This window comes from Zea mays, chromosome 2 (assembly GCF_902167145.1).
Source record: "Zea mays cultivar B73 chromosome 2, Zm-B73-REFERENCE-NAM-5.0, whole genome shotgun sequence".
NCBI lineage: Eukaryota > Viridiplantae > Streptophyta > Magnoliopsida > Poales > Poaceae > Zea > Zea mays.
The window spans coordinates 204,521,299-204,592,583 of NC_050097.1; the positions used below are offsets into that span (position 1 = coordinate 204,521,299).

The 71,285-nt window shown below is 52.1% G+C and overlaps 1 protein-coding gene across 1 annotated transcript; it reads right to left on the reverse strand.

Annotated features, from left to right (window-relative positions):
- Nucleotides 1-29,346: 29,346 nt before the first annotated feature.
- LOC103647648 (protein indeterminate-domain 6, chloroplastic) lies at nt 29,347-48,766 on the reverse strand. Its single transcript, XM_008672151.4, has 4 exons — nt 48,443-48,766; nt 48,259-48,377; nt 47,747-48,143; nt 29,347-30,902 (listed from the first exon to the last, which is right to left on the reverse strand). The coding sequence occupies exons 2-4, from the start codon at nt 48,359-48,361 to the stop codon at nt 29,738-29,740; spliced, it is 1,665 nt and encodes a 554-aa protein (XP_008670373.1). The 5' UTR covers nt 48,362-48,377; nt 48,443-48,766; the 3' UTR covers nt 29,347-29,737.
- Between the last annotated feature and the right edge of the window lie 22,519 nt (nt 48,767-71,285).

Sequence of the window (71,285 nt, forward strand, 5' to 3'; positions counted from 1 at the left end):
AGATGTCTTTTATGTTTAACCCGCCGTCCACTCTGTATGCTCACTGAGTCTAGAAAAACATTTATAGCTTGGCCCCTGATCTTTCTGGAATTTGGGACGCAGTCCAGGAAATAAAGAAAATAGGGAAAATGAGTTTAGAAATTGATTTTTAGTTTAAAAATAATTGCAGAAACTTATTTAATTCATGAAAATTTCATATTAAATCCAAATGAGTTCATTTCAATTTCTATAATTCTATAATATTATTTTTTATCACATAATACATCTGTTTTGTCATGAAAACAAAAATAAAATTGATTTTCTAATTAATCCTATATCAAATACATAGAAACTTTGGAAATTCGTAACTTCCCCATTTTAATTCCAAATTGAACCGTTCCAGTTGTGTTAGTCTCGTATGAATATTTACTACGCAGTAACAACATTGATTATACCATGTTTCATACTTTTATAACTAGATATTTATTTATCCTATGTTAATTGGGTTAATCTATGTCTATTGGATTAATTTATTTAATATATTAATATAGTATTCTAACTTTATGGTTATACGATGTTTAACCATTAGTCTTGCAAACACACACACTTACCTTTTTGTTTAAGCAAAAGTGTATGGTGGTACGTGTCCGATGACTAACGATGTACGAGGGAATTTCTTCCGGTATGTGTGAAACGTTCTCTCCAATAATTTCACTATGCAAATCGTGACATATATCGAAGTCTGCATGATACTGATGGTTGCAATATAGTGGTGACACAGATAGATTATAAATAACAAAATTTATGTATGGTCAGAATCACAAATTGATTATGAAACATTTTCTCATAACAAGATAACACATATTTTGTATATAAGTTATCGTAGTATACTGGTATTATATATTCTCGTTGCAACGCACGGGCATTCAGCTATGATTGATATAGGCATATAGAAACAGTAATCTCTACTAACTATTAAGAACTTACTGTAGATTGCCCCCGCCTCCCTACGCCCGCCCACCCGCACGCCGCAAACCTGCAAACCCCGCCACGACCAAGGTGAACCATCCTCCCGCCCGCACACCGCAAGCCCGCAAATCCCGCCGCGACCATGGCGAACCGCCCTCCCACCCGCCCTACCGCCTGCACGCCGCAATCCCGCCCGCCCGACGCATGTCGCACGCCCACCTAGCGCGACCCGTGGAACCCTGCAGCCGCCCCCGAACCAGCCCAAAGCGAGACCGGAGGGGCACGAGTGCCACCACCTTGATCCCGCCCGCTCCTCTCCAGATCTCCTCGCCATTGTCGCCGCCATGCCCGGATTCGCGCCCTGCTCACCCAGATCCGACCGCGACTTTGATTTCCCAACAGACGCAGGAGCGGTGGGTCTGACCGGCCGCGACCCGTCTTCTCATGGGCGCTTGCTGGTGTGGTTTGCTGATCAAAATGGGGATGGTGGCGGGCTCGCACAACCGCAACGAGTTCGTCATGATTCGCCATGACGGTGATGCACCGGGCCCGGTACATCCAGCCAATCCAGTGCCGCCCTCGCTGCCTGCTTCAGATTCAGTTTCTAGCGGCTCATGTCGTGCGCGCGCGTCTGTCACTGGATCTAGGCCGAGGTGTTAGTCTTTAGTATAGCGCTTGGGGTTCACCCCTCAAATGTGGTTGCTTCTGCGTGTCTCTGCTCGTAGATTTTGCCTATCCATTTCAGCGATGCTTCCGTTGCGCCGTGTAAGTCACCAGATCAGACATGTCCTCCTGGCAATTTCTGAACTGTTCGTGCTCGGTCCAATTCTTTGAACAGTTGCCAAATCGGCAATAGGTAATTATATATTGTTCATGTTTCGCTGTCTTGGAGATCCAGTGAAATGGAGCCTCAGATTGTTTAGATCCCTATGTTTACCCATGCCTCAACAATTCCTTGTCATAATTACCATGGACCGACGGTGAATTAGATCCTTCTTTGCCCTGCTGCAGCGTGCCTTTGTGTCGGCGTTTCGAAACCCGGGGGTCCCTGGACCGATGAGTAAATTGTCGTCGCGTGCCCCAGCCCAGATGGGTTGGCGCGAGACGGAGCGCGAAGGGGGGAGGCAGCCGGAGGGAGACGGGCGTGAGAGGTGGAATCCCGCGGCCTTCGTGTTTGTCCCGCGCCCAGGTCGGGTGCGCTTGCAGTAGGGGGTTACAAGCGTCCACGCGGGAGGGAGCGAGCGGCCTCACGCGAGCGCCGTCCCGTCCTTCCCCGCGCGGCCAACCCTCTGTAAGAGGGCCCTGGTCCTTCCTTTTATAGGCGCAAGGAGAGGATCCAGGTGTACAATGGGGGGTGTAGCAGTGTGCTAACGTGTCTAGCGGTGGAGAGCTAGCGCCCTAAGTACATTCCATCGTGGCAGCCGGAGAGGTTTGGGCACCCGGTTCGTGTGGTGTCGTGGCCGTCGGAGGAGCGTTGGAGCCTGGCGGAAGGACAGCTGTCGGGGCTGTCGAGTCCTTGCTGACGTCCTCTTGCTTCCGTAAGGGGGCTGAGCCCGAGTCCGAGCCCTAGGGTCGGGCGGAGCAGAGTTCGTCGTCTTCCGGGGCTGAGCCCGAGTCCGAGCCCTGGGGTCGGGCGGAGCGGAGTTCGTCGTCTTCCGGGGCTGAGCCCGAGTCTGAGCCCTGGGGTCGGGTGGAGCGGAGTTCGTCGTCTTCCGGGGCTCAGCCCGAGTCCGAGCCCTGGGGTCGGGTGAAGCGGAGTTTCCCATGGCGCCTAGGGCTGGACTTGGCTGCTGTCAGCCTCACTCTGTCGAGTGGCTCAGCAGTCGGTGCGGCGCAGGCGACGCTGTCCTCTTGTCAGACCGGTCAGTGGAGCGGCGAAGTGACTGCGGTCACTTCGGCTCTGTTGACTGGAGGGCGTGCGTCAGGATAAAGGTGTCAGGCCACCTTTGCATTAAATGCCCCTGTGATTTGGTCGGTTGGCGTGGCGATTTGGCCAAGGTTGCTTATTGGGGAAGACTGGGCCTTGGGCGAGCCGAAAGTATGTCCGTTGCTGGAGGGGGGCCTCGGGCGAGACGTAGATCCTCCGGGGTCGGCTGCCCTTGCCCGAGGCTGGGCTCGGGCGAGGCGTGATCGAGTCCCTCGAATGGACCGATCCTTGACTTAGTCGCACCCATCAAGCCTTTGCAGCTTTGTGCTGATGGGGGTTACCAGCTAAGACTTAGGAGTCTTGAGGGTACCCCTAATTATGGTCCCCGACACTTTGTTTATGACTACTACACCATTGAATTAGTTCATCTTATGTAAATTCGCAATTACCTTCCTGGCAATTTGATCTTAGCCTCGACTTCAAGACTAATAGACACTTGATCGCAGGTTGATTTTTACAGTCTGTTGCTCACCAGTAAAGTGCATGAGTCACTGAGGTGTCCTCTAATGTTGAATTTCTGATTGCATGTGTGCTGACTTTGTCGTTATCTCGCTAATGCAGGCTAAGCCCACAAAGAGTGTGAATGGGCAGGTCTGTCAGATTTGTGGTGACTCTATAGGTGTTTCAGCCACTGGCGATGTCTTTGTTGCCTGCAATGAGTGTGCCTTCCCTATCTGCCGCCCATGCTATGAATATGAGCGCGAGGGGAACCAATGCTGCCCCCAGTTCAAGACTAGATACAAGAGACAAAAATGTTGGTTTCCTGGCAACTTCTTTGAGTGTGTGTAACTTGTATGAAGCTAGCATGACGGAGTTCACATCACATGCTTACTTTACGTGAATAAAAGGTTCCAGGCTTGCAGCATAGTGGATATGCCTTATGATAATGACATTCGACAACCTAGATTAAGCCATCTACTTCATTTTATTCTCTATAACAGTAATTAACGAATTCTTCTTACTTCCTCTGCACCTACAACTACGACGGTAAGCGAGCACGCCCCTCGTTCCAAGATGAATCTGACATGCAATCTTGTGCTCATGGTCGTCATGCGTTGTTTTTTGTTTCATTAGGGGACTACAAGGACAAGGATGGTGTCAAGGGCTTGTGCGTCGTGGGCGCCATTGACAATTGTACCTCCCAGCTCCCCACCTATGGGAGATCTTCTCCCCCATAATGTAATGTCGCTACTCTGCTACTCGTATGTGCATGCTCCAATTCTGCAAAGTTTTGGACAATTTGTCATTAACAGTCATGAACGTTGCTTTTCTGCAGTGCAGATAATATAACACAAGCGCTCATGTTCCTCTCGCACTTCATCAGAGACATACACTAGGTAGTACAAACCGCAAGCAAGGTTTGATGTGCTCTATTTGGTTTGTTTGATCAGATCAACAATGTGGCTGATCGCTCATGCTACTGGCTGCTAACACAACTACTACTTGTACTCCATAGCCACTTCACTCCGACAAAGGAGGGAACACCGTCGACTTCCAATGGTACGCAAGGAAGACTGTTTTACACTATGTACGTACGTCAAATACTGGACATCATCAGTCATGATCTTGAAATATATAGGAACCTGGATGCTAGGGCATGCTCTGTTTTGTTCACTAATTGCTCGGTTTGGAACGTCAGCATCATCTAGCCGACTAAAGACGACTTCTATGGAGACAGCGTAGCCGGTTACATCGACACACTGAAGAAAAACATAATGATATGGAACTAGGATAAGAGTTTTCTATAGATAGATAGAAAGAGAGAAGCTAAATGTTAATTATTCAGACCTTTATTCGCTCGGTAGCACAGAGAATGGTCGGAGAAGTGTCCAGCTGGGAAGCATGCGGCAAAAACCAGACTGTATGTCTAGATATGTATATATGCTTTTGTCGGCGTTTCGAGACCGGGGGGTCCCTGGGCCGACGAGTGAAATGTCGCTGCGTGCCCCAGCCCAGATGGGTCGGCGCGAGGCCGAGCGCGAAGGGGGGAGAAAGGTGGCCGGAGACGGGCGTGAGAGAGGTGGAAATCCCGCGGCCTTCGTGTTCGTCCCGCGTCCAGGTCGGGTGCGCTTGCAGTAGGGGATTACAAGCGTCCATGCGGGAGAGGGAGCGAGCGGCCTCACGCGAGCGCCTGTCTCGTCCTCGTCCCCGCGCGGCCAACCCCCCGTAAGAGGGCCCTGGTCCTTCCTTTTATAGGCGTAAGGAGAGGATCCAGGTGTACAATGGGGGGTGTAGCAAAGTGCTACGTGTCTAGCGGAGGAGAGCTAGCGCCCTAAGTACACGCCATCGTGGCGGCCGGAGAGGTCTTGGCACCCGATTCGTGTGGTGTCGTGGCCGTCGGAGGAGCGCTGGAGCCTGGCGGAAGGACAGCTGTCGGGGCTGTCGAGTCCTTGCTGACGTCCTCTTGCTTCCGTAAGGGGGCTGAGAGCCGCTGTCATCAGGGAGCGTGCGGGGCGCCATCATTGCCTATCTGGCGGAGCGAGCCAGATGGGACGCCGGTCTTGTTTCCCGTAGCCTGAGTCAGCTTGGGGTAGGGTAATGATGGCGCCTCCCGTCGAGGTGGCCGGTCCGCGTCCTAGGTTGGGCGATGTGGAGGCTCCTCCGAGGTTGAGGTCGAGTCTGTCTTCCGTGGCCGAGGTCAAGTCCAAGCCCCTGGGTCGGGCGAGGCGGAGACCGTCGGCTGAGGCCAGGGCTGAGTCCGAGCCCTGGGGTCGGGCGAAGCGGAGTTCGTCGTCTTCCGGAGCTTAGCCTGAGCCCGAGCCCTGGGTCGGGCGGAGCGGAGTTCGCCGTCTTCCGGGGCTTAGCCCGAGTCCGAGCCCTGGGTCGGGCGGAGCGGAGTTTGCCGTCTTCCGGTGCTTAGCCCGAGTCCGAGCCCTGGATCGGGCGGAGCGGAGTTCGCCGTCTTCCGGGGCTTAGGCCGAGTCCGAGCCCTGGGTCGGGCGGAGCGGAGTTCGCCGTCTTCCGGGGCTTAGCCCGAGTCCGAGCCCTGGATCGGGCGGAGCGGAGTTTGCCGTCTTCCGGGGCTTAGCCCGAGTCCGAGCCCTGGGTCGGGTGGAGCGGAGTTCGCCGTCTTCCGGGGCTTAGCCCGAGTCTGAGCCCTGGGTCGGGCGGAGCGGAGCTTCCTATGGTGGTTGAGGTCGGGCCTGACTGCCTGTCAGCCTCACTCTGTCGAGCAGCGCAGCAGTCGGAGCGGCGCAGGCGGCGCTGTCTTTCTGTCAGGCCGGTCAGTGGAGCGGCGAAGTGACGGCGGTCACTTCGGCTCTGTCGACTGAAGGGCGCGTGTCAGGATAAAGGTGTCAGGCCACCTTTGCATTAAATGCTCCTATGATTTGGTCGGTCGGCGCGGCGATTTGGTCAGGGTTGCTTCTTGGCGAAGACAGGGCCTCGGGCGAGCTGGAAATATGTTCGTCGCTGGAGGGGGGCCTCGGGCGAGACGGAGATCCTTCGGGGTCGGCTGCCCTTGTCCGAGGCTAGGCTCGGGCGTGGCGCAGTCGAGTCCCTCGAATGGACCGATCCCTGACTTAATCGCACCCATCAGGCCTTTGCAGCTTTTTGCTGATGGGGGTTACCAGCTGAGAATTAGGAGACTTGAGGGTACCCCTAAGTATGGTCCCCGACAGTAGCCCCCGAGCCTCGAAGGTAGTGTTAGCACTCGCTTGGAGGCTTTCGTCGCACTTTTTTGCAAGGGGACCAGCCTTTCTTGGTTGCGTTTTGTTCCGGTGGGTGCGCGCGAGCGCACCCGCCGGGTGTAGCCCCCGAGGCCTCGGAGGAGTGGTTTGACTCCTCCAAGGTCTTAATGCCTCACGCAATGCTTTGGCTGGTCTGGTCATTCCCTCATGCGAGCTGGCCGTAGCCCGGGTGCACGGTCGGGTCCCAAGTTCTCGGGCTGGTATGTTGACGCTGTCAACGGTTTGGCCGGAGCCGGGTTTGCGAGAGCAGCCCCCGAGCCTCTGCACAGGGCGAGAGGACGATCAGGGACAAACTTGACTTTTTTACATACGCCCCTGCGTCGCCTTTCCGCAAGGAGGGGGGAAAGCGCCATGTTGCCCTCAGAGGGCGCCGAACATGGTGTCTCCGGTGAGCTGCTGGCGGGTAATCCGAGTGGACGTCCGTGCCCCGTTCGCTAGGGGTCGGCTAGAGGCCCAGAGGCGCGCCCAAAAGTACCTGCGGGTGATCTGCCGGACCCGGTCCCCTGTCGACGGGGTCCGAGGGCTCGATGCCTCCCTCTGATGGGATTCCGTTACAAGATCGTTCCCACTGGTCTCGGAAATGTCCTAGGGTACCTCGGGAGCGCAGTCCGAGCCTTGGTTATGTATCAAACGTACCCATGGTCATCCCTCGCTCTATGTCTGAGGCAGCTGTGAACCCTTCGGGGGCCAGCCTTCGAACCCCTGATCAGTAGTGGGCACGGAGCCCGAGTAGCCTGAGGCGGCCGTTGATCCCTTCTGAGGGGCCGGCCTTCGAACCTCTGACCAGTAGTGGGTGTGGAGCCCACGCGCTCTGAGGCGGCTGTTGAACCCTTCGAGGGGCCAGCCTTCGAACCTCTGATCAGTAGGGAGGCTCGAAGCCTGGTTCCTTCACAGAGAAGGATCCTTTTCGGGGTATCCCCCTTTCCCGGTCCCTGTTGTAAGAGAGAAAAAGAGGAAAAAAGGAAAAGGATACGAAATCGAACGACGCGGCATACCTTTTTTGACGCGGTCATTATGGCGAAGGCGTAGCGTCGCTTGCTTCTCCTGCCAGAGGCGCCGCCTGTCCCGCCACGGAGTTAATGCGACGGGGCGAGTGGTTCGCGGGGCAGCCGTTGCGCGTGCACGGGCCGTTCGAGGAACAGAACACGGGCGCGTCGTCTTCACGCCGTGAGAGAGGGTTCTCTCGCTGTCCCTGGATGGGACGTAAGCTTGGCTGACGACGTGACTGCTGCTCCTGCCCGCCTGCCACCGCCATTACTGCCGGCCCATTTTTGGCCGCATTGACCGTCGCGCCAGGCTGGCGCTGCTAGGTCGTGCGCTGGGTCGCCTCGAGTCGCGGTATTGGTTCCGCAGTCGAGGAGGCGTGGCAGTGGCGCGAGTGGCGGTGCAGTTGCCCGCACGTAGCATCCGGTGCGCCGGTTGCATGACGCGTGGGCCTGGGCCTCCATGCTGGGCGCGCTGGGAGTCGGAGAGGTGCGCCCACTTGGCGCGGTTGCATGCCTCCTGCATGGCTGCCCGCCCTTTCACCCGCTGGTCTGGGCGAAAGTGGAGGGACGCTTGTAACCGCTGGACGGTTGCATGCACCGCGCGCGCGGCGGTTTGGCTTCCTCCGCCCTGGGCCGGCTTGCATGACGCGTGGGGCCCAGCCCCCGCGCCGTAGGGGGAGGACCTTGGAGCGTGCTGGAGAAGACTCAGCCCGTGACGGCTGGGGACGCAAGTAGGGAGAGTCGCCTTTAAAAGGAGGGTGACCCCCTTGAAAGGCGACCATGTCTTCGCGCTCCCTTATGCGTCGTGTCTTTCCACCTTCCGAGCCCCCCGGATGGGGGATGCTCGCAGCCCTTCCGCCTTGTCGTTGGGGGAACGCAACTCCGTGGGAGTTGGTACCTTTCAGCCATCGTTCAGCTTCAAGGATTTTTATCAGTCAGCCCAGTTGCACCCCTCTGCCGGCGGTCACCCGAGACGGTGACCACCAGCGCCTGGGTGAGGTGAAGCGAGCCGGGCTGCGATCTTGGTCCCACCCTCAGCTTCAAGGATGTTCATCATCCTCGCTGGGGTGGAGATCGGGCTGAGCCGGAGCTCTACCTCCCGCGCGGGTTCGTGGGTCGGCCTCTCCTTCGGCGTTCGAGGGAGAGGGCGCTCACTGGCCCTGTGGGCGGGTCGGACTTCGACAACGCGGGGCCGGTCGACGGCGGGCGTCGTCAGCCTCAGCGTGTCGGGCTCGTCGGCTTGGCTCCCGGTGCCCCCTCCTGCCGGAAGGCGGTCGCCGCGCCGTGTGCACGGGAGGACCGCCCAAGATATCGCGCGCTGCTAGGGCGGCGTTCGTGTTCTGGGGCGGTCCTGCCTTTACACCGGTACGGCGCCTCCATGCGGAGGTCGGTGCCCCACTCGTCCGAGAGGATCTGAGTGGGGATCTGCCGGAGGGCTGACGGCCCCTGTCGTCGGTCCCGAGGTGGAGGCGGCTCAAGAAGTCCCCGTCGCCGACGGGATCACCGCCACCACCCGGGCTTCGGGCCTCCAGCTCTTCGTACTTGTCCTCGCCCCTCGAGCGTCGGCGTGGGCGAGGGCAAGGTTGCAGCAGCGTCCGCTTGAGGCCATCGCTGCTGCAGTTTGGCCACCCAGAGCGGGGGTCGTCGTCGTTGCTGCCGGAACGGGCGACGGCGAGCCGCCCGTCAGTCTTCGGTTGCTCCGCAGGCCCCCCGATCGAGCAGGGTTGTCCGTACCTGCGGAGGTGGAACCAGAGTTCCGTTTGTAACGGCACCTTGAATGCCGGTTTGTTGTTCATTGTGGCTGTCGGGGCCTGAACATGTATGTAATTTCGGCACGTAGCCGTGTTTTTCCTTATTTTCGAGCACTAAGACTCGCCTGTTGGTTGTCCGAACCGCTTCACCAAGCGTGAGTCGCCCCGTGTAAAGGTGACGAGTGAGGTATCCGTATCCCGGAGGCGTAGGAGTGAGAGCACCTAGAGGGGGGGGGTGAATAGGTGATCCTGTAAAACTTCAAAACTTAAGCCACAAAAACTTGTTAAGTGTTAGCACAAGTATGCCCAAGTGGCTAGAGAGGAGTCAAAACACAATAACCACAAGAAATCAATCACAGAGATGACACGGTGGTTATCCCGTGGTTCGGCCAAGTACAAAACTTGCCTACTCCACGTTGTGGCGTCCCAATGGACGAGAGTTGCACTCAACTCCTCTCAAGTGATCCAATGATCAACTTGAATACCACGGTGTTCTTGCTTTTCTTTTCTCGATCCCGTTTGCGAGGAATCTCCACAACTTGGAGCCTCTCGCCCTTACAAAAGATGTTCACAGAGAATCACGGAGCAAGGGAGGGATTAGCAACTCACACACAATACAAAGATCACAGCGAATTCACACACACAAGACCCAGACTTGAGCTCAAGAGACTAGCACACTAGAACGGAGCTCAAATCACTAGAATATCGAACAAGTGTGCAAGATTGATGTGTGAGTGATCAAGAGTGCTCAAGGAATGCTTGTTGTTCTTCCTCCATGCGCCTAGGGGTCCCTTTTATAGCCCCAAGGCAGCTAGGAGCCGTTGAGAACAAATCTGGAAGGCCATCTTTGCCTTCTGTCGTCGGGCGCACCGGACAGTCCGGTGCACACCGGACACTGTCCGGTGCCCGATTTATTTCCATAAACAGCGCAGCCGACCGTTGCTGACCGTTGCAGATCTGGCGCACCGGACAGTCCGGTGCACACCGGACAGTCCGGTGCCTCCTTCCGACCGTTGGCCAGACCACGTGTCGCGCGCAGATTCCGCGGCCGACCGTTGGCTCGGCCGACCGTTGGCTCACCGGACAGTCCGGTGCACACCGGACAGTCCGGTGAATTTTAGTCGTACGCCGTCGGCGAATTCCCGAGAGCGGCTACTTCGGCCGAGGCAACCTGGCGCACCGGACACTGTCCGGTGCACCACCGGACAGTCCGGTGCCCCAGACCGAAACAGCCTGTTGGCTGTACACAGCCAACATTCTCCTTTTCTTCTTCTCTCTGTTTCTAACACTTAGACAAATATATTAGTACACAAAACCAATGTACTAAGGCTTAGAAACATACCTTTACTTGTGATTTGCACTTTGTTCATCCATGGGCATATATTCACATTTAAGCACATGTGTTGACGCTTAATCACCAAAATACTTAGAAATGGCCCAAGGGCACATTTCCCTTTCAATCTCCCCCTTTTTGGTGATTTATGCCAACACAACATAAAGCAACTAGAACAAGTGCAAAATCACTTCAAATAAAACACAAATCTATTTTGATTCATTTTTGGCATATATGGATCATCCTTTGCCACCACTTAGTTTGTTTTTGCAAATCAAACTCAAATCTCTATCTCTAAGACAAACACACACATTGAAGCATAAGGAGAGTCATTCCAAAAGAGATTGATCAAGGATTTCAAAAACTCCCCCTATTTCCCATAATCAATATTTCTCCCCACAAGAAGCCAACTTATAAGAGAGTTTTGACAAAACAAAAGCTCTACTCTACTATTTTCAAATCTCTCAAGTGGTAGCTGATCCATTTATTGCTTTGGCCTTTATTTTCTCCCCCTTTGGCATCAAGCACCAAAACGGGATCAATCTTGGCCCTTTAACCCCATTGCCTCACCAAAATCTTCAATAAGAGCAAATGGCAATAAGATTACATGAGATGGACTTGGAATAAGTTATCCTCTCATCGGAGTGCAGTGGAAGTCTGTCATGGCCCAAGTCCACCTTTTCCCTTTCAATCCTCCTTCGAGACTAAATCATCAACTCAAGCACATGGTTAGTCTCAAAAGGTCAAGTTGTAACACATCTCCCCCTAAACATGTGCATCACTTTGCAACGGACTTGTGAGGTCCAGGGAGTGTTTGTACAACTTGAGCACCATAATAAGCAACAAAATGCAAAAAGGAACATGATCAAAAGCATAAATACAAGTATGCTACAATTCAATCCAAGTTCCGCGAATCTAAGACATTTAGCTCACTACGCAACCTGCAAAAGGTCTTCTCATCTAGAGGCTTGGTAAAGATATCGGCTAGCTGGTTCTCGGTGCTAACATGAAACACTTCGATATCTCCCTTTTGCTGGTGGTCTCTCAAAAAGTGATGCCGGATGTCTATGTGCTTGGTGCGGCTGTGCTCAACAGGATTCTCCGCCATGCGGATAGCACTCTCATTATCACATAGGAGTGGGACTTTGCTCAGATTGTAGCCAAAGTCCCTGAGGGTTTGCCTCATCCAAAGTAGTTGCGCGCAACACTGTCCTGCGGCAACATACTCGGCCTCAGCGGTGGATAGGGCAACGGAGGCTTGGTTTGTTTCTTAGAGTTCCACGACACCAGGGACCTTCCTAAGAATTGGCACGTCCCTGATGTACTCTTCCTATCGACCTTACATCCAGCATAGTCGGAGTCTGAGTATCCAACCAAGTCAAAGGTAGACCCCTTTGGATACCAGAGCCCGAAGCAAGGCGTAGCAACTAAATATCTCAGAATTCGCTTCACCGCCACTAAGTGACACTCCTTAGGATCGGATTGAAATCTAGCACACATGCATACGCTAAGCATAATATCTGGTCTACTAGCACATAAGTAAAGTAAAGACCCTATCATTGACCGGTATGCTTTTTGATCAACGGACTTACCTCCTTTGTTGAGGTCGGTGTGTCCGTCGGTCCCCATCGGAGTCTTTGCGGGCTTGGCGTCCTTCATCCCAAACCTCTTTAGCAAGTCTTGCGTGTACTTCGTTTGGGAGATGAAGGTGCCATCCTTGAGTTGCTTCACTTGGAACCCAAGGAAGTAGTTCAACTCGCCCATCATCGACATCTCGAATTTCTGCGTCATCACCCTGCTAAACTCTTCACAAGACTTTTGGTTAGTAGAACCAAATATTATGTCATCGACATAAATTTGGCACACAAACAAATCACCATCACATGTCTTAGTGAACAGAGTTGGATCGGCTTTCCCAACCTTGAAAGCATTAGCAAGTAAAAAGTCTCTAAGGCATTCATACCATGCTCTAGGGGCTTGCTTAAGTCCATAGAGCGCCTTAGAGAGCTTACACACGTGGTCGGGGTACCATTCATCCTCGAAGCCAGGGGGTTGCTCTACGTACACCTCCTCCTTGATTGGCCCGTTGAGGAAAGCGCTCTTCACATCCATTTGGAACAACCTGAAGGAATGGTGAGCGGCATATGCTAGCAAGATACGAATTGATTCTAGCCTAGCCACAGGAGCAAATGTCTCCTCAAAGTCCAAACCTGCGACTTGGGCATAACCTTTTGCCACAAGTCGAGCCTTGTTCCTCGTCACCACCCCGTGCTCGTCCTGTTTGTTGCGGAACACCCACTTGGTTCCCACAACATTTTGCTTGGGACGAGGCACCAGTGTCCAAACTTCATTGCGTTTGAAGTTGTTGAGCTCCTCCTGCATGGCCAGCACCCAGTCCGGATCTAGCAAGGCCTCCTCTACCCTGAAAGGCTCAATAGAAGAGACAAAAGAGTAATGCTCACAAAAATTAACTAATCGAGAACGAGTAGTTACTCCCTTGCTAATGTCACCCAGAATTTGGTCGACGGGATGATCCCTTTGAATCATCGCTCGAACTTGGGTTGGAGGTGCCGGTTGCGCATCTTCCTCCATCACATGATCATCTTGTGCTCCCCCATGATCATCCGCCTCCTGTTGATGAACCTGTTCATTGTCTTGAGTTGGGGGTACCACCGTAGTTGAGGAAGATGGTTGATCTCGTTCATCTTGTTCCTGTGGCCGTACTTCCCCAATCGCCATGGTTCGTATAGCTGCCGTCGGAACATCTTCTTCATCTACATCATCACAATCAACAACTTGCTCTCTTGGAGAGCCATTAGTCTCATCAAATACAACGTCGCTAGAGACTTCAACCAAACCCGATGATTTGTTGAAGACTCTATACGCCTTTGTATTTGAGTCATAACCTAACAAAAACCCTTCTACAGCTTTGGGAGCAAACTTAGAATTTCTACCCTTCTTCACTAGAATGTAGCACTTGCTCCCAAATACACGAAAGTACGATACATTGGGTTTGTTACCGGTTAGAAGCTCATACGACGTCTTCTTGAGGAGGCGGTGAAGGTAGACCCTGTTGATGGCGTGGCAAGCCGTGTTCACGGCTTCCGACCAAAAACGCTCGGGGGTCTTGAACTCTCCAAGCATAGTCCTCGCCATGTCGATTAGCGTCCTGTTCTTCCTCTCTACCACACCATTTTGCTGTGGTGTGTAGGGAGCGGAGAACTCGTGCTTGATCCCCTCCTCCTCAAGGAACTCCTCCACTTGAAGGTTCTTGAACTCGGACCCGTTGTCGCTCCTTATCTTCTTCACCTTGAGCTCAAACTCATTTTGAGCTCTCCTGAGAAAGCGCTTGAGGGTCCCTTGGGTTTCAGATTTATCCTGCAAAAAGAACACCCAAGTGAAGTGGGAAAAGTCATCAACAATAACTAAACCATACTTACTCCCTCCTATGCTCAGATAGGCGACGGGTCCGAAGAGGTCCATATGCAGCAGCTCCAGGGGTCTTGAAGTGGTCATCACATTCTTGCTGTGATGCGCTCCTCCCACTTGTTTACCTGCTTGACAAGCTGCACAAGGTCTATCTTTTTCGAAATGCACATTAGTCAAACCTATCACGTGTTCTCCCTTTAGAAGCTTGTGAAGGTTCTTCATTCCCACATGTGCTAAGCGGCGATGCCACAGCCAGCCCATGCTAGTCTTAGCTATTAAGCATGCATCTAGACCGGCCTCTTCTTTTGCAAAATCAACTAAGTAAAGTTTGTCGTCTAATACACCCTTAAAAGCTAGTGAACCATCACTTCTTCTAAAGACAGACACATCTATATTTGTAAATAGACAGTTGTACCCCATGTTGCATAACTGACTAACAGATAGCAAATTATAACCTAGAGACTCTACTAAAAACACATTAGAGATAGAGTGCTCATTAGAAATTGCAATTTTACCTAACCCTTTTACCTTGCCTTGATTCCCATCACCGAATATGATTGAATCTTGGGAATCCTTATTCTTGACGTAGGAGGTGAACATCTTCTTCTCCCCCGTCATATGGTTTGTGCATCCGCTATCAATAATCCAGCTTGAACCTCCGGATGCATAAACCTGCAAGGCAAATTTAGGCTTGGGACTTAGGTACCCAACTCATGTTGGGTCCTACAAGGTTAGCACAAATATTCTTAGGGACCCAAATGCAAGTTTTATCTCCCTTGCATCTTGCCCCTAACTTCCTAGCAACAATTTTCTTATCCTTTCTACAAATAGCAAAGGAAGCATTTAGAGCACAATAAATTTCGGAAGGTTCATTCACTACTTTCCTAGGAGCATTATGAACTACATTTCTCGTAGGCATTTGGTGAACAACATTTCTTCTAAACACATTTCTACCATGCATAACATGAGAACTAGAAGCAGTCATAGCATAAGAGTCATAAGCATGTGAATCAAAAACATCATTACTTCTAAAAGCATTTCTAGAGTATCTCCTATCATAGTACATGAAAGCATGATTCTTCTTAACACTATTAGCCATAGGAGCCTTCCCTTTCTCCTTGGTGGAGATAGGAGTCTTATGGCTTGTTAAGTTCTTGGCTTCCCTCTTGAAGCCAAGCCCATCCTTAATTGAGGGGTGTCTACCAATAGTGTAGGCATCCCTTGCAAATTTTAGTTTTTCGAATTCACTCTTGCTAGTCTTAAGTTGGGCATTAAGACTAGCTAATTCATCATTCAGTTTTGAAATGGAAACTAAGTGTTCACTACAAGCATTAATATCAACATCCTTACACCTAGTGCAAATTTCAACATGTTCAACACAAGAGTTGGATTTTTGTGCTTCTACTAGTTTAGCATTTAAGTCATCATTAATGCTCTTTAATTTAGAAATTGAATCATGGCATGTAGACAATTCACAAGCAAGCATTTCATTTCTCTTAATTTCTAATGCAAGGGATTTTTGAGCCTCTACAAACTTATCATGTTCTTCGTACAAGAGATCCTCTTGCTTTTCTAGTAGCCTATTCTTATCATTTAAAGCATCAATCAATTCATTAATTTTGTCAATCTTAGATCTATCTAAGCCTTTAAATAAGCATGAATAGTCTATTTCATCATCACTAGACTCATCCTCACTAGAAGAAGCATAAGTAGAGTTTCGAGTACTTACTTTCTTCTCCTTAGCCATGAGGCACGTGTGATGCTTGTTGGGGAAGAGGGATGACTTGTTGAAGGCGGTGGCGGCGAGTCCTTCGTTGTCGGAGTCGGACGAGGAGCAATCCGAATCCCACTCCTTTCCAATATGAGCCTCGCCCTTTGCCTTCTTGTAATTCTTCTTCTTTTCCCATTTTCCACTCTTCTTTTCCTGGTCACTATCATTATCGGGACAATTAGCGATAAAGTGACCAATCTTACCACACTTGAAGCATGAGCGCTTCCCCTTTGTCTTGGTCTTGTTGGGATGCTCCTTGCGACCCCTTAACGCCGTCTTGAAGCGCTTAATGATGAGAGCCATTTCTTCATCATTAAGCCCGGCCGCCTCAATTTGCGCCACCTTGCTTGGTAGTGCCTCCTTGCTTCTCGATGCCTTGAGAGCAATGGGTTGAGGCTCGTGGATTGGACCGTTCAACCCGTCATCGACGTACCTCGCCTCCTTGATCATCATCCGCCCGCTTACAAATTTTCCAAGAATTTCTTCGGGCGACATTTTGGTGTACCTGGGATTCTCACGAATATTATTCACCAAATGAGGATCAAGAACGGTAAAGGACCTTAGCATTAGGCGGACGACGTCATGGTCCGTCCATCGCGTGCTTCCATAGCTCCTTATCTTGTTGACAAGGGTCTTGAGCCGGTTGTATGTTTGGGTTGGCTCCTCTCCCCTTATCATAGCGAATCTCCCAAGTTCGCCTTCCACCAACTCCATCTTGGTGAGCATGGTGACGTCGTTGCCCTCGTGAGAGATTTTGAGGGTGTCCCATATCTGCTTGGCATTGTCCAAGCCGCTCACCTTATTGTATTCTTCCCTGCACAAAGATGCTAAGAGAACAGTAGTAGCTTGTGCATTTCTATGGATTTGTTCATTTATAAGCATAGGGCTATCCGAGCTATCAAATTTCATTCCATTCTCTACAATCTCCCATATGCTTGGATGGAGAGAGAATAAGTGACTACGCATTTTGTGACTCCAAAATCCGTAGTCCTCCCCATCGAAGTGTGGAGGTTTGCCGAGAGGAATGGAAAGCAAATGCGAATTCGAACTATGTGGAATACGAGTATAATCAAATGAAAAGTTCGAATTGACCATCTTCCTGTAGTCGTTGTCATCGTCCTGTTGGGAAGAAGAGGATTCGTCGCTGTCGTAGTAGACGATCTCCTTGATGCGCCTTGTCTTCTTCTTCTTCCCATCTTTGCGCTTGTGGCCCGAGCCAGAGTCGTTGGATTTGTCATCTTTTGGCTCGTTGATGAAGGACTCCTTTTCCTTGTCGTTGATCACGATTCCCTTCCCCTTAGGATCCATCTCTTCGGGCGATTAGTCCCTTTCTTGAAGAGAACGGCTCCGATACCAATTGAGAGCACCTAGAGGGGGGGGGGGGTGAATAGGTGATCCTGTAAAACTTCAAAACTTAAGCCACAAAAACTTGTTAAGTGTTAGCACAAGTATGCCAAGTGGCTAGAGAGGAGTCAAAACACAATAACCACAAGAAATCAATCACAGAGATGACACGGTGGTTATCCCGTGGTTCGGCCAAGTACAAAACTTGCCTACTCCACGTTGTGGCGTCCCAATGGACGAGAGTTGCACTCAACTCCTCTCAAGTGATCCAATGATCAACTTGAATACCACGGTGTTCTTGCTTTTCTTTTCTCGATCCCGTTTGCGAGGAATCTCCACAACTTGGAGCCTCTCGCCCTTACAAAAGATGTTCACAGAGAATCACGGAGCAAGGGAGGGATTAGCAACTCACACACAATACAAAGATCACAGCGAATTCACACACACAAGACCCAGACTTGAGCTCAAGAGACTAGCACACTAGAACGGAGCTCAAATCACTAGAATATCGAACAAGTGTGCAAGATTGATGTGTGAGTGATCAAGAGTGCTCAAGGAATGCTTGTTGTTCTTCCTCCATGCGCCTAGGGGTCCCTTTTATAGCCCCAAGGCAGCTAGGAGCCGTTGAGAACAAATCTGGAAGGCCATCTTTGCCTTCTGTCGTCGGGCGCACCGGACAGTCCGGTGCACACCGGACACTGTCCGGTGCCCGATTTATTTCCATAAACAGCGCAGCCGACCGTTGCTGACCGTTGCAGATCTGGCGCACCGGACAGTCCGGTGCACACCGGACAGTCCGGTGCCTCCTTCCGACCGTTGGCCAGACCACGTGTCGCGCGCAGATTCCGTGGCCGACCGTTGGCTCGGCCGACCGTTGGCTCACCGGACAGTCCGGTGCACACCGGACAGTCCGGTGAATTTTAGCCGTACGCCGTCGGCGAATTCCCGAGAGCGGCTACTTCGGCCGAGGCAACCTGGCGCACCGGACACTGTCCGGTGCACCACCGGACAGTCCGGTGCCCCAGACCGAAACAGCATGTTGGCTGTACACAGCCAACATTCTCCTTTTCTTCTTCTCTCTGTTTCTAACACTTAGACAAATATATTAGTACACAAAACCAATGTACTAAGGCTTAGAAACATACCTTTACTTGTGATTTGCACTTTGTTCATCCATGGGCATATATTCACATTTAAGCACATGTGTTGACGCTTAATCACCAAAATACTTAGAAATGGCCCAAGGGCACATTTCCCTTTCAAGGAGTCCCTCGGCTCAGTCGGCCTTGTTGTCCGAGGCTTCTCTTGCTTAATTAAAGGAACCCCTCGGCCGCTCTTCGATGAGCCGAGGCCAGGGGTAGCGGTGTTAACATGAGCAGAGGCAGAGTTGGCTCGAGAAGAAGGAGACTTGATCGGCCGGGGCCTGGCCGGGTCGTCCGCTGGTGGGACCGACGCCGGAATCGAGTTGCCGAGGCCTTGGGCCGAGCCAATGTCTACGGGGGACAGCTGGCCGAGGCCTCGGGGTGACCGGCCGGGCCGCCTGCCCGAGCCGGATTCTCGGAGAAGACCCTGGCGGCGATGGCCCGGGTGTGGTGATGACGTCATCCTTCAGAGTGGAGATCCTCGGACCGGGTCGCCGTCCGAGGCTAGGTCGGACCTCGCCGAAGGTGCAGTCGACGCCGAGGGTGCTGCTGCTCCCTTCAGCCGTCAAGATCCGAGCCTGCAGGATCGAATTGTCTTGTAGTGTGTGTTTTCTGCGGCCGCCGAGGCCCAAACACACCCTCGCCGTGTTGTAAAGCTGCGCTTCTTTTCCTCTTGTTTCGAGTATCTGGACTTTTTGTCGGTAACAGAATTGTCTGTGCGAGCGAGAGTTGCTTTTCACGGAAGGTGATGAGTGAGGTATCCGTATCCCGGAGGCGTAGGAATCCCTCGGCTCGGTCAGCCTTGCCGCTTACGCGCGCTCTTGCCCGCCCATGGGGTTCTATCACCGACGCAGTCGAGAAGGCCCGAAGAACCGCTTCGGCAGAGGAGCTTTCGAACGTGAAGACTTGTTTGGTCTGCGGAATCACTTATCCGAGCGTGAGTTACTTATCGCAGAAGGTGATGAGTGAGGTATCCGTATCCCGGAGGCGTAGGAGTCCCTCGGCTCGGTCAGCCTTGGCTGCTTACGTGTACTCCGTCGTTTTCAGGATCCACTTTCGAAGTAGTCGAAAAGCACGAAAGACATTCTGGCAGAAAGGATCTTTTTTCGAGGAAAAAAATTCAACGCAGAGGGGGTTCCCCCCTTTTAGCCCCCGAGGGAGGGTCGGGCTTTGCCGAGGCAAGGCTGACCCTTCCTTGACGACTAAACTTTGCGTGGGAGTGAGGTATATGAACAACTCGAAAGCATATTAAGGGTAGAAGCGATGTAGCTGTTGGATGTTCCAAGCGTTGCTGTAGACCTCGCCTTGACTGTTGGCCAGCTTGTACGTTCCGGGCTTCAGAACTTTGGCAATGACGAACGGCCCCTCCCAGGGGGGCGTGAGCTTGTGCCGCCCTCGGGCGTCTTGTCGCAGCCAAAGCACCAGGTCGCCCACCTGGAGGTCTCGGGACCGGACCCCTCGGGCGTGGTAGCGTCGCAGGGACTGCTGGTACCGCGCCGAGTGTAGCAAGGCCTTGTCTCGAGCCTCTTCCAGCTGGTCCAGCGAGTCTTCTCGATTAACTTGGTTGCTTTGGTCAGCATAGGCCCTCGTCCTCGGGGAACCGTATTCTAAGTCTGTGGGCAAGATGGCCTCGGCCCCATAGACTAGAAAGAACGGCGTGAAGCCCGTGGCCCGGCTCGGCGTTGTCCTCAGGCTCCAGACTACCGAGGGGAGTTCCTTCATCCATCGCTTGCCGAACTTGTTGAGGTCGTTGTAGATCCGAGGCTTGAGTCCTTGTAGAATCATGCCGTTGGCTCGCTCTACTTGCCCATTCGACATGGGGTGAGCCACGGCGGCCCAGTCCACTCAGATGTGGTGATCCTCGCAGAAGTCCAGGAACTTTCTGCCGGTGAACTGGGTGCCGTTGTGGGTGATGATGGAGTTCGGGACCCCAAAACGATGGATGATGTTGGTGAAGAACGCCACCGCCTGCTCGGACCTGATGCTGTTTAGGGGTCGGACCTCGATCCACTTGGAGAAATTGTCGATGGCGACCAACAGGTGCGTGTAGCCCCCGGGTGCCTTCTGCAAGGGGCCGACGAGGTCCAGACCCAACACAGCAAAAGGCCAGGTGATGGGTATCGTCTGCAGAGCCTGAGCGGGCAGGTGGGTCTGCCTTGCGTAGAACTGACACCCCTCGCAGGTGCGGACAATTCTAGTAGCGTCGGCCACCGCCGTCGGCCAGTAGAAGCCTTGTCGGAAAGCATTCCCGACAAGGGCTCGAGGCGCTGCGTGATGGCCGCAAGCCCCCGAGTGTATCTCTCGCAGGAGCTCCTGACCTTCGGCGATGGAGATGCATCGCTGGAGGATGCCTGAGGGGCTGCGGTGGTAGAGCTCCTTCTCATCTCCCAGCAAGACGAACGACTTGGCGCGCCGCGCCAACCGCCGAGCTTCGGCTCGGTCGGGGGGTAGCTCTCCTCGGTGGAGATATTGCAGGTACGGGGTCTGCCAGTTTTGATCAGGCGTGACCCCGCTTCGCCCCCCCCCCCCCCCCCCCCCGACGTGCAGCGTCTCGCCCTCGGGGGCCGAGGGTACCTCGGGCTGAACCGAGGGTTCCTTAGACCGTGCCGAGGGTACCTCGGGCCGAGCCGAGGGTGCCTCAGACTGTGCCGAGGGTACCTCGGGATGGGTCGAGGGGGCCTCAGGCTCGGGCGTGTCATCGACCTTGACGGAGGGTTGATGCAGATCTCGGGAGAAGACGTCCGGGGGAACCGTTGTCCGCCCCGAGGCTATTTTAGCCAGCTCGTCCGCAGTCTCGTTGTAGCACCGGGCGATGTGGTTGAGCTCGAGCTCGTAGAACTTGTCTTCCAGGCGCCGAACCTCATCGCTGTAGGCCTCCATCTTCGGGTCACGGCAGTGGGAGTTCTTCATGACTTGGTCTATGACGAGCTGCGAGTCACCGCGAGCGTCGAGGCGTCGGACCCCTAGCTCGATGGCGATCCGCAACCCGTTGACCAGAGCCTCATACTCAGCCACATTGTTGGACGCCGGGAAATGGAGGCGTAGCACGTAGCGTAGGTGCTTCCCGAGGGGCGAGATGAAGAGTAGGCCTGCACCGGCTCCTGTCTTCATCAGCGACCCGTCGAAGAACATGGTCCAGAGCTCTGGTTGGATCGGAGCTGTTGGTAGATGGGTGTCGACCCATTCAGCCACGAAGTCCGCCAAGACCTGGGACTTGATGGCCTTCCGAGGGGCGAACGAGATTGCTTCGCCCATGATTTCCATGGCCCACTTTGCGATTCTACCCGAGGCCTATCGGCACTGGATGATCTCCCCTAGGGGGAAGGATGACACCACAGTTACCGGATGAGACTTGAAGTAGTGTCGCAACTTCCGCCGCGTCAGGATCACCGCGTACAGCAGCTTCTGAACTTGTGGGTAGCGGATCTTGGTTTCGGACAGTACCTCGCTGATGAAGTAGACTGGCCTCTGAACGGGCAATGCATGCCCCTCTTCTTGCCTCTCAACCACAATCGCGGCGCTAACCACCTGAGTGGTCGCGGCGACGTAGACCAAGAGGGCTTCTCCGGCAGCCGGGGGCACCAAGATAGGCGCATTCGTGAGAAGCGCCTTCAGGTTCCCGAGGGCTTCCTCGGCCTCGGGGGTCCAAGTGAAACACTCGGCCTTCCTTAGGAGGCGGTACAGAGGCAGACCTCTTTCGCCGAGGCGTGAGATGAAGCGGCTCAGAGCTGCAAGACATCCCATGACCCTCTGCACGCCTTTCAAGTCCTTGATGGGCCCCATGCTGACGATGGCTGTGATCTTCTCCGGGTTGGCTTCGATGCCCCGCTCGGAGACGATGAACCCTAAGAGCATGCCTCGGGGTACCCCGAAGACACACTTTTCGGGATTGAGCTTCACGCCTTTCGCCTTGAGACATCGGAATGTCACTTCAAGGTCGGAAAGGAGGTCGGAGGCTTTCCTCGTCTTGACTACGATGTCATCGACGTAGGCCTCGACCGTCCGACCAATGTGTTCGCCGAACACATGGTTCATGCACCGCTGGTACGTCACGCCCGCATTCCTCAAGCCGAACGGCATGGTGACGTAGCAGTACATGCCGAAGGGTGTGATGAAAGAAGTCGCGAGCTGGTCGGACTCTTTCATCCTGATTTGGTGATACCCTGAGTAGGCATCGAGGAAAGACAGGGTTTCGCACCCAGCAGTGGAATCCACAATTTGATCAATGCGAGGCAGAGGGTAGGGAACCTTCGGACATGCTTTGTTTAGACCAGTGTAGTCTACACACATCCGTCATTTCCCTCCTTTCTTTCTCACAAGCACAGGGTTGGCAAGCCATTCAGGATGGGATACCTCTTTGATGAACCCTGCCTCCATTAGCTTGTGGATCTCCTCGCCTATGACTCTGTGCTTTTCTTCGTCGAATCGGCGCAGAGGCTGCTTGACGGGTCGGGCTCCGGCTCGGATGTCCAGCGAGTGCTCGGCGACATCCCTCGGTATGACGGGCATGTCCGAGGGACTCCATGCGAAGACGTCGGCGTTCGCGCGGAGAAAGTCGACGAGCACTGCTTCCTATTTGGGATCGAGCTCGGAGCCGATCCGGACTTGCTTGGAGGTGTCGCTGCTGGGGTCGAGGGGGACGGACTTAACCGTCTCCACTGGCTCGAAGTTGCCGGCATGACGCTTCACGTATGGTACCTCCTTGGAGAGGCTCTCTAGGTCGGCGATGAGGGCCTCGGACTCGGCGAGGGCCTCGGCGTACTCCACGCACTCGACGTCGCATTCGAACGCGTGTCGGTACGTGGGGCCGACGGTGATGACCCCGTTGGGGCCCGACATCTTGAGCTTGAGGTAGGTGTAGTTGGGGACGGCCATGAACTTCGCGTAGCATGGCCTTCCCAGTACTGCATGGTAGGTTCCTCGGAACCCGACCACCTCGAACATCAGGGTCTCCCTTCGGAAGTTGGAGGGTGTTCCGAAGCAGACGGGAAGGTCGAGTTGTCCGAGGGGCTGGACGCGCTTCCCGGGAATGATCCCATGGAAAGGTGCAGCGCCTGCCCGGACCGAGGACAGATCGACACGCAGGAGCCCGAGGGTCTCGGCGTAGATGATGTTGAGGCTGCTGCCTCCGTCCATGAGGACCTTGGTGAGCCTGACGTCGCCGACGACGGGGTCGACGACGAGCGGGTATTTCCCCGGGCTCGACACGTGGTCAGGGTGGTCGGCTCGGTCGAAGGTGATGGGCTCGTCGGACCAGTCTAGGTAGACTGGCGCTGCCGCCTTCACCGAACAGACCTCCCGACGCTCCTGCTTGCGGTGCCGAGCCGAGGCGTTCGCCGCTTGCCCACCGTAGATCATGAAGTAGTCGCGGACCTCAGGGAACTCTCCTACCTGTTGATCTTCCTTCTTGTCACCGTCGTGGGCCCTGCCACCCTCCGCGGGTGGCCCGGCCCTGCGGAAGTGGCGCCGAAGCATGACGCACTCCTCAAGGGTGTGCTTGACGGGCCCCTGGTGATAGGGGCACGGCTCCTTGAGCATCTTGTCGAAGAGGTTGGCACCTCCGAGGGGTTTCCGAGGGTTCTTGTACTCGGCGGCGGCGACAAGGTGCGCGTCGACGGCGTCGCGTTTCGCTTGCGACTTCTTCTTGCCCTTCTTCTTGGCGCCGCGCTGAGTTGACGCCTCGGGGGCATCTTCCGGTGGGCGGCCCTGGGGCTGCTTGTCCTTCCGGAAGATGGCCTCGACCGCCTCCTGGCCAGAGGCGAACTTGGTGGCGATGTCCATCAGCTCGCTCGCCCTGGTGGGGGTCTTGCGACCTAGCTTGCTCACCAGGTCGCGGCAGGTGGTGCCGGTGAGGAACGCGCCGATGACATCCGAGTCGGTGATGTTGGGCAGCTCGGTGCGCTGCTTCGAGAATCAGCGGATGTAGTCCCGGAGAGACTCTCCCGGCTGCTGCCGGCAGCTTCGGAGGTCCCAGGAGTTTCCAGGGCGTACGTACGTGCCCTGGAAATTGCCGGCGAAGGCCTGAACCAGGTCGTCCCAGTTGGAGATCTGCCCCGGAGGCAGGTGCTCCAACCAGGCGCGAGCGGTGTCGGAGAGGAACAGGGGGAGGTTGCGGATGATGAGGTTGTCATCGTCCGTTCCACCCAGTTGGCAGGCCAGCCGGTAGTCCGCGAGCCACAGCTCCGGTCTCGTCTCCCCCGAGTACTTTGTGATAGTAGCCGGGGGTCGGAACCGGGTCGGGAACGGCGCCCGTCGTATGGCCCGGCTGAAGGCCTGCGGACCGGGCGGTTCGGGCGAGGGACTTCGATCCTCCCCGCTGTCGTAGCGTCCTCCCCGCCTGGGGTGGTAGCCTCGGCGCACCCTCTCGTCGAGGTGGGCCCGACGGTCGCGGTGATGGTGCTCGTTGCCGAGGCGACCCGGGGCCGCAGGCGCTGTGTTGCGCGTACGCCCGGTGTGGACCGAGACTTCCCGCACAAATCAGGAAGTCGCGGCACGATGTTCCGAGGGGTACCCCTGCCTTCGGGAGGCGGAGCTCTCGGCCCGTCGGACCGCGGCGCCTTCCAGGAGATTCTTGAGCTCTCCCTGGATTCTCTGCCCCTCGGTGGTTGATGGCTCTGGCATCGCACGAAGAAGCATTGCTGCTGCTGCCAGGTTCTGGCCGACCCCACTGGATGTGGGTGGCGGCCTGACCCTGACATCATCGGCGATGCGGTGCTGGAAGCCCTGGGGTAGATGACGTATTTCTCCGGCCGGAGGCTGGCCTGCCCATTCCTACCCGACGTCCCGGCGGATCGGCTCAAGTGCTCCTACCCCCTCGTCGAACCCGGCCTGCACCCCGCGGATTTGCTCGAGCTGTGGGTCGTGACCCCCCGCCGGAACGGGGACCACAGCTAGCTCCCGTGGGATGTCGACGCGAGGCACCGGCCTAGGGAGATCACCGTCCTCCGGCATGCCGAGATGGTAGCCTTCGGAGGGACCCCCTAGATCGACGTGGAAATAATCGCGGCTTGGGCCGCAGTCCTCGTCGCCGAGGCTGCGGCTACCGTCGGAACAGTCGGAAAGGCAGTAGTCGCATACGGTCATAAAGTCCCGCATGGCACTGGGGTTGCCAAGTCCAGAGAAATCCCAGCAGAAGTCGGGTGCGTCGTCTTCCTCGGACCCAGAGGGCCCGTAGGTCGAGACGTCCGTCAGCCGGTCCCAGGGTGACCGCACACGATACCCCAGAGGGTTTGGACTCGCCTCTACGAGGGCGTCCGCCAAAGCGAGGTCGCTTGGCGGTTCGAGGCTGAATCTGAAAGGCGTGAGATGGGAATCGGTCAGTACCTCTTGGTCGACGGGCGGCGATGAAGTCACGTCGGGGACTGACCGCACCGTCGTCTCAAGTACGAGGGTGACGTCCAGCAAGCCTTTCGTGAGCGCGCTGGCGTCGTCCGTTTGCCCGCGTTGCGGGGAGACGGCGCTCGTCCTCGTCTCAAACACGAGGTCGATGCCCGACGCGCCCCCCGTTAGGGCGCTGGCGTCGTCGACTCGCTCGACAGCCGACGAGGCGCTGCCTCCTGCTTGGCCTTGGTTGCCCCGCCTCCTCCTCCGTCGGCGGGGAGAGGACGGGGTGAGCTCGAATGTTGTTCTTCCACCACGCGGGGAAGACGTCGTTGATTCCGCCGCCGGCGGGCGGGCTGTCGGCCGCCATTGTCACTGTCGCACGGCGGTGGAAGGAGCATCATGTCGTAGCTGCCGTCGAGGGACTCGAACTCAAGACTCCCGAAACGGAGCACCGTCCCGGGTTGGAGAGGTTGCCGGAGACTGCCCATCTGGAGCTTGACGGGAAGCTGTTCGTCAACACGCAGCAGGCCCCTACCTGGCGCGCCAACTGTCGGCGTTTCGAGACCGGGGGGTCCCTAAGCCGACGAGTGAAATGTCGCCGCGTGCCCCAGCCCAGATGGGTCGGCGCGAGGTCGAGCGCGAAGGGGGGAAGTGAGGTGGCCGAAGACGGGCGTGAGAGAGGTGGAAATCCCGCGGCCTTCGTGTTCGTCCCGCACCCAGGTCGGGTGCGCTTGCAGTAGGGGATTACAAGCGTCCACGCGGGAGAGGGAGCGAGCGGCCTCACGCGAGCGCCTGTCTCGTCCTCGTCCCCGCGCGGCCAACCCCCCGTAAGAGGGCCCTGGTCCTTCCTTTTATAGGCGTAAGGAGAGGATCCAGGTGTACAATGGGGGTGTAGCAGAGTGCTACGTGTCTAGCAGAGGAGAGCTAGCGCCCTAAGTACACGCCATCGTGGCGGCCGGAGAGGTCTTGGCACCCGATTCGTGTGGTGTCGTGGCCGTCGGAGGAGCGCTGGAGCCTAGCGGAAGGACAGCTGTCGGGGCTGTCGAGTCCTTGCTGACGTCCTCTTGCTTCCGTAAGGGGGCTGAGAGCCGCTGTCGTCAGGGAGCGTGCGGGGCGCCATCATTGCCTATCTGGCGGAGCAAGCCAGATGGGACGCCGGTCTTGTTTCCCGTAGCCTGAGTCAGCTTGGGGTAGGGTAATGATGGCGCCTCCCGTCGAGGTGGTCGGTCCGCGTCCTAGGTTGGGCGATGTGGAGGCTCCTCCGAGGTCGAGGTCGAGTCTGTCTTCTGTGGCCGAGGTCGAGTCCGAGCCCCTGGGTCGGGCGAGGCAGAGACCGTCGGCTGAGGCCAGGGCTGAGTCCGAGCCCTGGGTCGGGCGAAGTGGACTTCGTCGTCTTCCGGGGCTTAGCCCGAGCCCGAGCCCTGGGTCGGGCGGAGCGGAGTTCGCCGTCTTCCGGGGCTTAGCCCGAGTCCGAGCCCTGGGTCGGGCAGAGCGGAGTTCGCCGTCTTCCGGGGCTTAGCCCGAGTCCGAGCCCTGGATCGGGCGAAGCGGAGTTCGCCGTCTTCCGGGGCTTAGCCTGAGTCCGAGCCCTGGGTCGGGCGGAGCGGAGTTCGCCGTCTTCCGGGGCTTAGCCCGAGTCCGAGCCCTGGATCGGGCGGAGCGGAGTTCGCCGTCTTCCGGGGCTTAGCCCGAGTCCGAGCCCTGGGTCGGGCGGAGCGGAGTTCGCCGTCTTCCGGGGCTTAGCCCGAGTCGGAGCCCTGGGTCGGGCGGAGCGGAGCTTCCTATGGTGCTTGAGGTCGGGTCTGACTGCCTTTCAGCCTCACTCTGTCGAGCAGCGCAGCAGTCGGAGCGGCGCAGGCGGCGCTGTCTTTCTGTCAGGCCGGTCAGTGGAGCGGCGAAGTGACGGCGGTCACTTCGGCTCTGTCGACTGAAGGGCGCGTGTCAGGATAAAGGTGTCAGGCCACCTTTGCATTAAATGCTCCTGCGATTTGGTCGGTTGGCGCGGCGATTTGGTCAGGGTTGCTTCTTGGCGAAGACAGGGCCTCAGGCGAGCCGGAAATATGTTCGTCGCTGGAGGGGGGCCTCGGGCGAGACGGAGATCCTCCGGGGTCGGCTGCCCTTGTCCGAGGCTAGGCTCGGGCGTGGCGCGATCGAGTCCCTCGAATGGACCGATCCCTGACTTAATCGCACCCATCAGGCCTTTGCAGCTTTATGCTGATGGGGGTTACCAGCTGAGAATTAGGAGACTTGAGGGTACCCCTAATTATGGTCCCCGACAGCTTTGCTTCACATTCAGATTTTTTGTGCTTGGGCATTTAATTGATCTTTGTATATTGTTGCATCGAGTATTTTTTCGTTGATTAATACAGTAATTTTCATAATTTTCTTTATGTTTCAAATCCTTCGTAAAGTAAGATTACTCTCTGAGTTTTTGACTGGTTATAAATAAATATCGCAAGATATGCGTCTGAGAACATCATTGCATCATGCCACTGGGCATACAAGGGTGTTGAGGAAGACTCAACACTAGAAGGTACTACTAATACTAGCACATTACTTTTTTAATTAAGGTAATGCCTACATTCCTATTCTGTAGTATGCACACCGGATTTGTATTGTTGTCGTACTATTGATGCATGATTTTAACTTGAGGGGGCAAGAATATCCTAATTAATTTGTGTTTATGTTCTTGGTGCAGATCCCTATTTCTTATAAATCTTATCTCTACTATTCCATTCACCTCTCTCTCCTCTCCCACATTTAAACGGTAAAAATCTAAAATTATGCAAAAATAAAGATTAATAATTTATGAGTCGTGGCAACGCACGAGCACCTGACTATGTTTGGTTAATGCATGTCTGATTTCTGTTGACGAGTGTTTCAAACAATAGCTGTAGGTTTGGGGCAGTCAACTTGTGTAGGCATTGGTGGTGACCCGTTCAATATCACATATACACATTTTGAGATTAAGGCCTCATATTTTAAGCAAAAGCCTTCATTTTTTAAGTCTATTATGAAATATCTTGTCATGGATTTTGTACTTTGCTCTATGGAATTAATCCCTTGTCTGGCATTATCTGGTACTTGAATACTTAAAGTGTATTTTTTTTATTCCAAATGCTACATACATATGTTTTTCAGTCAACACAACTCCATCTCATTTTGTAGTTTTCTTAGTGTTCAATACTATTTGGATTCTATTAAGTCAGAAATAGCAAAGATAACATAGAAAGGTGGACTTCCAAATGCAGAAGCAATTGAAAAATTGTACATCTTATGCAACTTGATCGAACTGTTATATTTTAGATCTTTTGTTTAGTATTTTTTAATCCACATGTATTTCTCTATCATATAAAACTCTATATTGATTCTTTAAAATAATTTATATGAATTTGATAATGTTTGTCACAACTCACACGAATTTTGTATACCATAATGAATTGATGGTTGAGAGACTATGCACGAGGCATGCAAATTAACAAGACTCATACAAGCGTCGAACAGTGTGCTGATGATGATCAGAGACACAAGGGCAGCACATGAGGTCTTAACATGTTTGGCTTCCGAACAGGCTTTTCTCCAGATCCCCAAGGAAGAAGAAGATTCGGTCTGATATATGTCGATGCTCATCCCAACGTACATAAGCTATCAATGGTATTATATGTTCCCGTTGCAACGCACGGGCATACAACTAGTATAATAATAAGCAGTAACGGTGCAAAACATTGTGCTTAAATTCTGGTCTGGTCCGGCCTCTACATAATGAACTCGACATCTGCAGAGACCACCACCATCTCTCCAACCCAAAACAGTGAACACTTGAAAAACACCACAAAATTGTACCGAAATAAAAGCAATGAACAAGTTCAGCAGCTGCATTGCTTGCAGCCCTGTTACTATTAGCCATATCAATCATGGCGGGCGGCATATGAGAAAAGTGAACTAATCCACGAAACAAAACTAGATTAAGTTTTCTCGATCTCTCTGATCGCCACTCACTAGCTAGTGCACGATCTTCTGTTCTGTTTATTGACTCCCTTCTTAGCTTGCATCTTCTTGTTGTCTTCCTCTTTTCGCGTTTCCGACCTGATCCATCACATGTACCATTTCATCTGGGTCGGATTCGGGGCGCCCATGCCGTGGAGGCCCTGCGGTGCCGTCGCGTCGTCCCTGCCGACGCCAAGGAAGTCCCTTGTGCTCACATTGCCGTCGTCCACGCCCGCCAACCCTGAGAGGCCGCCGGTGCCTCCTCCCGTTAATGGCAGTGAGTTCATGATGAGATCATGGAAATATGCCTCGTGAGACTTCTCTTCTTCCGCTGCCCTGCTACTAGTCTCCCGGACGCTGGCAGTGCCTGCGAAGCCGGCTGCGCGGAGCAGCGCGCTGGGGCCGTTGGGGTTGTGGGTGGTGCTCGACGTCGTCGAGCCCATCTGAGCCGCCTTCATCAGGAGCGCCGTCGCTGAGAGCCCGGCCGACGGAGATGAGTTGTGCAGGGAAGGGACGAAGCCTCCGCCGAAGTGGCTTCCGATGGACGCCATCCCGTTACCATGCTCGGTGTTGCTGCTGCTGCCGCCGTTGAGTTGGTCTTGGATGACAAGGCGCGCGTCCTGATGGCTGCTTCCGGGCCATCCACCGCTGTTGCCAGAGAAGACCCCAAGGTTAGGGAGGTTGACGCGGGCGTTGCTGCTGCCTGGCTGGTGCTGCTGCTCGGGAAGTTGCGTCAGGTCATGGCTATGGAAGGGCTCCTTGCCGTGGAGCAGAGGGCCCTGGCTGCCAGACGTGCCACCACTGTTGCCAGAGAAGAACCCAATGTCCAGGAGGTTAACGTTGGCGTTGCCGCTGTTTGGCTGATACTGCTGCTCGGGGAGATGCGTCATCACGCCATGCAAGGGCGCCTTGCCATGGAGCAGAGGGCCCTGGCTGCCTTCGGAGAGATCACCACCGTTGTCGGACAGGTCTTGTTCGATAAGAGGAGTGCCGCCGCCGAGGAAGAAAGACAACGAGAAGTCTGACGCCTGAGAACGGAACATGGAGGAGCCCGAGTACGATGGCATGACATGGTCAAACTGTGAGGCTTCTGCTGCTGAAGAGGACTGGCCTTGATCTGCGAAGCCATGCATCTGGGCGGCGGCGTCGGAGAGCCCGAGCCTATCATCGCTGCCTGAGCCGACGTAGAGGCCGGCGACCAGCGGTGGCTTCTGGGCGGTCCCACGAACTGCTGCGTCGCAGGTAGCGCGGTGGGTGATGAAGTTGTCTTTCCTGCTTGCGTACATGGATGGATGAGTCAAAATCTAGAGACAATGAGTACATGTAAGGATAATAAAAATTATTATGGCACATTATTCATGTAGTTTATCAATTAATAATACTCGTTTCGTTCCAAAATATAATTCGTTTTAGACTAAACTTATATTCATTAATTAACCTATGAATATAGTTGTATATATGTCTACATTCATTATTATCTATTCGAATGTAGACGAAATAAGCCTAGAAAAAACAATATTTTGGGACGGAGTGAGTAGAACATAACAACCAATATAAAATCAGATGTCAAGACGTTCAAAACAAAACTAGATGTTTTAGGCTATTGGTCTGGCCTTACTAAATAGAAACAACATATGAGGTGTAAACCAACGTATTGGTGCAAACCGCAGAAATCAACATAAGAATGGAGGTGCGGAACTTTTTAAAAGAGTAAAAATGCATTCGTAGTTGTCAAACTTTGCATGTTGTATCACCTAGGTTTTCAAACTCTCAAAACCAGAAAAAACAGGTCTTCCGGTCCATCCACAAACGAGTTTACTCAAATCGTATGTCGGTGTCACATACCAGGTTAGAGAAAACTAATAAAAATTTTCTAGGACCTAAGTGACACAAGAGACTAAATTCAGGGACCCAAGTGACTTGGCACGCCATGTCGGCATCTGGTTTGAGCAAACCTGGTTTTCGATGGATTGACCAAGTTCTAGTAACTGTTTTTCTAGTTTTAAGAGTTCGAGGTCCCAAGTGACACAATATGCCAAGTTCGAGGAATATAGATACATTTTAACTTTTTTAAAATACCATATTTCAAATAAACCATTCAACCTCCTCTAGATTATTTTTAAAAGGTCTTCCCACCTTCATTCTTATGTTGGTTTGCATGTTTTGCACTCTTTGTACTTGATATGTTCCCTACAAAATTATGCCTATTTTGAGTGGTTTACAGAGAAGTGCAGAATAACCCCAAGTCCTAACAAAAGCCTCACAAAGGTAGACAAAAGTGAATAGATCAAAGACATCACTTGGTGTAAGATGCCTAAGCTAAAGACCATAAAAGTCAAGAACATAAAAAAAGCGAGAAAGAGGAAATGAACTCGGCTATGAGATGCGGATAGAAGGCGATGTATTCCCTGGCCTCCTCTTGAGGGGTCTTCAGAGGAAAGGTAGCAGGGCAGACATGCCTCGAGAGTGGTAGTGAGGTTCACCCAAGGATCTCTCGAATCTTGTAAGCCCTCATTGTTCAGCACATGCGCCTAGGAAAGGTGGTCAAGGATGGAAGTGGATATCATCGAGGACACATATGATCGTGATGAAAGTTGCAAAGAATGATAAGAGGAAGAAGAAGGCTAAGAGGTCATGAGTTCGCATGAGAAAGGAAAGCTTTCACATAAGACTACTAAAATTTTTCTCTCTCATTCTCTTTGATTCACTAGGTGAAGAACCCAAAGTATTGCACGAACCATGTTAAAAGGCAAGACGTATGACAAGATAGGTATACAGAGAGACCACCTAGCCACTATGGCGATGGCTCCTAAGATTCCCATCATACATGATGGGACCACTCGTCATGAGCACTCAAGGCTCTCGCTCTCACTTAGGGACTAAAAAAATTTCTAGATTTATTCCCCCATTAAGAAATTAGGGATAACTAAAATTTCACACATCTAATGATGTGATTCTAGGCCCATGGACTACCACATATTATCAAAGGGGTGCTGCTACGAAGTGTGCACAACTACCGGTGCCTTAGATTCCTAGCTAAGGATTAGCAAGGACTGATTGCTAGCCCAAAGGCACAATGTTCAGGCTCTAAGACAGAACTCAAAGGACCGCTAAATCATGGTATAAGTCTAATCTACAATGGTGGATCATTTTTCTAGTTTGGTTCAAATCCACCCCTTATGATCAGTTTCCCGAAGGACTTACGTATCATAAGAGGCCTACCGGCTCCTCCGACAATAAGGTGAGCAGTCATAGGATGACCATTCTTGGAACCCATTACATTTGGCATCTAGCAAAGAAAAAATGGCCCAACTACATCATCCCTCTAGTAATGGACCCAGGTTCCTGTATCAGTGCCCAAGAAAGGACATACCCTAGCAGCCACTAAGACACATTCAAGGATTCTAGTATAGAAAGCTATTGTGGAACCACTATATTAGGACCACCAATTTTGGTGTCCTAAGCCATGGAGACCTCCCTTGGCCTTGGCCAAAGGAGGAGCTTGATGCCAAGAGGCATGACATCAGGACACCCAAAAAACATGCACATTAAGACATGGAAAGTCACAAAGAGACCTAGGGCCCATTAGTCGTGCCTCTAGGCCAATCTTAGGGTCCAGGGCATGTAGTGTCTGAGAAAGTCTAGAAAATGAATAATATAAGTCCTTGATAATCTTGTGCACCAAGGAATAGCTATCAGTCTAAAGCCCTTGGGTCCCTAGTGCATAGGGCTCTCATAAGAATAAGCCCCTAGCCCTCGTGCCACAGTGCACTTATAGGGATAAGCCCCTTGGGTCATCATGCCACGAGGGAACAAGTCACAACGTGGTATTGTTGTTCAATGTAGATCGGGCCTCAAAGCATATAAAGACACTTAGGCACTTGGGACTCTTGATCCACCCTAAGGTCCTTAAGCTCCCTGCCTCCCTGGTGCTACTTCGCTAACTAGCTAGGCCCTAAAGCTTTTCGACCTTGATGCACCAAGATGACAAGTGACTCGACATGCTTGAGTAATTCTGTTACGAGGCAGAAGTGAAAGCATCTAGGCCCCTGGTTGGTTTTAGTGATTAATGACAATGTAATGTTATATGTGACTAACGTGTGTTTTGCAGAGACATATGGTAAATTAGGTCGCATTACAGGTAGAAGTACTACAACGGTGAAAACAATCCCGGAGATAAGAACTCGAAGCGACGGCTAAAACGACGAAACAAAAGGTGAAGGACTACGTAGTCCGAGTGTCAAGGAGTTGTGGACACTCGTGATTTAGTTAGGTCTTTTATTCTGTTTTAGCCGTACTATAAAGAGGGGTTGTCGATGAGTAGTTTGACCAAGAGAGTTATAGTGTAGTGTTGGTGCACATTCACACTCACATATAGTGCTAGGTGACACCCTAGAACATACACTCAAGTTAGAACGAAAACCGATTTGAAAAATAGCATATAACAGAAAATAGGGTTTCTGGCCCTGGGGCACCGGACTGTCCGGTGCACCCTCTGCCAGGTGGGGCCAAGCTGGCCCAGGGGAAGAGTTTTCCCACGAAGAAACCCGAGAGCGCCAAGTTCCCGAGTGGAATTTTAGTGGCGCACCGGACAGTGCACCGGACTGTCCGGTGTGCACCGGACAGTGACTGTTCACTGTCCGGTGTGCCATCTGCCCAACGGCTAGCTGTCAGAACTAGCCGTTGGAGTCGACCGTTGGCGCACCGGTGGCGCATCGGACTGTCCGGTGCATCCATGCGCAGAACAATGCTGGTAACGACTAGTTGGTGGGTGAGGGCTATTTATACCCCCTCCACCCACCATCTTTATTGTCATGCTGCCCACATTAATTCCAGTACATTGGTAGAGCATTGCAAGCACCAAAAGCCTAGTGAGGAGATTAGAGAATCTTAATCCCGCATTTGTTCCTCATTAGCGCTAGCGAGAGCCACCTAGAGCACACACCATTTGCATTAGGCTTCTCTTGGTCAAGCGAAAGTCTACGGCTTGTTACTCTTGGTGATCGGCATCACCTAGACGGCTTGGTGGCGTTGGGAGCTCGGTGATCACCGTGGAGATCTTGTTGGTGACCCGACTCAAGTTTGTAAGCGGTCGTGAGGGATCCACCGCGCCGGAGTGGCAAAGGATCATCTCGTAGTGAGCACTTGGTTCTTGCAAGGACCAAGGGGGAGCGATACCCTTGCGCGGGTGCTCCAACGAGGACTAGTGGAGAGTGCCGACTCTTCGATACCTCGGAAAAATTGGAGGAGTCTTCTAAACCTTGCTTTACATTCCGCACTTAATTCAAGCATTTTACATTGTGTATTTGTTTAGCAAGTATTTGAAGTATTGTCTTAGTGTTATTGCATTTCTAGTATTATTATCTTAGTGCTAGTTGTTGGGGGTGAAGTTGGGCTCTTGCTTAGCTCTTGCTTAGGTTTTATTTAGTGTTGATTTTTAGAAAAGCCCAATTCACCCCCCCCTCTTGGGCATCGTGATCCTTTCAAGAAGGATATGTTAGGCCCTGGGAAATGGGCCCCACACCTAAGGATCTGAGAATAGGTCCATAGCAAAAGCTTAATGGATAAGTCTTAGGTACAACATATTGAATGTGTGATCAACAATATTATAGGCCTGACAAACGTGTTGTCGCCATGACTTAGTCTAAAAGGCACTCAAGATCACTATGTTATATGTGTGTCGACCCTGTAGCCATGTGTGCACACGTGAACTGTATCGTAAAATAAAATCAAGAATAAAGGACTACATTGACTACGAACTACATCATACCAATCGACACAAACCCCAACATTTATATACGCAACTTATCATACCTACCCATGTGGTAGGTATAGAAACCACCTGAGAAGGATATCTCTGACACCACACCTTGATCGGAGGATGGACCACCCCAGTACGACTCCAAAAATAATATAATAATCGGTTAGTTATGTCTTAGCCGGTGGGACTAGAGGTTCATGTAACGTCTCTCCTCCCTTGGACTATAAAAGGGAGGGAATGAGCAACACTTAAGGGGACTCTAACCTAAGGCATTAAATTAAATCTAACCCAAGTGGTCCCATCTAGAGGTAACCAAGGTTACCATGACACATTCTTCATCTAGATGACTAGAAGGCAAACATAAAGATGAAAATTAGAACTATTATGTTAGAACTCCCACCATAGCCACAGTGTGAGGGGAGCTAGAAAGTCTTGATGCTCAGTGATGTTTGAGCTTGTATTCTTTTTCTCTTTTGTATTTGTTAATCAACACACACTACAAACCAAACCTTTCTAACTGCCTACGTGCTTACTCCCAATTGTGACCAAGTTCAACACGACCATCGACACACGACATGCTCCCTCCTAACTCTCTCTCTCCCCCTCTAATACTCTACCTACTCTAGTGTTGTTACACAATGAATTTATCGGAGGGGGAATTGAAAGGGAATTAGGCTTACACCTAGTTCCTAAATAATTTTGGTGGTTGAATTGCCCAACACAAATCTTTGGACTAACTAGTTTGCTCTAGTGTATAAGTTATACAGGTGTCAAAGGTTCACACTTAGCCAATAAAAAGACCAAGTGTTGAGTTCAATAAAAATGCAAAGGGGCAACCGAAGGCACCTCTGGTCTGGCACACCGGACTGTCCGGTGTGCCACCGGACAGTGTCCGGTGCACCACCGGACATGTCTGGTGCACCAGAGGACTCCAACTCGAACTCGCCACCTTCGGGAATTTTCAGAGGCCACTCCGCTATAATTCACCGGACTGTCCGGTGTGCACCGGACATGTCCGGTGCTCCAAGGAAGGGCGGCCTCAGGAACTCGCCAGCTTCGGGTTTTCACTGCAGCCGCTCCGCTATAATTCACCGGACTGTCCGGTGTGCACCGGACTGTCCGGTGCATCTGCGGAGCAACGGCTACTTCAGGCGCCAACGGCTACCTGCGACGGCATTTAATGCGCGCGCAGGGTCAGAGTCGCCCATGCCGGCGCACCGGACAGTGAACAGTGCATGTCCGGTGCGCCACCGGACATCAAGGCGGGCCCAGAAGTCAGAACTCCAACGGTCGATTTCCAACGGCACTGGTGACGTGGCGGGGGCACCGGACTGTCCGGTGTGCACCGGACTGTCCGGTGCGCCATCGAACAGACAGCCCAGCCAACGGTCAAGTTTGGTGGTTGGGGCTATAAATACCCCAACCACCCCACCATTCATGGCATCCAAGTTTTCACCTTCCAACCACCTTACAAGAGCTAGCTTTCATTGCAAGGCACACCAAAAGAGATCAAATCCTCTCCCAACTTCATTCAAAGCCCTAGTGACTAGAGAGAGTGATTTGTAGTGTTCATTTGAGCTCTTGCGCTTGGATCGCTTCTTTTCTTTCGCATTCTTTCTTGTGATCAAACACTCACTTGTAATTGAGGCAAGAGACACCAATTGTGTGGTGGTCCTTGCGGGAAGTTTGATTCCCAAGTGATTTGAGAAGAGAAGCTCACTCGGTCCGAGGGACCGTTTGAGAGAGGGAAGGGTTGAAAGAGACCCGGCCTTTGTGGCCTCCTCAACGGGGAGTAGGTTTGAGAGAACCGAACCTCGGTAAAACAAACCCGTGTGTCTCACCTCATTATTCGCTTGCGATTTGTTTTGCGCCCTCTCTCGCGGACTCAATTATATTTCTAACGCTAACCCGGCTTGTAGTTGTGATTATTTTTGAGAATTTCAGTTTCGCCCTATTCACCCCCCCCCCCTCTAGGCGACTTTCAATTGGTATCAGAGGCACGGTGCTTCATTAGAGCCTAACCGCTCGAAGTGATGTCGGGAGATCACGCCAAGAAGGAGATGGAGACCGGCGAAAAGCCCACTACAAGCCACGGGAGCACTTCATCGGAAGAGTCCCGCACCAAGAGGAAGGAGAAGAAGAAGATCTCCTCCAACAAAGGGAAGGAGAAGAAATCTTCTTCTCACCACAAAGAGAAGAAGGAAAAATCTTCTTCCCACAAGCCGCGTCGGAGTGGGGACAAGCAAAAGAGGATGAGGAAGGTGGTCTACTACGAGACCGACACTTCATCAACATCAACCTCCGACTCCGATGCACCCTCCGTAACTTCTAAACGCCAAGAGCGTAAGAAGTTTAGTAAGATCCCCCTACACTATCCTCGCATTTCTAAACATGCACCTTTACTTTCCGTCCCATTAGGCAAACCACCAACTTTTGATGGTGAAGATTATGCTAGGTGGAGTGATCTAATGCGATTTCATCTAACCTCACTCCACAAAAGTATATGGGATGTTGTTGAGTTTGGTGCACAGGTACCATCCGTAGGGGACAAGGATTATGATGAGGATGAGGTGGCCCAAATCGAGCACTTCAACTCTCAAGCGACAACAATACTCCTCGCCTCTTTAAGTAGAGAGGAGTATAACAAAGTTCAAGGGTTGAAGAGCGCCAAGGAGGTTTGGGATGTGCTCAAAACCACGCACGAAGGAGATGAGCTCACCAAGATCACCAAGCGGGAAACGATCGAGGGGGAGCTCGGTCGGTTCCGGCTTCGCAAAGGGGAGGAGCCACAACACATGTACAACCGGCTCAAGACTTTGGTGAACCAAGTGCGCAACCTCGGGAGCGTCAAGTGGGACGACCACGAAATGGTTAAGGTTATTCTAAGATCTCTCATTTTCCTTAACCCCACTCAAGTTCAATTAATTCGTGGTAATCCTAGATATACTAAAATGACCCCCGAGGAAGTAATCGGGCATTTTGTAAGTTTTGAGTGCATGATCGAAGGCTCGAGGAAGATCAACGAGCTTGATGATCCATCTACATCCGAAGCTCAACCCGTCGCATTCAAGGCGACGGAAGAAAAGAAGGAGGAGTCTACACCAAGTAGACAACCAATCGACGCCTCCAAGCTTGATAATGAGGAGATGGCGCTCGTCATCAAGAGCTTCCGCCAAATCCTCAAACAAAGGAGGGGGAAAGACTACAAGTCCCGCTCCAAGAAGGTTTGCTACAAATGTGGTAAGCCCGGTCATTTTATTGCTAAATGTCCTATATCAAGTGACAGTGACCGAGGCGACGACAAGAAGGGGAGAAGAAAGGAGAAAAAGAAGTACTACAAGAAGAAGGGCGGCGATGCCCATGTTTGTCGGGAGTGGGATTCCGACGAAAGCTCAAGCGACTCCTCCGATGACGAGGACGCCGCCAACATCGCCGTCACCAAGGGACTTCTCTTCCCCAACGTCGGCCACAAGTGCCTCATGGCAAAGGACGGCAAACGGAAGAAGGTTAAATCTAACTCCTCCACTAAATATGAGTCTTCTAGTGATGATAATAATAGTGATGAGGAGGATAATTTGCGTGTTCTCTTTGCCAATCTTAACATGGAGCAAAAAGAAAAATTAAATGAATTGATTAGTGCTATTCATGAAAAGGATGACCTTTTGGACTCCCAAGAGGATTGTCTAATTAAAGAAAACAAGAGACATGTTAAGGTTAAAAAGGCTTATGCTCTAGAAGTAGAAAAATGTGAAAAATTATCTAGTGAGCTAAGCACTTGCCGTGAGATGATTGACAACCTTAGGAATGAAAATGCTAGTTTAAATGCTAAGGTTGATTCTCATGTTTGCATTGTTTCAACTTCCAATCCTAAAGATAATAATGATGATTTGCTTGCTAGGATTGAAGAATTGAATATTTCTCTTGCTAGCCTTAGAGTAGAAAATAAAAATTTAAATGCTAAGGCTAAAGATTATGATGTTTGCAAAGTTACAGTTTCCGATCTTAGAGATAAAAATGATATTCTTCATGCTAAGATTGTTGAACTTAATTCTTGCAAACCCTCTACATCTATTGTTGAGCATGTATCTATTTGTACTAGATGTAGAGATGTTGATGTTAATGCTATTCATGATCATATGGCTTTAATTAAACAACAAAATGATCATATAGCAAAACTAGATGCTAAAATTGCCGAGCACAACTTAGAAAATGAGAAATTTAAATTTGCTCGTAGCATGCTTTATAATGGGAGACGCCCGGGCATCAAAGATGGCATTGGCTTCCAAAGGGGAGACAATGTCAAAACTAGTGCCCCTCCTAAAAGATTGTCTAATTTTGTTAAGGGCAAGGCTCCCATGCCTCAGGATAACGAGGGTTACATTTTATACCCTGCCGGTTATCCCGAGAGCAAAATTAGGAGAATTCATTCTAGGAAGTCTCACTCTGGCCCTAATCATGCTTTTATGTATAAGGGTGAGACATCTAGCTCTAGGCAACAAACCCATGCTAAGTTGCCTAGAAAGAAAACTCCTAGTGCATCAAATGATCATACCATTTCATTTAAAACTTTTGATGCTTCTTATGTTTTGACTAACAAATCCGGCAAGATAGTTGCCAAATTTGTTGGGGGCAAACACAAGGGCTCCAAGACTTGTGTTTGGGTACCCAAAGTTCTTGTGTCTAATGCCAAAGGACCCAAAACCGTTTGGGTACCTAAAGTCAAGAACTAAAATTGTTTTGTAGGTTTATGCATCCGGGGGCTCAAGTTGGATACTCGACAGCGGGTGCACAAACCACATGACAGGGGAGAAAAAGATGTTCTCCTCATATGAGAAAAACCAAGATCCCCAACGAGCTATCACATTCGGGGATGGAAATCAAGGTTTGGTCAAAGGATTGGGTAAAATTGCTATATCACCTGACCATACTATTTCCAATGTTTTTCTTGTAGATTCTTTAGATTACAATTTGCTTTCTGTATCCCAATTATGTCAAATGGACTACAACTGTCTATTTACTGATGTAGGTGTCACTGTCTTTAGAAGAAGTGATGATTCAATAGCATTTAAGGGAGTGTTAGAGGGTCAGCTATACTTGGTAGATTTTGATAGAGCTGAACTCGACACTTGCTTGGTTGCTAAGACTAACTTGGGTTGGCTCTGGCATCGCCGACTAGCCCATGTTGGAATGAAGAATCTTCATAAGCTTCTAAAGGGAGAACACATTTTAGGACTAACAAATGTTCATTTTGAGAAAGACAGGATTTGTAGCGCATGCCAAGCCGGGAAGCAAGTTGGTACCCATCATCCACACAAAAACATCATGACGACCGACAGGCCACTGGAGCTCCTACACATGGACCTATTCGGCCCGATTGCTTACATAAGCATCGGCGGGAGTAAGTACTGTCTAGTTATTGTGGATGATTATTCTCGCTTCACTTGGGTGTTCTTTTTGCAGGAAAAATCTCATACCCAAGAAACCTTAAAGGGATTCTTGAGACGGGCTCAAAATGAGTTCGGCTTAAGGATCAAGAAAATTAGAAGCGACAATGGGACCGAGTTCAAGAACTCTCAAATTGAAGGCTTCCTTGAGGAGGAGGGCATCAAGCATGAGTTCTCTTCTCCCTACACCCCTCAACAAAATGGTGTAGTGGAGAGGAAGAATCGAACTCTTTTGGACATGGCAAGGACCATGCTTGATGAGTACAAGACTTCGGATCGGTTTTGGGCCGAGGCGGTCAACACCGCTTGCTACGCCATCAACCGGTTATATCTTCACCGAATCCTCAAGAAGACATCCTATGAACTCCTAACCGGTAAAAAGCCCAATATTTCTTATTTTAGAGTCTTCGGTAGCAAATGTTTTATTCTGGTTAAAAGAGGTAGAAAATCTAAATTTGCTCCTAAGACTGTAGAAGGTTTTTTACTTGGTTATGACTCAAACACAAGGGCATATAGAGTCTTTAACAAGTCCACTGGACTAGTTGAAGTCTCATGTGACGTTGTGTTTGATGAGACTAACGGCTCTCAAGTAGAGCAAGTTGATCTTGATGAGATAGGTGAAGAACAGGCTCCATGCATAGCACTAAGGAACATGTCTATTGGAGATGTATGTCCTAAGGAATCCAAGGAGCCTACAAATGCACAAGATCAACCATCCTCCTCCACTCAAGCATCTCCATCAACTCAAAATGAGGATGAAGCTCAAATTGATGAAGTAGAAGATCAAGCAAATGAGCCACCTCAAGATGACGGCAATGATCAAGGGGGAGATGCAAATGATCAAGACAAGGAGGATGAAGAGCAAAGGCCGCCACACCCAAGAGTCCACCAAGCAATCCAACGAGATCACCCCGTCGACACCATTCTCGGCGACATTCATAAGGGCGTAACCACTCGATCTCGTGTTGCACATTTTTGTGAACATTACTCTTTTGTTTCCTCTATTGAGCCACACAAGGTGGAGGAAGCGCTTCAAGATTCGGATTGGGTGGTGGCGATGCAAGAGGAGCTCAACAATTTCACAAGGAACGAGGTATGGCACTTAGTTCCACGTCCTAACCAAAATGTTGTAGGAACCAAATGGGTCTTCCGCAACAAGCAAGATGAGCATGGTGTGGTGACAAGGAACAAAGCTCGACTTGTGGCCAAAGGATACTCCCAAGTCGAAGGTTTGGATTTCGGTGAAACCTATGCACCCGTAGCTAGGCTTGAGTCAATTCGCATATTATTAGCCTATGCTACTTACCATGGCTTTAAGCTTTATCAAATGGACGTGAAAAGTGCTTTCCTCAATGGACCAATCAAGGAAGAGGTCTATGTTGAGCAACCTCCCGGCTTTGAAGACAGTGAGTATCCTAACCATGTCTATAAGCTCTCTAAGGCGCTTTATGGGCTCAAGCAAGCCCCAAGAGCATGGTATGAATGTCTTAGAGATTTCCTTATCGCTAATGGCTTCAAAGTCGGAAAAGCCGATCCTACTCTATTCACTAAAACTCTTGACAATGATTTGTTTGTATGCCAAATTTATGTTGACGATATCATATTTGGGTCTACTAACGAATCTACTTGTGAGGAATTTAGTAGGATCATGACACAGAAATTCGAGATGTCGATGATGGGGGAGTTAAAGTATTTTCTTGGATTTCAAGTCAAGCAACTCCAAGAAGGCACCTTCATTAGCCAAACAAAGTACACTCAAGATATTCTAAGCAAGTTTGGGATGAAGGATGCCAAGCCCATCAAAACACCCATGGGAACTAATGGGCATCTCGACCTCGACACGGGAGGTAAGTCCGTGGATCAAAAGGTATACCGGTCGATGATAGGTTCCTTACTCTATTTATGTGCTTCTCGACCGGACATTATGCTTTCCGTTTGCATGTGTGCAAGATTCCAATCCGACCCTAAGGAATCCCACCTTACGGCCGTAAAACGAATCTTGAGATATTTAGCTTATACTCCTAAGTTTGGGCTTTGGTACCCTCGGGGATCCACATTTGATTTAATTGGTTATTCGGATGCTGATTGGGCGGGGTGTAAGATTAACAGAAAGAGCACATCGGGGACTTGCCAGTTCTTGGGAAGATCCTTGGTGTCTTGGGCTTCAAAGAAGCAAAATTCGGTCGCTCTTTCAACCGCCGAAGCCGAGTATATTGCCGCAGGCCATTGTTGCGCGCAATTACTTTGGATGAGGCAAACCCTGCGGGACTACGGTTACAAATTAACCAAAGTTCCTTTGCTATGTGATAATGAGAGTGCAATCAAAATGGTCGACAATCCCGTCGAGCATAGCCGCACTAAGCACATAGCCATTCGGTATCATTTTCTTAGGGATCACCAACAAAAGGGGGATATCGAGATTTCTTACATTAACACTAAAGATCAATTAGCCGATATCTTTACCAAGCCTCTTGATGAACAAACTTTTACCAAACTTAGGCATGAGCTCAATATTCTTGATTCCCGCAACTTCTTTTGTTAGATTGCACACATAGCTCATTTATATACTTTTGATCATATCTCTTTTATATGCTATGACTAATGTGTTTCCAAGTCTATTTCAAATCAAGTCATAGGTATATTGAAAGGGAATTGGAATTATTGGCGAAGACAAAGGCTTCCACTGCGCAACCCATCCTTCGCCGTCGCTCCAAGCCACTCTCCATCTTTGGGGGAGAGAACAAAAGGACTTCATCTTTGGTATAATCTTAACTCATTTGTTTATGACCAAAGAGGAAGACATTGCTTCCAGGGCTCTAATGATTCCGTTTTTGGTGATTCATGCCAAAGGGGGAGAGAGTATGAGCCCAAAGCAAAAGGACCGCACCACCAATTTCAAAAACTTAGTGTTTTCCAAGAGTATTTATCAATTGGTATCCTATTGTATTCAAAATGGGGAGAAAGTAGTATTTCAAAAATGATATATCAAAACCCTCTTGAATACTAAGAGGAGGATCTCCTTTAGGGGGAGTTTTGTTTAGTCAAAGGAAAAGCATTTGAAACAGTGGGAGAAAATTTCAAATCTTGAAAATACTTTGCAAAATCTTACTCATTTACCCTTGACCATTTACAAAAGAGTTTGCAAAAACAAAACATGTGGTGCAAGCGTGGTCCAAAATGTTAAATAAGAAAGAAACAATCCATGCATATCTTTGTAAGTAGTTATATTGGCTCAATTCCAAGTAACCTTTACACTTACATTATGCAAACTAGTTCAATTATGCACTTCTATATTTGCTTTGGTTTGTGTTGGCATCAATCACCAAAAAGGGGGAGATTGAAAGGGAATTAGGCTTACACCTAGTTCCTAAATAATTTTGGTGGTTGAATTGCCCAACACAAATCTTTGGACTAACTAGTTTGCTCTAGTGTATAAGTTATACAGGTGTCAAAGGTTCACACTTAACCAATAAAAAGACCAAGTGTTGAGTTCAACAAAAATGCAAAGGGGCAACCGAAGGCACCTCTGGTCTGGCACACCGGACTGTCCGGTGTGCCACCGGACAGTGTCCGGTGCACCACCGGATATGTCCGGTGCACCAGAGGACTCCAACTCGAACTCGCCACCTTCGGGAATTTTCAGAGGCCACTCCGCTATAATTCACCGGACTGTCCGGTGTGCACCGGACATGTCCGGTGCTCCAAGGAAGGGCGGCCTCAGGAACTCGCCAGCTTCGGGTTTTCACTGCAGCCGCTCCGCTATAATTCACCGGACTGTCCGGTGTGCACCGGACTGTCCGGTGCATCTGCGGAGCAACGGCTACTTCAGGCGCCAATGGCTACCTGCGACGACATTTAATGCGCGCGCAGAGCGCGCAGGGTCAGAGTCGCCCATGCCGGCGCACCGGACAGTGAACAGTGCATGTCCGGTGCGCCACCGGACATCAAGGCGGGCCCAGAAGTCAGAACTCCAACGGTCGATTTCCAACGGCACTGGTGACGTGGCGGGGGCACCGGACTGTCCGGTGTGCAACGGACTGTCCGGTGCGCCATCGAACAGACAGCCCAGCCAACGGTCAAGTTTGGTGGTTGGGGCTATAAATACCCCAACCACCCCACCATTCATGGCATCCAAGTTTTCACCTTCCAACCACCTTACAAGAGCTAGCTTTCATTGCAAGGCACACCAAAAGAGATCAAATCCTCTCCCAACTTCATTCAAAGCCCTAGTGACTAGAGAGAGTGATTTGTAGTGTTCATTTGAGCTCTTGCGCTTGGATCACTTCTTTTCTTTCGCATTCTTTCTTGTGATCAAACACTCACTTGTAATTGAGGCAAGAGACACCAATTGTGTGGTGGTCCTTGCGGGAAGTTTGATTCCCAAGTGATTTGAGAAGAGAAGCTCACTCGGTCCGAGGGACCGTTTGAGAGAGGAAAGGGTTGAAAGAGACCCGGCCTTTGTGGCCTCCTCAACGGGGAGTAGGTTTGAGAGAACCGAACCTCGGTAAAACAAATCCGCGTGTCTCACCTCATTATTCGCTTGCGATTTGTTTTGCGCCCTCTCTCGCGGACTCAATTATATTTCTAACGCTAACCCGGCTTGTAGTTGTGATTATTTTTGAGAATTTCAGTTTCGCCCTATTCACCCCCCCCCCCTCTAGGCGACTTTCAGGAATCCTCTAGTCGGGTGGCGGCTTGGACCCGCCCTGATACTCGGATGAGGAGTAGGCTTAGGTGATTGTGTTTGGCCGTCTAGATGAACACAAGAGTTTAGAGTGGTTCAGTCCGTCAGAGCATAATACCCTACATCCATTGTGAGTTGTATTGCTTGAGGACTGGGAGTCGAAGATCTGAGTGTGAATCGACCTCCCTTGCTACGGAGCAAGTGCTCTCCCTTTTATAGTCCAAGGGAGGCACGTTACAAGGGAGTTTAGGCCCTGACAGGTGGGCCTAGGAGAGTTTACAATATGGAATGAGAAACAACTGGATAGCGCTGACAACACTAGATCTTCGTGAGCTCGTATCCCTTCTTGGGCACTGCATGATCTTCTGGCATCCTTATCTTGCCACCTTGTCCTGTCTAATCGGAACGCAGACCTCGATGTAGGTTGCGGCGTAGTCTAGTACGTTGTCGTGCGTAGAGTGTAATGGGCGGTGTCGTCTAGTCTTCTCTGTCCGTCTCTTCATGCCTCGATAACGCACAAAGAACAGTAGAAGTCATAATGAAAGGCATCCAAACGACGCCCTAGGTCAATGCCCCTTGTCTCGGTAACGTGCAGGTAACAATAAAAACCACATGTTATAGTCCTGGCTTGCTGCACACATTTAATGTGTGGGATACGCTACCTGCTGCTAGTGTGGGTAAGTATGTATCCCATCTATACTCGATGCTGGTGAGCCTTATGTCAGAGGCTTTTTGTCAGTCATCGCCCGGTGGCTTACTCTAGGGGCGTCTAGCCACGTGTTAGCACCGGACCCCTATCTGGGCGAGGGGCAGACTTGGGGATAAGTGGTGACATTGTTTTCCCAAGTCTTTCCCAATTGTGGGCTCGACCCGCACCCGAGGGGGTCTAGGCTCCTGCCGCCCCTTCCTAGACACGTAGCGGTTTCGGACCTCACCTTGCCTGAGGCTCGTATGTATTTTCCATGCCTGGAGCCGTTCTGAAGGCTTGCTGCTGTAACCAGATAAAGTGTATTCTCTTCCGGGGCTTTATGCTCCCCTCGGATCCCTTTGTCTGGGGATCCGTTGGGTCATAGGGAGGTCCGGGTCCTATTTGTAGGACCCTAGACCTATAGATGAAGTTGTTGATTCCTCCCTTTATGAGGCTTGATGGAAACAGCGCTCCAGCCTAAGAGGCGAGCCTGGCCTAGCCATGACTCCATATGGTGTGCCTTAGCCCCATACTGAGTCGGTTGCCTATGAAATCCTTAACGGTGGCCCTCGAGGACTCACCTTAATATAGCAGGAGTGGGTACCCCGTATTCTGTGTACAGATCGAATTGAAGAGTGCAAGTCAAGTGTGGCAAATATTTTTGACCGGAGTAGTAACTGGCAATTTATTAGCATAAGATTTTTATTAATTAAAGATTGCATACAAAATCTTGAATGAGTAAAAGTAAGCTATACTTAATATTAAACCAATAATATCTAGCCGATCATTAAACTTTTTTTATAGGAAGTCTACTTATTTATTGAGTGAAAATTCTACAAGGACAGGAAGCTACTTATTTATAGAAGAAAAAAAATCTATAACTAAGCTACTTATTTATGTGCGCTATACATTAAATTAGTGAATCATATGCCATCTGTTCTCTATTGAGTACATTTTAGAACAGATACACTACATGGTGGTTAATTTACAGCGATGGTTCATTAATTAGTGATAGTATTTGATTCACTATCCTATTTGTTTCTATAGTGCTGCTAAACTTTAGCACTTGAGAGCCGTTTAGATATAAGTGCTAAACTTATTATATCTAAAAATGAGGTTGGAAACTATTTTTAGCACGGTTTAGTATTTTTGGTGGAGCTAAAGTGCTAATGAACGCAAAACTTTAGCACATCACTTTTAGTTTTCCTGTTTGGTTTCCTAGGAGATAAACTTTAGTAAAAAATGCAGTGCTAAACCTTAGCAAGAGGAAACAAACAATGTAGTAGCAAGCTTCCTTTCACTTGTAGACAGTGCTAAATAAGCGCAGACCCTTGCAAACATATCATTTTTGACTGAGTACAAACTGTATTAGTAGGCCGTGCAAAGTGCAAACCAATTGCATGCATGCTTGAATTTCGCGGAAAAGAATATGCACCTCTTGAGTCTTGACTATGCACCCACAAGTTAGAAACACCCCCTTCTAGTTTTTTCTAGATTCGCCGTTGGTCTGGGAATCGACTATGGATCGGAGGAACGGACCTGGAGAAGAGGGCGTTGCAGTGGCAGCGATACTCGCGGGCGCCGCAGGTCTTGCCGTGCGCCTTCCAGTCGGACTCGACGGCGTAGCGCTTGCTGCACCTGTCGCACCTGAACTTCTTCTCGCCGTGCTTGCGGCAGTAGTGCTTCTTGATCCCCGTGAGGTCGCCCAGCGCCCGGGACGGGCTGTGGTGCACGCACGTCGGCTCCGGGCACAGGTACACCCGCCGGCGCGCGTCCTTGGGGTCCTTCTGCTTCAGCTTCCACGGCATGTTGTGGCCCCGCAGGTGCAGCTGCAGGTTCTGGTCCCGCTGGAAGCCCTTGCTGCACACCTCGCACACGAACCGGTTCGTCGCCAGCAGCGTTCGAGGCGACAGCGCGATCACCTCCGCATCAGGTTCTGCGCGCGCACAGGTGATGGATCAGACCACGCAAAACAAATCTTCAGATTGTTCGGAGGATATACCGAAGCAGTCATCAAGTGGTAGCTAGGATATATAGATCGGGGGACTTACTCGGATTGCCTGGCCGGTTCCTCTTCTTCTTCGGTAGCGCCGCATCGCCGTCGCCGAGAGCAGATGCGGAGCTTTGTTGCAGAGAGGTTCCCCGTGGCCGCATTTGCACGTCACCGATCCTAAAGAATGGTGCAGGTGAGGAGACTGCCGTAGGAAGAAGAAGAAAACAACACAGACCGATCACCTCAGCTTACACCCTCCCAAGCTTCCTTGCCCTTCTGCTCATGCAATGGGCTGTGTGACTGGCAGCGACATGGCACTGGCAGGCACTCTACTCTTCTGAGAGATCTGATCTGAAGGACAAAGAGGAGCTAGCAAGAGAGTGAAAACGGAGAAGAGACTTGTGTGAGAAAGAGATAGTAGGTATGCATGACAAACGTTGTTTTAGCACCAAGGTTGCAAAGGATGGATTGATAGAGAAATTAGTTAGCGTATGTTCAATAGGACAAGAGTGATGCGTGGCTACCTGGGGTGGCGTATGGATGTACGTGTGCATTTATTTATGGACCTTTTCTATGGGCTAGCAAAAGGAGCACTGGGCAGTATATTGATCACCATTGTGCTGGCAATGGCGTGGCACATATATGTCACTGCATGCACCGTGCGTGCACCACCAATAGCGACAGACGTGTCATCGTCACTAGTCTTGGCTGGATCCTGTGGGTCTTGGCTGGATCCTTTGGTGTGCTCGTGTCGTCGCGTGCATGGAGTTCATTGATGATGGGGGTAGAGCCCGTTCATAATCAGTTATTCTTTCGAAAGAGTAAAATGCACTAGCGGTTCTCGAATTTGATATCTGGTCCTTGAACTTGACACGGTGTACTTTGTCGAAAACCAACAAAGCGAGTCATCTAACTTTATCGGTCTGTGTAAAACCATCCAAAACCAGTTTTACTCAAATTGGATGTCGACATGTTGTGCCACGTTGGAGTCACTTGAGTCCCCAAACTTGGCACGCTATATCACTAGGGTCTCCAAACTTGACATGTTGTGCCAACTGGATCGCCGAACTTTCATTAGTATGCTTCAACGTGGCACGCCACTGCACGTCAACATCCAGTTTGAGTAAACCCAGTTTTGGACGGGTTTACACAGGCTGGTTTCCTAAGTTCGGTGACCAAAGTGACACAACGTGTCAAGTTCGAGGACCGCTACTGGAACTGCAAAACATAGGTCCTTGTGCCGACTATTGAGTAAAATGTAGTATCGGTCCTCAAACTTGGCAAATTGTGTCATTTGGGTCCTCAAACTCAGAAGACCACCAAAACAGGTCCTTTAACTTAGTCGACCCATGCAAAACCGTATAAACCCGGGTTCGCTCAATCCAGATGCTGACGTGACATGCCACGTTAGAGCACACTAGTTAAAGTTTGGGGATCTAAGTAACACAGCATGTCAAGTATGGGGACCCAAGTGACAAAGCATGCTAAGTTTGGGACACAAGTGACTCCAACGTGACACGCCACGTCGACATTCGGTTTAAGCAAACCCGATTTTGAACGGTTTTGCGTGGAACGGCTAAGTTAGATTACCCATTTTACTAGTTTTCTGAGTTAAAAGGATTTAAGTGACACATCATGTCAAGTTTGAAGACTGCTACTGTACTTTACTCTTATTACATATTTTATATCATGTATATACAAAGCCTTATGGATCATTCTGGATCGTCTCCTCAACCATCCAACGGCCATCTACAATTCATAACATTTATCTTGATATTCTCTTATTATCACAAAAATATTATTTGTATCTTATAGTATGATTAGAATCATATATGTATATATATGATAAATGAAGCTTTATTAAGTCAAACGAAGCAGCTGCAATCCATAGAGACAAAACACTATAAAAACAGTAGAAGTAGGTACGGATTAAAGCCAAGTGAATAGACCGAATATTGATATGCATGCTCTAAGCAACATAGAATTAACTCAATGTACAACTCAATACCAACTATCGACAATGTTCTAGATCCAAAGACATAGCTTGATGTGCTTGCCCCTATTCACTTATACCATGAACTAGGATACTCAAAAGTCTATAATAGACTCTGATGTCCTCCTACTAAAGAAGGTGGAGGATAGTGTATTTAAGGCGCCTAACATCCCTCCAAAGTCCACATGTTCTCTAACTGATCAAGCTTGATGTGCTTGCCCCTATTCACTTATACCATGAACTAAGATACTCAAAAGTCTATAATAGACTCTGATGTGCTCCTACTAAAGAAGGTGGAGGATAGTGTATTTAAGGCGCCTAACATCCCTCCAAAGTCCACATGTTCTCCTCTAACTGATCAAGCAATAACAAATGACTGAACCAAAAATGATGATGACTAATAGTACAAGCATCATGACTCGTGGTTCTTTTAGAGAATTGAGATTCTTCTTTCTACAAAATCCAAGTCAAACTAGATCATACCCATATCCTTTTGGATGCAATGTCCAGGCATACACAAATCAAAGGAAATGAGTCACCACTTTGGATCTCCTTCTAGATATTATGTATTACATGAGTCACAAGTTTGGCTGCATCATAGTGGGTTAATCACAGATCTTTGTTGGATTCGTATTTATTTAGTACATTAGTAGTGGCATGTAATGATTTGGAGATAAATATCATGGAAAATATGTGACTTCAACATGGAATGCTAAGGCATCTAAACCCATAATTTATTGGATGAAGCCGACCATAAGTTGTGTAAACGATGTTCAAAGTTCAAAAGGAGGTGCATACATGCAACTACTATAACCAAACAAATAAGAAAGAAAGAACAATGATACATATGCTCTAAGAAACTTAGAACTTCAGACTCAACATGTGGCTCAAAACAATTCAATAACTAGTGTTCCAACTCTAGAGAAATAACTTGATGTCGTTGCCCCTATTCACTAGTACCATGAACTAAGATATTCAATGTCTATAATAAACTCCATTGTCCTACAAAATAAGGTGATGAATAGTGTATCTATAGCACCTAACATGTATTTGAAGTCCACATTGGTCCCTCCGCTCAATCAACCAGCAACACATAACCAAGAACCAAAAAATGATGACTAATACTAGTAGCGTGATGATGACATCACTATTGAGCAATTGTGAGATTCTTCTTTACGAAATAATCCATGCTGAACTGGAGCATACTCATATCCTTTTGGATGTATCATGATGCATAATTCAAAGGCAATGAGTCATCACTTTGGATCTCTTGGCTAGATATTACGTAATAGATGAGTTACTAGTTTGGTTGGATCATAATGGGTGAGTCATTGATCTTAGCTGGATTCCTAATTTGTACATTTGTAGTAGCACGCAATGCACTATTGATATATGTCAAGGAAAATCATGATCCTGTCACAGAATGCTAAGCCATTTAAACCCACAGCTAACAACAGGATGTGGAACCGATGATAATATTCAAAAATAAGCACATACATGCAACAAATAATAAAGAAATAACGACGATACATGTACTCCAAGCAATTAAGAATTTCAAATTCAACATATAACTCAAAACTATATGTCAACCAATGGTCCAACTCTAGAGATATAGCTTGATGTTGTTTCCCCTATTCACTAGGACATGAAGTATGATATTCAAAGTCCATAAACTCCACATATCAATGATAACCAAACTTGATAAAGACAAATAATAAAATAACATCCATTCATATGCAATGTGATACATAAAACTTAAATCAAGTTGCTTCTCAAGTTTGAACCCAATTTAAGCTTTTTCACATGCTTTTGGGATACTATATTAACTAGGTTATATAAGCCCTAAATGCAAGGAAAATATTAAACATGTTTATATTACAATGCAATGCAATTAATAACACAAGAATATGTTCATGTGAAATTGCTTAGATCAAGAATAGTCCTAAAATTAAGATTCTAGCTCTGATGCAATTTGAAAGAATCTTGATTTCAACTAGGAGGAAGAATAGGCCCATTTAAAATAATTTTTGAACTCGCTATGGATACCAGCTCAACATTGTCACTTGGTGCATGACACTACTATCCCACATCATTGTTTCTCTACACATGACACTACTACTTGATGCAGAGTGCTTAACTACTTTGCTACCTAGGACATGATACAAGGAGGGAGTCACACATATTCAGCTTTGGTTGCTTGGAGCCTTGGTCTCTCGCATAGTTTTTTATGTGGTTGACTATCTCTTCTGTGAGATTGAGGACACTGCCTTGGATGGCCTAAGAGCCCATCGGTAACTACCATATGCACACTACCTCTATCATATTTTTGCTCCGACCACCATACTTCTATGCGACTTTGAGGAGTACTCGTCTGTCATTTGGAGTTTACCAGCCACAACAAGAGATCGACCCATGTCTAGTTGGTTGAGTACTCAGTCATAGAGGCCGTCAGATTTCAGCAGATGACTTGCCTACAGAGTGAGAGGAGGATGCGGCGATCAAAGAGATTGTGCGGCGAGAGCTCGTTTAGTTTGGAGTTGTAGACGACTTAGATGATTCTACAGATGAGGACTTCTCTGTTCCACCACCACCTCATATTGTACCTCCTTGGTCACATGATGTAGAGATCGATGGTTCTAGCTCAGTACTCCCTCATGTTCCATACTATGTTGATCCACCTATCACTTCTCTTCAAACATCGTTCAGCATTATACACTTATTTTTGCTGAGCAACAACATCAGGCCGCATAGTAGACCCGCCTTACAATAGAGTAGGACCGTATAGTGGCTGAGTAGGCTCGATGTGATAAGGAGTATCGTCAGGCTTAGCAGAGACAGAATGATAGGTTGCTTGCACTTCAGATTCAGACTGGGCGTTCGGGTATACCCGAAAATTCGGGTTGGGTAGTTCAGGTTTTATATATTTCGAGTATATAGCAGGTCAACCCAAACTCGACCCAAACTTTTCGGGTACCCAAAATTTTGGGTACCCAAAATATCGGGTTCGAGTATGGGTATACTTGAACTACCTGATTGTTTATGGTGTTTGCCTGTCTCTACACATCTACGCTTGGGCTACACTGCAGTACTGCACACGAACCTAGGCTAAGCTCCTGCACATCTATGCTCGGGCTACACTACAATACAGCAGTACTACACATCTACAGCAAGCACCAGACAGGCATGCAGGCACCGCACCACACACCAGGCAGCACAACAACACTCTTGGTAGCAAGCCAACAAGTAGAGGCAGGCAACAAATAGTATAGCTTGTACAAGACAGATAATCAGAGTATCACACAAGGTGGACAGAACTAGGACTAGGCAGAAAACCCGATACCCGAAGCCTGAATCAGAAAAATCCCAAAACCGAACTCGAATAACTCAAAAAAACCAAAAAACATTTCGGATACGAACTTCTGGTACTCAAAATTTTTAGCACATTTCGGGTCAATTGTATCGGTACATGAATAGGCATACTACCCGAACTTCCACACAACAGCGCAACGCTTCACCTTCACCTCTAAGGCCTCATGGGCCAGAGTGCCAGACCACGGCCCACACCGCCACATGGGGTCACATTCACGCATCATGCCCATGCATTGGTGCCTGAAGTCTACAACCCCAACAGTAGCACCCGACCAACCACCGATCGTCGGCCGCACAACTGCCCAAGCACTAGGCCGCTCTGTCCACCTTGTGTGATACTCTGATTATGTGTCTTGTACAAGTTGTACTATTTGTTACATGACATTGCTTGTTGGCTTGCTACCGAGAGTGTTGATGTGTTGCCTGGTGCGTGGTGTGGTACCTGCTTGCCTACCTGGTGCTTGCTGCAGATGTGCAGTACTTTTGTATTGTAGTGTAGCCTGAGCGCTGATGTGCAGGAGCCCAGCCTAGGTGTGTGTGCAGTACTGCAGTGTAGCCCGAGTGCAGATGTGCAGGAGACAGGCAGACAACATAAGCTATCGGGTAGTTCAAGTATACCAATACCCAAACCCGATGTTTTGGGTACCCGAAAAATTTGGGTCGGGTTCGGGTTGACCTGCTAGGTACCTAAAACATATAAAACCCAAACTATCCAACTCGAATTTTCGGGTATACCTGAACACCCACTCCTAGACAGAGCGGTCTGGTGCTTGGGCAGTTGAGCGACCAGCGATCGGCGGCTAGCTGGCTCCTACTGCTGGGGTTGTAGACTACAGGCACCAGGGTGTGGGTGTGATGCGTGAATGAGACTCTGTGTGGTGGTGTGGGTCGTGGTCTGACACTCTGGCCCATAAGGCTATGAAGGTGAAGGTGAAGCGTTGCGCTGGTGTGTGGAAGTTCGGGTAGTATGCCTATTTGGGTACCGGTACGGTTGACCCGAAATGTGCTAAAAATTCGGGTACCGGAAGTTTGTATCCGAAATGTTTTTTGGGTTCGGGTTCGGTTTCAGGATTTTCAGATTCAGGCTTCGGGTATCGGGTTTTCTGCCCAGTCCTACTTGCACTGTTTAAGAACATTCAGACTCATCAGGATCTGTTTCAGCAGCATTTTCTTGCAGCCACGGTAGAGAACAGGCTTTATTTCTAGCAAATATTTCAGCATACTAGGTTTTCTCCACTTATTCAGATGGCACCCCCTCCACCACTTCATACGTTCATCATGCCAGCTATTCAGTCTAGCTCTCTACCTAGTCAAACTATTGGACTCTTCGTCTCTCCTCCGACTAGTCACTTTGGACTTCTATACCCAGGTCGTCGGAGTTGGGAGTACAACGACTGACGTGATGACCGTATGCTCCACTATCACTGCCTCTTTGGTGTTTATCGCGGTTACTTAGGCTCAGTCGCCAACTCCCTCAGTTTCATCTAGTGCTCCAACTTCTAAGTCAGCATCTACTCTAGCTTTTATAGTAGATCCTGGATCAGATTCTGACTTTGACCTCTCGAAGTTCAACATTGTTCCCATTGATGTGTCTGCTGACCCAACTCCTTAGGATCCTTAGGTTAGGGTGTACCTTTTGGTGGTTGACGCCAAAGGGGGAGGGAGATGAGTGTATGAGACTTAGAGATACTAATCGAGAGAGAGAGAGAGGTAATTTTGGTTTTCATGTATTATATGTGCGTGCTACTCTCTTATGAAACCTATCTTCTACATGATACTATGTGTGTGCTTAATACCATGCTCATGCTTTTCATGACTAGTGTGTTTTGCTAAATGTTCTCACTCACTTTTTACACTTGTCATGTTATACTTGTTCATTAATTTTATTCTTATCTTTTGAAAATTTCATATGTCATGTATATGTGATTATACTTTTCACATATCTTATAAATGACTTACTATTGTTAATTTTGTGAATATCACAACAATCTTCAAAAATGACAAAATTCAAAACTAATTTCTCAAACGCTCTAGATTTGTTGTCATCAATCACAAAAAAGTAGGAGATTGAATGCATCTAGTCCCCTAGTTGATTTTGATGATTAATGACAACACAAGGTTATTGTGACATGTGTATTTTGCAGCTATATGGTAAGTTAAGTCACAATACAGGAAATTAGGCTTCAACAAGTGAAAACACCTCGAACGATGGAAATCAATGAGATGTCTAAAGAAGGATGCTCAAGAGGTCAAGGGATGCATATTCTAAGTGTCGAATGGGTTGCCAGACACTTAGTATAGAGTCAGGACCTTTTATTCATTTTTAGTTGTACTATAAAGGGGGTTTTATATGAGTAACTTGACCTAGGCTTGTCTCGTGTAGTGTACACCTTGCATAAAAATAGTGCTAGGTACCTCACATATAGGCCCACAAAAAGTTTGGAGGGAAAACCAAATTAAAAAAACACTTTGAAAAGTTGTTGTTGGGTCTCTAGCTGCACCGGACTATCTGGTTGCACACCGAACCAATTACCAGAGATCCCTTTACTATGTGAGTCTGAAAATAGGCACCAGACAGGTCCGGTGGTGCACCCGAGCGAAGTTATTGTTTTATTGAAAATATGAGTTATTATTTTCGTAAGATATAATTTATCTAAAATATAAGTTATTATTTTTATTTTTATAAGTTATTATTTTATCTCATATATTTTTTGTAAGTTATTATTTTATCTAAAATATAAGTTATTATTTTTTAGTTTTATAAGTTATTATTTTATCTAAAATATAAGTTTTTAAAAAAGTTAAAGCATCTTAATTTTATCTAAGATTATAGAAAAAATAAAAATTATGATCTCAAATAGATATACTATAAAAATATAATTACTAAATATTTTTGTCGGCGTTTCGAGACCGGGGTCCCTCAGGCCGACGAGTGAGTGCCGCGTGCCCCAGCCCAGATGGGTCGAGCGCGTGGGCGAGCACAAAGGGGGGAGAGAGCGAGGCGGCCGGAGTTTGGCGTGAGAGAGGTGGGAATCCCGTGGCCTTCGTGTTCGTCCCGCGCCCAGGTCGGGTGCGCTTGCAGTAGGGGGTTACAAGCGTCCACGCGGGAGAGGGAAGCGAGCGGCCCCAAGAGAGCGCATGTCCCATCCTCGTTCCCGCGCGGCCAACCTTCTCTAGGAGGGCCCTGGTCCTTCCTTTTATAGGCGTAAGGAGAGGATCCAGGTGTACAATGGGGGTGTAGCAGAGTGCTACGTGTCTAGCGAGGGAGAGCTGACGTCCTAAGTACATGCCAATGTGGCAGCCGGAGAGATCTTGGCACCCTGCTGGTGTGATGTCGTGGCCGTCGGAGGAGCGACGGTGCCTGGCGGAGGGACAGCTGTTGGAGCGGTCGAGTCCTTGCTGTCGTCCACCTGCTTCCGTAAGAGAGCTGGGAGCCGCCGTCGTCATAGAGCGTGTGGGGCGCCATCATTGCCTATCTGGCGGAGCTGGCCAGATGGGACACCGGTCTTGTTCCCTGCGGCCCGAGTCAGCTTGGGGTAGGGTGATGATGGCGCTTCCCGTTGACGTGGCTGGCCTGCGCCCTAGGCTGGGCGATGTGGAGGCTCCTCCGAAGCCGAGGTCGAGTCTGTCTTCCATGGCCGAGGCCGAGTCCGAGCCCCTGGGTCGGGCGAGGCGGAGCTCGTCGGCAGAGGCCAGGGCGGAGTCCGAGCCCTGGGGTCGGGCGGAGCGAAGTTCGTCGTCTTCTGGGGCTGAGCCCGAGTCCGAGCCCTGGGTCGGGCGGAGCGGAGTTCGCCGTCTTCCGGGACTTAGCCCGAGTCCGAGCCCTGGGTCGGGCGGAGCGGAGTTCGCCGTCTTCCGGGACTTAGCCCGAGTCCGAGCCCTGGGTCGGGCGAAGCGGAGTTCGCCGTCTTCCGGGACTTAGCCCGAGTCCGAGCCCTGGGTCGGGCGGAGCGGAGCTTCCTATGGTGCCTTTGGCAGGGCCTGACTGCCTGTCAGTCTCACTCTGTCGAGTGGCACTGTAGTCGGAGTGGCGCAGACGGCGCTGTCCTTCTGTCAGACCGGTCAGTGGAGCGGCGAAGTGACGGCGGTCACTTCGGCTCTGCCGGAGGGCGCGCGTCAGGATAAAGATGTCAGGCCACCTTTGCATTAAATGCTCCTGCGATTCGGTCGGTCGGTGCGGCGATTTAGTCAGGGCTGCTTCTTAGCGAAGGCAGGGCCTCGGGCGAGCCGGAGATGTGTCTGCCGTTGGAGGGGGGCCTCGGGCGAGACGGAAACCCTCTGGGGTCGGCTGCCCTTGTCCGAGGCTAGGCTCGGGCGAGGCATGATCGAGTCGCTCGAATGGACTGATCCCTGACTTAATCGCACCCATCAGGCCTTTGCAGCTTTATGCTGATGGGGGTTACCAGCTGAGAATTAGGAGTCTTGAGGGTACCCCTAATTATGGTCCCCGACAGTAGCCCCCGAGCCTCGAAGGGAGTGTTAACACTCGCTTGGAGGCTTTCGTCGCACTTTTTTGCAAGGGGACCAGCCTTTCTCGGTTGCATTTTGTTCCGGTGGGTGCGCGCGAGCGCACCCGCCGGGTGTAGCCCCCGAGGCCTCGGAGGAGTGGTTTCACTCCTTCGAGGTCTTAATGCCTTGCGTAACGCTTCGGCTGGTCTGGTTGTTCCCTCATGGAAACTGGCCGTAGCCCGGGTGTACGGTCGAGGCCCAAGTTCTCGGGCTGGTATGTTGACGCTGTCAACGGTTTGGCCGGAGCCGGGTTTGCGAGAGCAGCCCCCGAGCCTCTGCACAGGGCGAGAGGGCGATCAGGGACAGACTCGGCTTTTTTACATACGCCCCTACGTCGCCTTTCCGCAAGGAGGAGGGGGGGAAAGCGCCATGTTACCCTCGATGGGCACCGAACATGGTGTCTCCGATGAGCTGCAAGCGGGTAATCCGAGTGGACGTCCGTGCCCCGTTCGTTAGGGGTCGGCTAGGGGTCCAGAGGCACGCCCAAAAGTACCTGCGGGTGATCTGTCGGATCCGGTCCCCTGGCGACGGGGTCCGAGGGCTCGATGCCTCCCTCCGATGGGATTCCGTTACAAGATCGCTCCCGCTGGTCTCAGAAATGTCCTAGGGTACCTCGGGAGCGCAGCCCGAGCCTCGGTTATGTATCGAACGTACCCCTGGTCATCCCTCGCTCGGCGTCTGAGGCGACTGTGAACCCTTCGGGGGCCAGCCTTCGAACCCCTGATCAGTAATGGGCGCGGAGCCCGGGTAGCCTGAGGCGGCCGTGGAACCCTTCGGGGGGCCGGCCTTCGAACCTCTGACCAGTAGTGGGTGTAGGGCCCACGCGATCTGAGGCGGCTGTTGAACCCTTCGGGGGGCCAGCCTTCGAACCTCTGATCAGTAAGGAGGCTCGGAGCCTGGTTCCTTCGCGGGGAAGGATCCTTTTCGGGGTATCCCCCTTTCCCGGTCCCTGTTGCAAGAGATAGAGAAAGAGGAAAAAACGAAAAGGATACGGAATCGAAACGACGCGGTGTACCTTTTTTGGCGCGGTTATTTCGGCGAAGGCGAAGCGTCGCCCGCTTCTCCTGCCAGAAGCGCCGCCTGTCCTGCCGCGGAGTTAATGCGACGGGGCGAGTGGTTGGCGGGGCGGCCGTTGCGCGTGCGCGAGCCGCTCGAGGAACGGATCACGGGCGCGTCGTCTTCACACCGTGAGAGGGGGTTCTCTTGCTGCCCCCGGATGGGATGTGAGCCCTGCTGACGACGTGACCGCTGCTCCCGCCCGCCTGCCACCGCCATTACTGCCGGCCCACTTTTGGCCGCGTTTGACCGCCGCGTCAGGCTGGCGCCGCTGGGTCGTGCGCTGGGTCGCCTCGAGTCGCGGTACTGGTTCCGCAATCGAGGAGGCGCGGTGGTGGCGCAAGTGGCGGTGCAGTTGCTTGCATGCAGCATCCGGCGCGCCGGTCGCGTGACGCGTGGGCCTGGGCCTCCACGCTGGCGTGTCGGGGGTCGGAGAAGCGCGTCCACTTGGCGCGGTTGCATGCCGCCTGCATGGTTGCCCGCCTCTTTCGCCCGTTGGTTTGGGCAAAAAAAGTGGAGGGTCACTTGTAACCGCTGGGCAGTTGCGTGCACCACACGCGGCGGTTTGGCTTCTTCTGCTCCGAGCCAGTTTGCATGACATGTGGGACCCAGCCCCCGCGCCGCAGGGGAGGACCTTGGAGCGTGTTGGAGAAGACTCAGCCCGTGACGGTTGGAGGCACAAGCAGGGAGAGTGGCCTTTAAAAGGAGGGCGATCCCTTTCGGAAGGCGACCATGTCTTCTCCCTTCCTTATGCATCGCGTCTTTCCACCTTCCAAACCCCCGGGTGGGGGATGCCCGCCGTCTTTTCGCCTTATCGTTGGAGGAACACAACTCTGTGGGAGTTGGTACCTTTCAGCCATCGTTCGGCTTCAAGGATTTTCATCATGCAGCCCGGCTGCACCCCTCCGCCGGCGGTCACCCAAGACGGTGACCTCCAGCTTGATGGTGGGGGAAAGCGAGTCGGGCTGCGGCCTCTGCCCCTCCCTCAGCCTCAAGGATTTTCATCACCGAGGCTGGGGAGGGGAGTGTGCCGAGTTGGGGTCGGCCCCTGCGTGGGCGGCGGCCCGCTCCTTCACTCAGTGATCGGAGGGAAGGGCGGTCGTCGTCCGTGGCGCCGGCAGCTGCACCGTGCCTGGCTCTCGGACGCGAGTGGCTTCGGAGCCGCTCGCAGTGCCGGCGTCTGCCACGACAGCTTGAAGAGGTTCTTCCGCCGGCGCTGATAGCCAAGGCCGGCCACGGACCGACCTCCAACTCTACGGCCTTCTGCCCATCCTTGCCTCACGAGTTTGGGCATGGGCGGGGCAGAAGCCGTCGTCGTCGCCGCTGCTGGAGCAGGTGACGGCGCGCCGTTTGTCGGTCTTCTGTTGCTCCGCAGGCCCACCCCAATCGAGTGGGGTTGTTCGTACCTGCGGAGGGGGGAACCGGAGTTCCGTTTGTAATGGCACTTCGAATGCCAGTGTTTTGTTCATTACGGCTTTCGGGGCCTGAACATGTATGTAATTTTGGCACGGAGCCGTGTTTTTTCCTCATTTTCGAGCACTAAGACTCGCCTGTTAATTATCTGAACCGCTTCACCAAGCATGAGTCGCCCCGTGTCAAGGTGACGAGTGAGGTATCCGTATCCCGGAGGCGTAGGAGTCCCTCGGCTCGGTCGGCCTTGTTGTCTGAGGCTCCTCTAGCTTAGTTAAAGGGACCCCTTGGCCGCTCTTCGACGAGCCGAGGCCAGGGGTAGAGGTATCAGCATGAACAGAGGCGGAGTTGGCTCGAAAATGAAACCTGGTTGGCCGGAGCCTAGCTGGGTTGTCCGTCAGCGGGACCGACGCCGGAGTCGATCAGCCGAGGCCTCGGGTCGGGCTGGCGCCCTTGGAAGATGGTTGGCCGAGGCCCCAGGGGTAACCGGCCGAGCCGCCTGCTCGGGCCGGATTCCCGGAGAAGTCCCTGGCAGCGATTGCCCGGGCGTGATGATGACGTCGTCCTCCAGAGCGGAGATCCTTAGACCGCGTCGCCGTCCGAGGCTAGGTCGGATCTCGCCGAAGGTGTCGTCGATGCCAAGGGTGCTGCTGCCCCCTTCCAGTGCCAAGACCCGAGCCTGCAGGATCAGAGTGTCTTGTAGCGTGTGCCTTCTGCGGCCGCCGAGGCCAGAATACACACCCTCGCTGTGTTGTAAAGCTGCATCTCCTTTCCTCTTGTTTCGAGTATCTGGACTTTTTTGTCGGTAACAGGGATGTTTGTGCGGGCGAGAGTTGCTTCTCGCGGAAGGTGACGAGTGAGGTATCCGTATCCCGGAGGCGTAGGAGTCCCTCGGCTCGGTCAGCCTTGCCGCTTACGCACACCTTTACCCGTCCATGAGGCCCTGTCACCGACTTAGTCGAGAAGGCTCGAAGGATCGCTTCGGCAGAAGAGCTTCCGAACGTAAAGACTTGTTCGGTCCGCGGAGTCACTTTATCCGAACGCGAGTTACTTCTCGCAGAAGGTGATGAGTGAGGTATCCGTATCCCGGAGGCGTAGGAGTCCCTCGGCTCGGTCAGCCTTGGCTGCTTACGTGTACTCCGTCGTTTTCAGGACCCGCTTTTCGAAGTAGTCAAAAAGCACGAAAGATATTCTGGCAGAAGAGATCTTTTTTTTCGAGGAAAATTTCAACGCAGAGGGGGTTCCCCCCCCCCCCTTTTAGCCCCCGAGGGAGGGTCGGGCTTTGCCGAGGCGAGGCCGACCCTTCCTTGATGACTAAACTTTGCGTGGGTGCGAGGTATATGAATAACTTGAAAACATCTTAAGGGTAGAAGCGACGTAGCTGTTGAATGTTCCAAGCGTTGCCGTAGACCTCGCCTTGGCTGTTGGCCAGCTTGTACGTTCCGGGCTTCAGAACTTTGGCGATGACGAATGGCCCCTCCCAGGGGGGCGTGAGCTTGTGCCTCCCTCGGGCGTCTTGCCGCAGTCGAAGCACCAGGTCGCCCACCTGGAGGTCTTGGGGCCGGACCCCTCGGGCGTGGTAGCGTCGCAGGGACTGCTGGTACCGCGCCGAGTGTAGTAAGGCCTTGTCCCGAGCCTCTTCCAGCTGGTCCAGCGAGTCTTCTCGGCTAGCTTGGTTGCTTTGATCGTCGTAGGCCCTCGTCCTCGGGGAGCCGTATTCCAGGTCAGTGGGCAAGACGGCCTCGGCCCCGTAGACCAGGAAGAACGGCGTGAAACCCGTGGCTCGGCTCGGCGTTGTCCTCAGGCTCCAGACCACCGAGGGGAGTTCCTTCATCCACCGCTTGCCGAACTTGTTGAGATCGTTGTAGATCCGAGGCTTGAGCCCTTGCAGAATCATGCCGTTGGCACGCTCTACTTGCCCATTCGACATGGGATGAGCCACGGCAGCCCAGTCCACCTGGATGTGGTGATCCTCGCAGAAATCCAAGAATTTTCTGCCGGTGAACTGGGTACCGTTGTCGGTGATGATGGAGTTCGGGACCCCGAAGCGATGGATGATGTTGGTGAAGAACGCCACCGTCTGCTCGGATCTGATGCTGTTCAGAGGTCGGACCTCGACCCACTTGGAGAATTTGTCGATGGCGACCAGCAGGTGCGTGTAGCCCCCGGGCGCCTTCTGCAAGGGGCCGACGAGGTCCAGACTCCACACAGGAAAGGGCCAGGTGATGGGTATCGTCTGCAGAGCCTGAGCAGGCAGGTGGGTCTGCTTCGCATAGAATTTACACCCTTCGCAGGTGCGGACAATTCTAGTGGCGTCCGCCACCGCCGTTGGCCAGTAGAAGCCTTGCCGGAAAGCATTCCCGACAAGGGCTCGAGGCGCTGCGTGATGGCCGCAAGCCCCCGAGTGTATCTCTTGGAGGAGTTCCTGACCTTCGGCGACGGAGATGCATCGCTGGAGGATGCCTAAGGAATTGCGGTGGTAGAGCTCCTTCTCATCGCCCAGCAAGACGAATGACTTGGCGCGTCGTGCCACCTGCCGAGCCTCGGCTCGGTCGAGGGGTAGCTCTCCTTGGTGGAGATATTGCAGGTACGGGGTCTGCCAATTTCGATCAGGTGTGGCCCCGCTCGCTCCTCCTCGATGCGCAGTGCCTCGCCCTCGGAGGCCGAGGGTACCTCGGGCTGAACCGAGGGCGCCTCGGGCCGAGCCGAGGGTGCCCCGGGCTGTGCCGAGGGTACCTCGGGCTGGACCGAGGGCGCCTCGGGCTCGGGCGAGTCGTCGATCTTGACGGAGGGCTGATGCAGATCCCGGGAGAAGACGTCCGGGGGAACCGTTGTTCGCCCCGAGGCTATTTTTGCCAGCTCGTCCGCAGTCTCGTTGTAGCGCCGAGCGATGTGGTTGAGCTCGAGCCCGTAGAACTTGTCTTCCAGGCGCCGAACCTCATCGCAGTAGGCCTCCATCTTCGGGTCGCGGCAGTGGGAGTTCTTCATGACTTGGTCGATGACGAGCTGCGAGTCACCGCGAGCGTCGAGGCGTCGGACCCCTAGCTCGAGGGCGATCCGCAACCCGTTGACCAGAGCCTCGTACTCAGCCACATTGTTGGACGCCGGGAAATGGAGGCGTAGCACGTAGCGTAGGTGCTTCCCGAGGGGCGAGATGAAGAGGAGGCCCGCGCCGGCTCCCGTCTTCATCAGCGACCCGTCGAAAAACATGGTCCAGAGCTCCGGTTGGATCGGAGCCGTCGGCAGCTGGGTGTCGACCCATTCGGCTACGAAGTCCGCCAAGACCTGGGACTTGATGGCCTTCCGAGGGGCGAACGAGATTGTCTCGCCCATGATTTCCACTGCCCACTTTGCGATCCTGCCTGAGGCCTCTCGGCACTGGATGATCTCCCCCAGGGGGAAGGATGACACCACAGTTACCGGATGAGACTCGAAGTAGTGTCGCAACTTCCGCCTCGTCAGGATCACAGCATACAGCAGCTTCTGAACTTGTGGGTAGCGGATCTTGGTTTCGGACAGTACCTCGCTGACGAAGTAGACTGGCCTCTGAACGGGCAATGCATGCCCCTCTTCTTGCCTCTCGACACAATCGCGGCGCTAACCACCTGGGTGGTCGCGGCGACGTAGACCAAGAGGGCTTCTCCGTCAGCTGGAGGCACCAAGATAGGCGCCTTTGTGAGGAGCGCCTTCAGGTTCCCGAGAGCTTCCTCGGCCTCAGGGGTCCAAACGAAGCACTCGGCCTTCCTTAAGAGGCGGTACAGAGGCAGACCTCTTTCGCCGAGGCGTGAGATGAAGCGGCTCAGGGCCACGAGACATCCCATGACCCTCTGTACGCCCTTTAAGTCCTTGATGGGCCCCATGCTGGTGATGGCTGTGATCTTCTCCGTGTTGGCTTCGATGCCCTGCTCGGAGACGATGAACCCCAAGAGCATGCCCCGGGGCACTCCGAAGACACACTTCTCGGGATTGAGCTTGACGCCTTTCACCTTGAGACATCGGAATGTCACTTCAAGGTCGGAAAGGAGGTCGGAGGCCTTCCTCGTCTTGACTACGATGTCATCGACGTAGGCCTCGACCGTGCGGCCAATGTGTTCGCCGAACACATGGTTCATGCACTGCTGGTACGTCGCACCCGCATTCCTCAAACCGAACGACATGGTGACATAGCAGTACATGCCGAAGGGTGTGATGAAAGAAGTCGCGAGCTGGTCGGACTCTTTCATCCTGATTTGATGATACCCTGAGTAGGCATCGAGGAAAGACAAGGTTTCGCACCCAGCAGTGGAATCCACGATTTGATCGATGCGAGGCAGAGGGTAGGGAACCTTCGGACATGCTTTGTTGAGACCAGTGTAGTCTACACACATCCGCCATTTCCCCCCTTTCTTTCTCACAAGCACAGGGTTGGCAAGCCATTCGGGATGGAATACCTCTTTGATGAACCCTGTCGCCATTAGCTTGTGGATCTCCTCGCCTATCGCTCTGCGCTTCTCCTCGTCGAATCAGCGCAGAGGCTGCTTGACGGGTCGGGCTCCGGCCCGAATATCCAGCGAGTGCTCGGCGACATCCCTCGGTATGCCGGGCATGTCCGAGGGACTCCACGCGAAGACGTCGGCGTTCGCGCGGAGAAAGTCGACGAGCACTGCTTCCTATTTGGGGTCGAGCCCGGAACCGATCTGGATCTGCTTGGAGGTGTCGCCACTGGGGTCGAGGGGGACGGCCTTAACCGTCTCCGCTGGCTCGAAGTTGTCGGCATGACGCTTCACGTCTGGCACCTCTTTGGAGAGGCTTTCCAGGTTGGCGATGAGGGCTTCGGACTCGGCGAGGGCCTTGGCGTACTCCACGCACTCCACGTCGCATTCGAACGCGTGTTTGTACGTGGGGCCGACAATGATGACCCCGTTGGGGTCCGGCATCTTGAGCTTCAAGTAGGTGTAGTTGGGGACGGCCATGAACTTTGCGTAGCATGGCCTCCCCAGTACCGCGTGGTAGGTTCCTCGGAACCCGACCACCTCGAACGTCAGGGTCTCCCTTCGGAAGTTGGAGGGAGTTCCGAAGCAGACGGGGAGGTCGAGTCGTCCGAGGGGCTGGACGCGCTTCCCGGGAATGATCCCGTGGAAGGGCGCAGCGCCTGCTCGGACGGAGGACAGATCGACGCGCAGGAGCCCGAGGGTCTCGGCGTAGATGATGTTGAGGCTGCTTGGTGATCTTGGTGAGCCTGACGTTGCCGACGACGGGGTCGACGACGAGCGGGTATTTCCCCGGGCTCGGCACGTGGTCGGGGTGGTCGGCTTGGTCGAAGGTGATGGGCTTGTCGGACCAGTCTAGGTAGACTGGCGCCGCCACCTTCACCGAGAAGACCTCCCGGCGCTCTTGCTTGCGATGCCGAGCCGAGGCGTTCGCCGCATGCCCGCCATAGATCATGAAGCAGTCGCGGACCTCGGGGAACTCTCCTGCTTGGTGATCTTCCTTCTTGTCGTCGTCGCGGGCCCTTCCACCCTCCGCGGGTGGCCCGGCCCTGTGGAAGTGGCGCCGAAGCATGACGCACTCCTCCAGGGTGTGCTTGACAGGCCCCTGATGATAGGGGCACGGCTCTTTGAGCATCTTGTCGAAGAGGTTGGCACCTCCGGGGGGCTTCCGAGGGTTCTTGTACTCGGCGGCGGCGACAAGGTCCGCGTCGGCGGCGTCGCGTTTCGCTTGCGACTTCTTCTTGCCTTTCTTCTTGGCGCCGCGCGGAGTAGACGCCTCGGGAGCATCTTCCGATGGACGGCCCTGGGGCTGCTTGTCCTTTCGGAAGATAGCCTCGACCGCCTCCTGGCCAGAGGCGAACTTGGTGGCGATGTCCATCAGCTCGCTCGCCCTGGTGGGGGTCTTGCGACCCAACTTGCTCACCAGGTCGCGGCAGGTGGTGCCGGCAAGGAACGCGCCGATGACATCTGAGTCGGTGATGTTGGGCAGCTCGGTGCGCTGCTTCGAGAATCGCCGGATGTAGTCCCGGAGAGACTCTCCCGGCTGCTGCCGGCAGCTTCGGAGGTCCCAGGAATTCCCGGGGCGCACGTACGTGCCCTGGAAATTTCCGGCGAAGGCTTGAACCAAGTCATCCCAGTTGGAGATCTGCCCCGGAGGTAGGTGCTCCAACCAGGCGCGAGCGGTGTCGGAGAGGAACAGGGGGAGGTTGCGGATGATGAGGTTGTCGTCGTCCGTCCCACCCAGTTGGCAGGCCAGGCGGTAGTCCGCGAGCCACAGTTCCGGTCTCGTCTCCCCCGAGTACTTTGTGATAGTAGTCGGGGGTCGGAACCGGGTCGGGAACAGCGCCCGTCGGATGGCCCGGCTGAAGGCCTGCGGACCGGGTGGTTCGGGCGAGGGACTCCGATCCTCCCCGCTGTCGTAGCGCCCCCCACGCCTGGGGTGATAGCCTCGGCGCACCCTCTCGTCGAGGTGGGCCCGACGGTCGCGATGATGGTGCTCGTTGCCGAGGCGGCCCGGGGCCGCAGGCGCGGTGTTGCGCGTGCGCCCGATATAGACCGAGGCTTCCCGCATGAATCGGGAAGTCGCGGCATGAGGTTCCGAGGGGTATCCCTGCCTTCGGGAGGCAGTGCTCTCGGCCCGTCGGACCGCGGCGCCTTCCATGAGATTCTTGAGCTCCCCCTGGATTCGCTGACCCTCGGTGGTTGATGGCTCCGGCATCGCGCGGAGGAGCATCGCTGCTGCGGCCAGGTTCTGACCGACCCCACTGGATGCGGGTGGTGGCCTAACTCTGACGTCATCGGCGACGCGGTGCTGGAGCCCCTGAGGCAGGTGACGTATTTCTCCGGCCGGGGGTTAGCCCGCCCATACCTGCCCGACGTCCTGGCGGATCGGCTCAAGCGCTCTTGCTCCCTCGTCGAGCCTGGCCTGCGCCCCACGGACTTGCTCGAGCTGTGGGTCGTAACCCCCCGCCGGAACGGGGACCACAGCTAGCTCCCGCGGGATGTCAACACGAGGCACCGGCCTAGGGAGATCACCGTCCTCCGGCATGCCGAGATGATTGCCTTCGGAGGGACCCCCTAGCTCGACGTGGAAACATTCGCGGCTTGGGCCGCAGCCCTCGTCGTCGAGGCTGCGGCTACCGTCGGAACAGTCGGAGAGGCAGTAGTCGCATGCGGTCATGAAGTCCCGCATGGCACTGGGGTTGCCAAATCCAGAGAAATCCCAACAGATGTTGGGATCGTCATCTTCCTCGGACCCAGAGGGCCCGTAGGTCGAGACGTCCGTCAGCCGGTCCCAAGGCGACCGCATGCGGAACCCCAAAGGGTTTGAACTCGCCTCTACGAGAGCGCCCGCCAAAGCAAGGTCGCTAGGCGGGTTGAGGCTGAGTCCAAATGACGTAGGATGGGAATCGGTCGGTACCTTTTGGTCGTCAAGCGGCGATGAAGTCACGTCGAGGACTGACTGCACCGTCGCCTCAGGTACGAGGGCGACGTCCTGCAAGCTTTTCGCAAGCGCGCTGGCGTCGTCCACTTGCTCGGGTTTGGCGTGTCGCGGGGAGACGGCGCTCGCCTTCGTCTCAAACGCGAGGTTGACGCCCGACGCGCCCCCCGTTGGGGCGCTAGGGACGTCGACTCGCTCGACAGCCGACGAGGCGCGGCCTCCTGCTTGGCCTTGGTTGCCCCGCCTCCTCCTCCGTTGGCGGGGGAGAGGACGGGGCGAGCTCGAAAGTCGTTCTTCCACCACGCGGGGAAGACGTCGTCGATTCCGCCGCCGGAGGGCGGGCTGTCGGCCGCCATTGTCGTTGTCGCGCGGCGGTGGAAGGAGTATCATGTCGTAGCTGCCGTCGAAGGACATGAACTCAAGGCTCCCGAAACAGAGCACCGTCCCGGGTTGGAGAGGTTGCTGGAGACTGCCCATCTGGAGCTTGACGGGAAGCTGTTCGTCAACACGCAGCAGGCCCCTACCTGGCGCGCCAACTGTCGGCGTTTCGAGACCGGGGGTCCCTCAGGCCGACGAATGAGTGCCGCGTGCCCCAGCCCAGATGGGTCGAGCGCGTGGGCGAGCACAAAGGGGGGAGAGAGCGAGGCGGCCGGAGTCCGGCGTGAGAGAGGTGGGAATCCCACGGCCTTCGTGTTCGTCCCGCGCCCAGGTCGGGTGCGCTTGCAGTAGGGGGTTACAAGCGTCCACGCGGGAGAGGGAAGCGAGCGGCCCCAAGAGAGCGCATGTCCCGTCCTCGTCCCCGCGCGGCCAACCTTCTCTAGGAGGGCCCTGGTCCTTCCTTTTATAGGCGTAAGGAGAGGATCCAGGTGTACAATGGGGGTGTAGCAGAGTGCTACGTGTCTAGCGGGGGAGAGCTGACGCCCTAAGTACATGCCAATGTGGCAGCCGGAGAGATCTTGGCACCCTGCTGGTGTGATGTCGTGGCCGTCGGAGGAGCGACGGTGCCTGGCGGAGGGACAGCTGTTGGAACGGTCGAGTCCTTGTTGTCGTCCACCTGCTTCCGTAAGAGAGCTGGGAGCCGCCGTCGTCATAGAGCGTGCGGGGCGCCATCATTGCCTATATGGCGGAGCTGGCCAGATGGGACACCGGTCTTGTTCCCTGCGGCCCGAGTCAGCTTGGGGTAGGGTGATGATGGCGCTTCCCGTTGACGTGGCTGGCCTGCGCCCTAGGCTGGGCGATGTGGAGGCTCCTCCGAAGCCGAGGTCGAGTCTGTCTTCCATGGCCGAGGCCAAGTCCGAGCCCCTGGGTCGGGCGAGGCGGAGGTCGTCGGCAGAGGCCAGGGCAGAGTCCGAGCCCTGGGGTCGGGCGGAGCGAAGTTCGTCGTCTTCTGGGGCTGAGCCCGAGTCCGAGCCCTGGGTCGGGCGGAGCGGAGTTCGCCGTCTTCCGGGACTTAGCCCGAGTCCGAGCCCTGGGTCGGGCGGAGCGGAGTTCGTCGTCTTCCGGGACTTAGCCCGAGTGTGAATCATCTAGGCCCCTTTGGTAATGTTTTGGTAATTAATGACAACTACTTGTGGACTAACGATTCTTGGAGAAATAAGAATGCAGGGTTGGACCACATAGAACAAGAAATGTTGAAGAGTCATACACATTGGTTGTGGATCAGATGAAGGCAAAGGTATAATATAGGTTTTACTTTTGCCGGTCTTAAGGTGTTTAGAGAAGATACCTGACCGGATTAGTAGGCTAGATAGCCGTACTATTAAGAGGGGTCAATGACTTAGATCTGTGTAAAACTTAGTGCCTCATAGAGCATCAAGTAGTTGCATTTGCATAAGGGCTAACAGCGCTTCTCATTTCGTGAGTTAAAAGTTCATTCAAAAGCATGTTTGAAATTTGAGAAGTCTTGGTCGCGCGGACTGTCCGGCCCTTGGGGGCGGACCGTCCGCGATCCTCCAGAGGGTCCGGGGTTTGATCATTTGTGTTGACTCTGTGTTCTATTGCACTGCGGACCGTCCGGGCCTTAGGGCCGGACCGTCCGCAGTCCTGACCAGAAGAAGGTGGCTTCGGGTCAGTCCCTGAATTATAGGCGGACGGTCCGCCTGTGAGGCGCGGACGGTCCGCATGTGTCTAACTCGTTTTTGGACAGGGACTGTGTGTTTTTATTGATTTGTACTACGGACGGTCCGGGGGACCAGTCCGGACAGTACTGTCTCAGGTCGCGGACGGTCCGGGATTTATAGTCGGACGGTCCGCGTGTGTTAACTCCGTTTGATCCGAGGCTCGGGTGTTTGAAATTGCCAGGTCGCGGACGGTCCGGCCTTGAAGGGCAGACTGTCCGGACCCACCTTTTGAGTCTGCTCTGACATGTTTCAACGGTCATTATAGCCGTTATGGTGTACGGCGGACCGTCCGGCCCTAGGGCGCGGACGGTCCGCGTGTGCGCAGAACTGCCCCCTTTTTGCACAAAACGGTTGGTTTTAGATGGGGGACTATAAATAGAAGGGTAGCTCGTGTGTGAGACCTCTCTTGGCCATTCCTTGCACACATTGAGCTCATTTGTGATCCTCCAACTCACTCTCTCACACTCTTTGCTTGAGATTGCATTCTAGTGAGAGATTGAGGGTTCCTAGTGCATTTGCATCAATTGGTGATTCTTGAGGCACTAGGTGGTACACCGAGCAAGCGTCGTTGGCTTGTTACTCTTGGAGGTTGCCGCCTCTTAGACGGCTCGGGTGATTGTCTCCGTCGAGCTCTCCAAGAAGATTGTGGAGAAGCCGCGGTGTTGATTGTGAGGGGTTCGCGCCTACCTCGCCGGAGCGGCAAAGGTGACATTAGTGGAATCGAGGTATTGAGTGATTTCTTGTCCACTTGGCTCAAAGATCAAGTTGTGTCTTGATAGAGGAGCAAGTGAGAGCTTGAAGTCCACCTCAACGTGGATTAGGGGTGATCGGCAAATCACCGATACCACGGGATAAATTTCGGTGTCTATTCCTTCTAGCATTACTTATTGCCTTGCAATTGATTAGTGCTTTGCTTATTGTTCTTCAAGTATTCAATCTCCGTAGTTGTCTTTCATACATTGTTTACTTATTAACACTAGTAAATTTATTCCTCTTGTTGTATTGATTAAATTTACTTAGTATCATTGTTTTTAGTCAAAACCGTCTATTCACCCCCCCTCTAGCCGGTGTCCTAGATCCTACAAGTGGTATCAAAGCCGAGGACTCCATTGTTTGTGGATCTAATCATCCCAGAGTGGGACAAAATGGCTAGTAACAACAATGTGCACATTGGGAAGCCACCGCACTTTGATGGGAACAATTATGATTATTGGAAAA

Bases quoted from the DNA above. Each gene is read 5' to 3' on its own strand.
- LOC103647648 (XM_008672151.4), bottom strand. From the start codon at position 48,361: ATGCGGCCACGGGGAACCTCTCTGCAACAAAGCTCCGCATCTGCTCTC. The intron at 48,144-48,258 runs GTAAGTCCCCCG...GTGCGCGCGCAG, and splicing joins GAACCGGCCAGGCAATCCGA to AACCTGATGCGGAGGTGATC. The intron at 30,903-47,746 runs GTCCGTTCCTCC...GTACGCAAGCAG, and splicing joins TGCAACGCCCTCTTCTCCAG to GAAAGACAACTTCATCACCC.